The 65,986-nt window shown below is 33.4% G+C and overlaps 1 protein-coding gene across 1 annotated transcript; it reads right to left on the reverse strand.

Annotated features, from left to right (window-relative positions):
• Positions 1-3,564: 3,564 nt before the first annotated feature.
• LOC118195311 (cytochrome P450 4C1-like) lies at positions 3,565-57,081 on the reverse strand. Its single transcript, XM_085812344.1, has 11 exons — positions 56,689-57,081; positions 50,773-50,885; positions 46,995-47,080; positions 43,188-43,378; positions 41,123-41,195; positions 28,429-28,555; positions 25,455-25,628; positions 19,656-19,829; positions 14,442-14,508; positions 8,207-8,386; positions 3,565-3,856 (listed from the first exon to the last, which is right to left on the reverse strand). Exons 1-11 carry the CDS (start codon positions 56,897-56,899, stop codon positions 3,696-3,698), a joined length of 1,557 nt encoding a protein of 518 aa, XP_085668470.1. The 5' UTR covers positions 56,900-57,081; the 3' UTR covers positions 3,565-3,695.
• Between the last annotated feature and the right edge of the window lie 8,905 nt (positions 57,082-65,986).

Raw genomic sequence — 65,986 nt, forward strand, 5'->3', positions numbered from 1 at the left:
TGTTTTTTCAATTGCAAGAAAAATACAGTAATAACAGATTATTTATATCCATGCTCAGAAAACAAAATTATGATCCTGTAGCTCTTAGATTCTTTTTTGTATAGCCCAAAAAATGCTATTAGTCTCGAAATGAGATTTCGCATCGATTCACCGTAAATGCATCGTTTCGCTTTTCATTTGAGTCTATTACATTCAGGAAAAAGTAAGATATTTATTTTTCAAACTGAATCTATTTCTTGTGGATTAACAAACTGAGCTATTCGAAAGCAATAAATGCAGTTTCTAATATTTGTTTCTTTTGAATCGGTTTGATTGAAAAAAATAAAAATGCATTAATTCATGATCTGCGTAAATACAAATATGAAGTATTTTCATAGACATTATACAATTTTACTTTTTATTATATATTTTTAAAACTTTAATTAATTACTTCAATTAATTTGAAAGCGAGCAGTTTCACCACTGCATGGAATAAAACGATTTTGTCTCTAGCACGCGAGACTGTCTAGCCGGAAGTTCTAACAACATGCTGTTTTAAATATTTTGTGACTTTGCTATCGAATTGTTTATGGCTGAAATGCGAATGAAACGATGCTTAATAATAAAGCTAAAAAGACAAAAAAGGTAGGTTAGCAGGAGTAAATATAAGACTGGTAGACTGCGAGCTGAGGCAACTATCGGTGGCATATTACGGAAGGGGATTTTTATATCAATAACATCTATCCAGACGCAGGGGCGTAGCTAGAGGGGGGCAAGGGGGGACATCTGTCCCCGAGCGCAGCATCCAAGGGGCGCCAAATTGATATTACGAAATTTTAGAATTAAATGTTTTCCATCCTTGGCAAGCAGTAGGGGCGCAAAATCTTCAGTTGTCCCTGGGCGCTGAAAACCCTAGCTACGACTCTGTCCAGACGGAACGGAGGAAGAGGAGGAAGAGGTCAAACAGCCAGAGGAGGAAGATCCTCTGCAAGCTTTTGATAAGGCCTACGATCAGTTAGAGAAGAATCCATCCCCCAAAAACGTACAACGAGCTCCTCCAGAAATGGGAAAATCTGACGTGTTTCCAAGTGATTGAAAATCCGGATGAGCATACGCCTTTTCACTTGATGGGATCTCATTTATGCAATTCGTGTTCTTCTTCTTCTTCCAATAGATCTACCAGGGCGGAGAGTTGGGGAGACATAAATGAAAATATACCCCATTATGATCCAGCAGCCTGTTGGGATGACGAACCTCCTAAAGAATCTCTTGAGACCCCAAAAATATCTTCAGAGGATCCAAAGGCAGAACGTTCTACCCAAGCCAAGAGTCCGACATCCACTGAGACTATGTCAGAGTGTTGGGCTGACGAACTGACTACCCATGCTCCGACATCTACTGAGACTATGTCAGAGTGTTGCCAAAAATTCATTGGTATTAAAATTCATATAATTTTTTAATGTCTTTCGACTTTGCATGATATTTCGATAATTTAATGATATTCTAAAAGTCTTGAAGATAAGTTGTAGACTATAAGTTGTAGACTGTTTATGACTAATTCTAATACCTATTTTAAAATATTTCTGTATTTTCTCTACATTTTAATTAATGTAACTAATCATGATTTTTCATAATTGTGTTCAATATTTTGACATAACATAAATGATTAGAGAATCTTGTTAGCGCCTTCTTGTTAAAACTTGAAGAGAATGATATAATTACATATTTGCTCACCATTAAGATAAGATAACACAATGAAGATATTCCATTAATGTGAAATGTTGCATTCAATTATTTCTGTTTTGCTTATAAAATGGTTTTAATTTAACTTAATTTTGTTTATTACTCCAAAAGGTCTCTTAATTTCGAAATGTGCTTTCGCGTTGTTTAACTTTTCATTCGAGTGTGTTGCAATTAGGCAAAATCTAAGATAGTTATTTATCTTTCAAATTTAATCTCTCCGTTATTGATTCACAAACTAATCTGTTTATAAGCAACAGATGCAATTTCTAAAAATATTAGTTTTTTATTTTTGAATCTTATTGATTTAGGTAAAAATGCAGTTAAATCATGATATATCTAATTAAAAAAATAAAATATCTTTATAGAATTACTTGGCATATTTCTCCACTTTTCAAATGTACAGAAGATATAATGCTCATGTTAGTCTACATCTAGTATATTCTAAAATATTCTTCTATTCCACTTGAGCCATCTCAATTGATAATCCCTACTGGTAAATCATATTAAATTTTATAAGAGCCCTATTGGGCGACCCTTAAAATCTCAGCCGCTTTCGACTTTTCTTTAAATTTCATTTATTTTAATTTTATATTTCTTTGAAAATGATATATGTATTAGAGCTATTTTCAACCCAAAATGACAATTTGCCCAGAAGGGATATTAATTTCATTTCGGAATTTTGCGCCGTCCACCAAAAAGAACACAAAGCGGTTTTCAATTTTCAAATTGTTGTCGCCAAATATTAGACCCCTGCATTATATTTAAAGAAATTAAACAATGAAGAATCTGAATGAATGTATGTATGTTTCTCCTGTTCTGAAAAAATTACGGAATCTAGAGCCATCACATTTTGAATAACGTAGTCCTCCACTGGAATATGGGCATCTGAAAGCCCAAATTTTCAATTTGGAATTCGGTTTATTATCTATTTCATATTTTGTGAAGCTTCGCCGAATTTTTTAATAGCAAGCTCAACGATTTCAAAGCTAGCAGTTACAACACTGTACGGAAAAAAAAATACATTTTTATCTCCAGCGCGCGTGAGACTGTGTATCCGAAATTCTAAAGACACGTACTTTTTAAATATTTTGTGAGATAACGGTTGAATTGAATTTTATGGTTCAAGTGCGAAGAACGTGATATTTAATAAAGAAAGACAACTCATAAAACGTTAAAAAGTCTCTTTGGACGTAATATAAAATCTGAAAGCTTACAGATTTGTTTTCGTTTTTACTTCTATTTAAATATTTTGAATTTTATAATGAAATCAACGATATGTTTACTTTTCTTCTTTTTTCGTAAGTCATGCTTTCAGTGAACAGCTTTCATTTACGGATTTTTATCGACATTTCAATAGTCATACTGCATTAAATGATTCCATCTGAATGACTATTAATAGTGAAAGTGAGCAACTTTGAAATAAATGTTGCTTATAAAATAATATTGCTTTAATATTATCTTTGTATATTTACATTACATTTTGTTAAATTAATAAATCGTGTGTAACGTTTTACTAATCAGAGCTTTTGATCTAGAGAGTTAGTACTAATAGTCAGATTTTATATTTACAGAAGTTTCTAATATTCAAATAATTTCTAAAAATTTCTCCAATGTTTTAAAGCTTTGTAGTTAGAAACGTATACCTGAGACCGGTATACGGTAAAGCCTGCCGTGTATATTGTAATGCCATGTATACTGTACCGTATATAGTACCATGTCTACCATGTATACTGTATCGTATATACCATGTCTACCATGTATACTGTATAATAAAGTACAGGCTGTAAGTTACATACTCAGAAGTGAATGAATAAGTATTCAAATATTATTGATGGAGAAAAGGAAAATGCAAACAACAAAAAATTTTTCAAAAATTTCTAGAATTTCTCAAAGCGGAAAACTTTTTAAGCACTTATCACTAAAATACAATTGCCATGTTCTAAGAAAGGTTGTTATTTACATGAAGAAGCATTTCATTCGCGAATAGTGATCTTCAAACGGATTGGATTTATACATCTCAGAGTTGCCGTCATCATAACGTTCATCTTATCCAGAGGATCCAAACTGACGACTTTGAAGTTCCGTATAATGTGGCATAAAACTATCTTCATTTGCATCATTGCATTTAAGTGACCTGAAAAACAGTGCCAACATTTAATTCTCGTGATAATAAGGACTTGTAATAGAGTTATCATTTAAGTCCCTTAATCAATTATTTTATGTTAATTTTCTATCCTATCACCCTAATTTCCATTTTCCTGCCAGAATGTAAACTTCTACCTAGGGCGAGGTAGAAAGAAGAGACTATTTAAAGGAAGGTTTTAGATGGTAGAATTAGAGCGTGTCCTGCCTGTTTAAAGGCCACGTTTCTAAATTGTTTCTCTTGCGATTAGTATTCTGCGACGCTGAGTTAATCTTGCCATTAGGCTTTTTTAAGCTGACCTTAGGTCAGAGCCAGCTTGTGTGCTATTCAAAGTGTGAAGCAGTTAGGCTAACTTAATTTTCATTAGTTTTTAATTCATCCATTATCTTTAACCCTTTCCGGCGCAGTGTGTTTGGTGTGAACACACCAAAAATATTCCCTCTTCAGACACTGAAAATAATCGATAAATATCACGAAAACTACACTAATCGTTACTTTTAATCTCTTTTATGACTAATAGATGGCAGCACCACACATGCAAATCATTAAAGTTGAGATATACAGTACAAAGTCCGTAATCCGGACGTTATCATTATCCGGAATGATTTATAATCCGGACCTCAAAGCCACAAACTTACACATGCGCGCGTTCGCTGCGCATGCGGGCTTCCGATAGTGAAGAAAGTAACAGAGAACGTTATTGATAACGAAAAAATTTCGATTGACAAGTTAGTTGGTATTCTCGACACAGCAATTACAGGACTTGAACAGTGGAACTTTGTAACTGAACAAGAAATTATGTCTGTTTATAGAATTAAAGACAAAGTATTAGCAGAAAAAACGAAGCAACTTAAACAACTTACATTGAAAGAAATGTTTAATAAAGTAAACTAATAAATATTAAGCTTTTTTTTGGTAAATTTTGATACCCTTTGGATCATAATTGCTCTTTATTTCATAAATTACGGTTTCATATTTTAATTGTATAATTTCTGCAAGCCATCTTACCAGATTTAAATTCATGATCTATAATTCGGAAAAACCCCTAATCCGGAATCGCCGAAGTCCCGACGAGTCCGGATTACGGACTTTGTACTTTATTATGTTTTTAAGCTATAACTGTTTGCTTCTTTAAGCACGAGTTGGTGATGATTGTTAAACTGCTAACAGGAGTTAATTAAAAGGGTCTTTCACACCCTTCCCCTGTCTCTGTGGTACGTACAAGTCACAGTGATAATTCACAGTTTTCGTTTAGAGTTTTGAATCCAGTTTATATTTCCTAAGAAGACCAAACTCTATAACTGCTTGGTTACGTTTATTTTATTGTAAAATCACAGATGGTACATTTGGAGAGGACTTTCTGATCGAATCTAAAGCCTGCCCAACTATTTCTTATCTATCAAGTACAAATTAAAAATATTAACTTTCTATATCTCGTTAAAAAGTACGAGCTTTTCACAACGTAAGCACTGTTTATTGCTGTCATTGCATTCTTGGCTTTTAACCGTGTAGCCTTAGCTACTAATGTTCAAAACTAAATTATGATTAGGAACAGCATGAATTATAAACAAATAGCTAAGTTTGTCGCTTTTTATTTCCCAGCTATCGAAATACGACGCTACTAGAATAGCAACGTTTTGAAACCGAAACCAAGCAATCATGAATCAGAACTAGTTGCCATTCAACATAAAGAAATTTAAATATAAATATGAACTACTTGTTGCCATTCAGCATAAAAGAAATATAAATATGAATATTAACAAAATATTAAAGTTAATTTTATAAAATAATTAAACACATGAACAAATATATAAAATAAAAAATAATGTTTTCTCATGCAATAACTGGGCCACTACAACTGCCTCAAAATATGACTTGCATGCAAACTCAAATGCAGTATTTTAATAAGCTTTCCTCAAAATAAAATGTTGGTCATTAAAATTGAAAAGTAAGATGGAAAGTATTTCATAATAACCATATATATCTTAAAAAACTATTATATAAGATAAAATAACACATATAATTTAAATTATTAAAATTGCAGATAATTTTAGGGTACAGAATGTGCAGGAATCAGAACATTGCATTTGATACTGACGAAAATTGCTGCTGTAATATAGCTGGGCATAGAATTACGTAGACGTTGGATGGTCTATCTGAAACCATTGGCTAAATGTTTTCAGCTACAAAAGGCAGTGGAACCTTCCACATTGACGAGAAAAACGAGAAACTTCTTCGAAGTTATTCGGTATATATTTCATAACATCTGCCATGAAATTATTTTTTGGTTAGGGTCGCCTTTATTTGTCAAAGAAATTTATAAGCAATTTTCTCCTCCCTTATCGTTTCATTTTGGATATATTTGGAAGCACATCCGGCTAGCACTGGGAGGTTCGGAGCTCAAATTCCGTCGAAGGGTATTACTGATTTTTAATGTTTCCAAGTTCGAAATAAATCTATTTACAGACAAGTGGCGCAAGAACTAAAGTATGGCAGATGATAGTTCATCACCAACAGGATTTGGCGACTGAGTCCCTTCTTCCAAAGTGTATGCTTTTGTATAGTCGATCAGTATAGTTGATAATGAGTCAAACAATGACTGAGACAGAAGTTAAATCGAGAAATGTTTTGAATGCTTCTATCGTTGCAAATCTTAATTTCTTGAGAAGCAGTATTTCAAATTGGTTTGAACCTAAAATAATGAATATTGTCTGCAGCTTTTCTACAAACTGAGCTTTATGTTTTCTTATGATACAATCAGATTTCTTAGTATTAGATGTCGCAGTATAAAAGTAAAAAAAAAAAAAATCATACTGTCCCATTTTTATGTATTAGGTGTTAAATACCTACGGTGATTTCCTCTAAAATATTAAGCACATTTTATTTTATTTCTAAATAATATTCAATATACTGATTGATGCATATATATTCTCGGGCTGCAAGATGGTATTGCTGCGTTTTTCCTTTCTTCTGACACCAGTTGTTACGTTTTTTCTTCCTTGACGTTCGTACGGGGTTCGTAGATTTGGACTGAATAATGACGACACTTGATAATGAGGTATCGAAACACACTTTATTGGCCAGTATTGTCAGGACAGCTCCAAAACACGTTTTTACAATCGTCGATGAACTCCTATAAACACGTTGACACACTCAGCGATACAGCCTTCAGGTTATCAGGCTATAACGGTGGAGACAGCTTCACTGCAAAGTACCAGAATACAGCTCACAACTCTGCTCGGTCGTTCTCGGAAATCCACGTACGCTCGAGAGTCTCCAAGCTACAACTAGCGATGAACTCGACGACACACAGAGCACAAGACTCCCGACTCTTCGGTTCAGTCGTTCCCGGAGCTCAACACGCTCTTTCGTCAATGCTAAGATACTCCTTCGGTGAACTCGACGACCCACTCGGCACTCGCTGCCCGGCTGTCAACTCGATCGACTCCTCACGCACTGACTAACTATCTCGCAATTTAGACGAGGCACACTCTCGATACTATGACTGCGGACAAGCAGGGTTTACATAGCTTTCGGCTTGTGTTCGAGAACATTCTGGGTTAAACCGGTAATAATTCTTTCCAGAAAGTTCTTCAACCGTCCATGGTATATCGCCGATTTTGTCACCAAATGGGTGATTTTTCGCCAAATCTGGCAATCCTGCCTTCCTTTGTTGTGGGGAAGCTGTCTTACCGCACCTGTACAGTTCATAACAGTATATTACGTTGGAATAGTCTTTCAAATATAGCAAAGGTCCTCAAATATATACAAAATATAGCAAAAGTTTTGAAATACGTCGCATTTTTAGGTTTGACAGCTGGCTTGCGATAGACTTAAAAATATTAATTTAGAGGATTGTGTACAACACATATATTGGAAAAAAATTTGCGGAAAACAGACTGCATTTTGTGAAGGCTATTATGCACTGTCATAGACCCCATTGTTTTTAGTTTACTTTATCAGACAAACCTTTACAGAAAACGAGATCCTTTTCTTGAAGCAGATTTAAAAACTAAAGCAAATTTATGTCAGTTCCATCTATCAGTAAGAAATTTCTCTACTATAATATGCAGCCTTTTGATGCAGTACAAGCAACAATTCAATTGTTTAATGTTGTAAAAGAAAATATATATAATTTTATTGAAATAAAAATTACATTTTATTTTTATCTGCATCATTCTTGCAAAAATGATTTACAATAAAATATAAGTAAATACTTTCATCTATCTTGCAGTAAATACCTATTTATGAGTAAAAAGACAATTAATTCCCCGAAATTTTCAAATAATCGGATACGATGTGACATACCAGTTTTCTCAGGGAACATGAAACGAAACTTACCTATGCAGATTCTAGGGCCTAGAGAAAAAGGAATGAAAGAATATGTATCCCTTGTTGCCATATTTTCTGCAGAAAATCTGTCTGGATCAAATTTTTCTGGGTTAGGGAACACATCTGGTGTTTTGTGAAGCATGTAAATCAAAATAGCAATATGACTTTTAGGTGGTATAACGTGAGTACCTGAAATGAGACACTGTGAATGAATAATTTGATCTAGGCATAGAATTCGGATGATTCAAGTTTATTCAAATTATTTCGTCAAAAGATCTCAATTTCATCATATATATCGGATCTCGGAATTATATTAAAGAGAATAAAATCTGATTAAGCCATCATCTTTGTTAATTTGGAAATGAGCTCTTTGAAAATACCTTTGCCCCATTTATTAGATTTGTTAGTCCAAAGGGATTTGAATCCCGGACTATTAGTTTCGTTTTGGCATTTTGCGTCGGACGGATAAATGTCGGTTCACTTTTCAAACTGTTGCCACAAAATGTTAGAGTCCTGCATTATATTTGAAGAAATTAAATAATGAAAAATCTGCATAAATGTATGTATATTTCTCGTATTGTGATAAAACAACGGTACATAGAGTCATCGAATTTTGAATAACGTAATCCTCCAACGAATATGAGCATGTGGAAGACCAAATTTGAAATTTGAAATTTGTTTTATGATCGATTTCCTATTTTTTAAAACTTTGACGAATTTTTGATTAACAAACTCAAGGATTTCAAAGCGAGCAATGGCAACGTTGTGCAGAAAAAACATTTTTATCTCCAGCGCGTGAGTCTCTGTATCGGAAATTCTAAAGATATGCTCGTTTTAAAACTATTTTGCGATATTGCTGTTGCACTGAATCTTATGGTTTAAGTGCGAGGAACATGATATTTAATAAAGAAAGGTAACACACAAAATGTTAAAAAACGCCCCTTTGGACGTAATTTAAAATCTGAAACATTTCAGATTTTTTTTTTTTTTTTTTTTTTTTTTTTTTTTGCATTGAATGAATTTCCATACCTGTTTCTAACCACTGAAATGACTGCTGGAATCAAGAATTCAAAATTTATTTTTAATGAGTGAAAACTTTCCTGAAATAATTGGCCATAAGCAAAGCTAACAGGATCTATATTTTTGGCACTTTTATTGCAGTTACCTCTCGTCGTAGATAACGAAATAGTTGTCCCCCTTAAAAGATTCGGGTACGTCAAATTGAAGGGAACATAATGCATAATGCCAATTATTTTAATATTAAGGTAGAAACTGAAAACGGTAGCTGAACATGAAATGCATTTCTTTTGTATGCGGGTATAGTTCTATGACTCAGTTAATGGATGCTCAAGCTTCTTCTTTGGGAAGCTCTAGCCTCTGTAAATATTCATCAATTACGAAGTTTGTGTAGTTACTAGAATCAATATGTTGGTTACTAGAACGATATGTTTGCTAGCCATAAAAAAACTAAATAATATAAAAATTATTTACGATAGTATCTCACGAGAGGAAATGTCGTTTGTAAGTTCCGTTTACACTCAGTTGTTTTTACTGTTTTCCTAAATTTGTTCCACATTAGAAATAAATACTACGATTGCTTTCACAGGAAAATGTGTTAAATTTTTATTATTTTTTGACTGGTATGATGTTCATTTGTATAAATTTTTGTATTTATTTTAAATACTTTGTGTCCGTTTACACGTTAATAAGCACCTAATAAATTTTTTTCAACACAAATAACAAGCTTTTGAATGCATAGGGGCTATGACATTCTGCATCAGTATTGGGTGACCCTCTAAAACTCTGAAATTTCCTTTTTCATTTCATCTCTGTCAAATTCATTTGGTATGCAGTTATGCACATCTCATATAAAGTCAGTTATTTGGAATAATTCTCTATTTTTTCATGTTCATCGGAAGTGAAACTGGTCGATAAATCTAAGAATCAATTTAAGTTTTCCAAAATTAATTTTTGTCAGATCGTACGGGAAGCATATTTCACAAGTGCACATCAGCGTAGCCACTGAGGGAGGGCTTTCGAAAATGGACCAATGAGTTTTTATTGCTCTTGTGACGCTAAATCTTCATGCATATGAGCGTATGTCGTTTACGTTTTGATTTGAATTTGTTTCGCGGTAATAAGTGTATGGCGTAGTAGAAAAAAATTTCGTAGAGCATTCGTTTCATGAGTTTAATTAATCGCTGACATTTCACTTTCGCAATTTTTATCACGCATTAATATTTGGATTGATGTTCACGGCATATTATCGCTCTTTACATCGAGAAAATGACTCTATAAGCTGTAATTAGCCTCGAATACTATGCATTTACTTAACACCTGTGGATTAAGAAAATTCGAGTGTATAGTTTTTTTTAAATATTTTTTCATATAGACTGCAATAAAAAGTGCTGACTTCTATTTACATATATAATTGGTGTAAATATTTTTCTCATAAGCGTAGTTTTATGTAAAGATAGCATTTGAGCTCTGATGTTTATCACGTATTTCTTTCTTCATCTTATTTACCACTTATTAAGTAATATTTCGCATGGATATTTCTGCGGAGTATCCAAATTGTGTTTCCATTTATTTTAAATTCTTTCAACCAGGTAGTGAAATCTTCACATTTGCTTATATTTGATCTAACTTCACAATGAAAATTTTCGGAAGAAATAGAAGATGCTCTAATTATTTTGTACGAAAAATTACGTAGCAAAATATTCTCAACCATTTTGCTTAAATCTTTAGCACGTGAAAGGTCATGTGACATGACAGAAATATTACTGGATGCCCATTGGTCCATCCTAGAAGCCACACCCTCGGTGGCTACACGTATGTGCACTTGTGAAATATGCGTACGGGAACTGCCTGAATACAAAGAATTATGATATTTAAAATTATAATTTGCTATTTCGAAATAGTAACTGAAAAATAATCATCTAGCATTTAAAAATTTATTAAGTTACATTGAAAATTCTTGTGCAGCATAAGGACCCTGGGAATATAAGAAGCAGATAATTATGAAAGTGTGAAAAAGTCAACTATAGTATTGTATTTACAAGAAAGTTACCGATTTTGATGGAAACGAGATCGTGTTCTTTTGCTTCAAGGAGTAAAAATAATTTGCTGTCTGAATAGCACTTCCTATAGCAATAAATATTCTTGCAAAAACAGTGAGAAGCATCATATAGTATCCACTTGCTTAATACTTTTTATGACTGTTGTGTAATAAAGTCTGGAGGAAAGATCTCATTTGAATGAAGAATTTGGAGAGAAAAGGTGTGTGTGTGTGTGTATTTAATTATGGCAAAGCACACGAGGGCTATCTGCCTAAGGGGAGGGATGCCTTCGTGGAGGACTTTCTAAGGGAAACTGGCTCGTATACACGTTACACATGGGGAAAACCACGAAAACGCCCATGCAGCCAGCCCGTTCGCGGGATTCGAATCTCGGACCGAACTACCAGTGTTCAGCGCCTTTACCGCTCGGCCGCTGGTGAGCCCGGAGAGAAGAGGAAGAGGCGAAAAGTAAGGCGTGACCGATTATGAGAAAAACTTCAGGTACTTAATAATATTGCATGATTGTGACAAACTGAAATAGGAAAACGCACAGGTCTCAGAGCAACACAAAATCATGTTGTTATGTAAAACTGAAAAACGAAAGCTATATATGCAGAAAACTCAAACTTCAAAAAAATGTGCGAAAAAAAGATTATATACATATAGAGGAAAACAGAAATTCTTGAAAAATACCTAAAAGTGAAATGATATAAAAATATCCATAATATTACAGATATACAATATGTAGCAAAAAAGGAATAAGTAAGCCTTATCTTGTTGAACGCGCTGGTTGCAGGGGTTAAAATCACTTTGCACGCCCGACGACCTGCAGTTTGAATTTCTTTGTTCCGCCTGCATGCCAGAGCTTAGTTAAGTTTGGCCCGAGAACATCGCAGGCCACGTGCTCTTTACCGGATGAGTTTCGATTCAACATTCAGAACGATTCCCGAAGAGCAATGATATGAGAATAGAAACCAGAGACACGCTATAGGGCCCCAAACATCGTCTAAAGAGATTATTGCAGAGAAGGAGGCTTATTTGTACGAGCTGGGATATCAACGAACCGTCGCACCGACCTTTACGTGATTCCTGGTGCTTTCGTTACAGCCGTCCGAGATCACGACACCCGTCTGGACACACCTAAAAAATTCCAGCTCTGCAGACAGAAAAATTGAATGCAAAAGGATTTATTGGTTACTTTGAACCTACTTTATTTATACTAGATGGCAGCACAACACAAACCAGTCCACATATTTTAGCCACGTTTGGTTTATAAAAAAAATCCTCATTTTTCAAAGAATCTTGCAGACTTTTTTAGGATGTAAAAAGAATTATTTGAAACGAAATTTATATGTTATTTTCTTGGCTGTGTTCTGATCTCTTTATAATATAATAGTTTAATTTTTTTTTTTTTTTTTTTTTTTTTTTTTGAAATCTTGACTAAAATCGAACGGCGAACATCTGGTGTGACCAGAATGAGATCATAAAACACTAGGATCAGACCAACAACTGTATCTTTGTTTCACTGCAGTTCACTGGCGAGCTCATTCACAATAGAAAGGGATGGGTCCCCATCGGTGTTTCATTTTTTTTTTTTTTTTTTTGTTTGTTTTTTTGGAGGGGGGGTTTGATTATTACCTAAGAAATTGTTGGATTATTTTTCTGAAGTTCAGAAGTAATTTTATCAATTAGCTCTAGATTTTTCCCTAGAACAGTTTTCTTTTTTCTTTCGCTTTCAGTGAAATAAGTTTTGTTATCTCTATATTTTGATATCTTTGAGTTGTAGATGTTTATTTTATTTAATAGTTTATATTTTGTTAATTGGAGATATAATATCAGTTTATTTTTTTTTTCTGATTTTTAATTATTTTGCAAATGGATCGCATTTTTGAAACACTGAAAGTTCTACATGAATTGCCTTCAGACAGTGAATCTGATACGGATCCCGGTACATGTGCAAAACATGCAATGTTGTGTCGGGCTTTTTCAAAGGTGTTATCACTTTCTTCGAAAGGCGTCAGCATGAAAAAAATACGCGAAAGTGTAAATATGAAATGTAAATAACATAAATATCATATAGTCAAGTTTTGCTTTCATGTATACGCAAGTAATTATCATATTAACAAGAAGAACTTTTGGGGGGCTGCAGAGTAGCAGCCCTCCCCGTGGCGCACCCTGGGTAAGGCAAATCTGCTATAGTAATCAGAATCTAGCGTTTTATAGTCATAGACAAAATTCTTTGCTCTATTACGCACTTCGCAGCAATGTTCGCTTCGGCAGTGTTATCGAAGCTCTATTCATTCAGTGAGCCCGCTTCGGGCACATTCACAGAATTAAAACGGTAAGTACTAGCTTTATAAAATTTTACCTCCTCTAGACCTGATTAGACTGCAAACTATTTTTTGTGTTGCTGAAATTCCAACTTTAAAAAGTAGCATGCCGGTATCTCTGCAATGGATACTGACATGATACTTATGACGACGACGCCCGCCTTCATAGAGGTCCAGTAGTGTAGTGTTACCTGGAGAATGAAACCATGCCACATGTGCCGTAGCCTGCTGAATCACTGTACCTAAATCCAGTAGAACATGTGTGGGACATGTTGGGCCAACGGATAGCAAGTCGCAGTGTGCCGCTAGGCACCCTACACGAGGTCCAGCATGCATTGCAAAAGGAATAAGCGCTACTGTCACAACAAATATTTAACGACGACAGCTTGCCTCGCCATTGTCAAGCATATATTTCAGCTAGACAGTATAATATCCGTTATCAGCGTGATGTTTCCATTTCACATTTTTCCGAACCATTTCGTCATTCGCGATGTGACGCTCGTAAAATGTGTGCATTTTTATATATTTGTTTTATTGTTTGCTATGTTATCCAAAAATGCCACACCAACCTCTTGGACCAGTTTCACACATATACATTAAATGCGTTTTGTTTTATTCCGCGTTTTGCCTTTGTTGCTTATTTTTTGTTTTGGAGTGTACTATGTTGTAAATTGCACTACAGATAATAAGTAAATTTTCCGCTATGTAACTAAGACTTTAAGCACTCACCGATTCACAGAAAATGCATCAGATTAAAGCTATTTAAATTGCTTATATTGGCAGTTTTCAGCGTAATTAGTTGCCTACATTAGCAGGTAAAGAAATATAAAAAACAACAAACTTTAAAAAACTCACCTATTTGAATGCTTTCTTTATTTTTTCTTCCTATGATGGGGGCAGGTGGATACAATCGCATAGTCTCCTAACATTAATAAAACAATATAAATTTTAAGCAAAAATACCTGAGTTCTATAAAAACGCCAAACGATTAGTTTGTCAAAAGATGCATAATACAAGATCTTAAACGAAATTTAAATTACAATAATCGTGCAAATTCTCATAAAAACTATCACTTAGATATACATTATACCAGTTAAATACAATATGTAAATTACGTATATTACAAAAATTATAAATGTATAAATTGTTGAGCAGAATGTTGCTTTTAAATCGCTTAATTCACGTCAAATGTACGTAAGTTAGAAAAATGAATTAAAGTATTACCTTCCATCAAACGGCTATACTCAAGTTATTTAAGTCGATTCATGAGTATTAAATAATATAGTAAAGTAAGAAAATGACCATAAATGACTAACCTTCTTTTAAGCCATAAATAAAACTGATAACTTTAAATAAAAGTCTAAAAATGTTCCTAAAAAGCTCATTGACGCTTTTCGACTAACCATCTGTGATCACAGAAGCGAACTTGAAAAATATTTTACGCTGGAAAACCGTTGTCTTTTATGCATATAATTGCTCAACTTTCAGTGTCTCCATTTATTCGTTTGTCATTTTCTTCATCAAAGCCAGGAAAGTTATTTATTTTCTGAAATCCATTTTATTTTCTTACCATATACACTACCTGACAGAGGAAATGCATCATGAATATATATATATCATGTATTACACACATTGCAAGAAGTAAAGAGCTGAACGATATTTGTAAATTATCTGAAAGGTAAGTTGGCTCGCAAAAAGCTAGCAAGATAAAAAGTAACGGAATACCAGAGGATTAAACAGTTTATTCCTTCTATTGCTGCGAGAAATTCTTTTTTCTGCTTGTTTTTGTTTCAGAAGACACGAATAGTTGAAGAGCTGCTTGGCGAATAACACTGTATTAAGTTCCTGCCAAGCAGATGAATTCACGAAGCGTTTTGTTTTAGGCCCATGACCGGCTTGGTGGCCCTAACGTCGTATTATAGCTACAGTACATTTACATACATTTACAGTATGATGAATTTGGAGAAAATGGATTGAAGAAAGGAATATGAATCATGTCTAAGGTATTGATTCCTATAAACGGATATCAGCATCCGAAGCTACACAGTGGCGGCTCCACAAAGTCTACGTAGCACGTGTAGGGAGTTTTGGATATTCCACTGTCAGGAAGAGCAATTCCAGAGGATTGGGCAAAAGCGGCTGACAGTCAAGCCTCTTCTTAAGAAAACTGCCAAAATGGATGCAAAGCTCCTGACGAGAAGAATTGCAGTGGCATCTGGGTAGGGTCTCTTGGAGGGAATGGAACTATTCGCCGTGGCCGTTTCGCCGTCGGGACGTTTCGCCGTCAAGACATATTTTTCTTTACACGACTGTATTATATCTTGTCGTATTATATTAAGCTGATTTAAAGCAATAACTCTTTTTAATTAAACATTTTTAATTAATTTGATAAACATTTTATATAAAATAATATAAAAAATGTTTTTGTGTACAGTTTTATATAAATACACCGTTACACATGACATACTAATTTTAAGACAGTAAGATGCTGATAAGATGAACTAACCTATTAAAAATTTTGACGAATCATGTAAATATTGTACCCGCATAATTTTAAAATCAATAATAAAACTTCTGTTAAATCAAAAGTTTAGCTCCAGTTCTCTTTGATACTGACATAATTTTCCAACTAACTGTGTGTAATTTCTTTACATGTCATACCTGTAAATAACTATATATATTGAAAGCAACATTTATTAAGTATACAAAAGATAAACATAATTATTAAATTAAATCAATTTAATGCGAGTATAATACGGCAAGACAAAATACAGTCATGAAAAGAAAAATATGTCTTGACGGCGAAACATCCCGACGGCGCAACGGCCTCGGTGAAATGGCGACGACGAAAACCCGTCCTAGATCCTCTCTTGGACAACTGAGCGACACTGGATAATATACATTGACGAGTCTCTCCCACTGAGTAAGAGTCTGGAAGCAACAGGGAAACAAATCCAGTCGTGCTACGAATGTTGGGATCCGTAGTGTCGTCAGCGAAGCATCATGGATTAGACTGTCATCTCTGATTCGCAGCAAAGGCGCAAAGATACGTGACTCAAATGCTGCAGACGGATACACTACTATACTTTGATAGATAATTTTAATACTACATACAGTGGTATTAAAATTATCTATCAAACGTTTTAATGCATGACCGCACACAACATCTTCAGAAGATTTGCTGCAAAGATGCGTCCTTGGCCACCGAGATCTCTATATCTTTACAGACATTTGTCGGCCACGATTGGCCACCCAGCTTTAATCGCAGCACGATTTTGTTCGCATGGTTGAACTGTCATCCTTTTCTCATGAAGTGGCAGCATGCAAGTTTTAGGTGTGTACCTTATCGATGTTTTTTTTTTTTTTTTTTTTTTTTTTTTTTCTCTCCTGCAAGAGTTGGTCGTACGTCTTGCCGATTACCGTGAATATTCGATCACCGTATTGCACTAACTTTTTTTAATTAAAATATTTTACTTATATTTTCACTTCTGTTGACACTTTTCATCACATTCTGTACTGCACTTCCCTGTCAGGCAGTGCATATGTATAGTGGATTATTTTTTAAGAATATATATAATAATGGGACGTCAATGCGTTGTCTATGCTGTTAAGAATACCTATGTCTTACACATTTAGCTTATTTAATTCAATGATATCTACTACTGCTTAAAATTGCAGTTTTTTCTTGTACCACGATCATTGCTTAGTCAAAATAGTTACATTTTTAAAATCAGGAAACATATCTTCTTGAAATTATACCCATTATTCATTTTAATTATTCAATGCTCTTCATGCAAGAAAACATTTCGACTTGCTATAAGATTTGTAACCGCGGCCAGATTGATTACCGACTGCTGCTGCTTATTACGATTTCTTTTTCGTGTTAGTGGATGTTTTATTAGGGTTATTATTATTATTATTATTATTATTATTGATGTTATTCATGAAAGCAATTTTTCTTCAAATAAAGTTCTAAGACAAGCAAAAAAAAATCTGATGTGTATATGAAATGACTTATGGAATATTAAATTAAACCCATTTTTTCTTGCATTTCACTTAACATTATTGAACTGAATTAAATCTACTTCGTCGATAACGCATAAACCACACTAGATTAAAGCACTCTTTAAAGTTCACTCTATTTATTTACCATAGCGACACTTCGGCTCTAGGTTCACTTAACAGCGTTACAACTCATTTCTTTTATAACTTAGAATACACAAAAATTATAGCATCTGAAGAATTATGTAATCGTTGCCGCATGTTATATTCAAATACTATACCAAATCTAAAACGAGGTATGAAACAATTAAACAAATAAAAAGAACAAGCTTTTCACTGTCGATTCAGCACTGCTTACCTAATGCGCATGCGCTACTCGTAAATATTCTGCTCTGTCCGAGGCCGTCTGGCGACAATATTTGCTACTAATACGAAACACTTATTTCCTAGAACTTCATTAGAGATATATTTCTCATTCAATTAGTTCAGTTCTTACTTCGCGGCAAAGTATTAAATACACAAATACATAAAACCTCAAAATATCTTTATTAAAAATATAGAAAAAATAAAACACCAAATACAGTTAAAACAATTTTTACAATTAACGTTTCTACGCAAAAGCAAGCAATTCGGCCAGCAGGCAATAAAGCATATTTTTCGGTGCCCAAAAAGGAAAGTTTTAATTTTGCCCCACTCGCCAAAAAGACACTGAAGGTGCAGAAAGTGAATTCACTATTCTGCTAAGTTTCAAATGTAAACAAATATGGTTGCTATGGTAAACAAAAATTAGGCTTAGAGGCATTTAAAGAATTTTTAAATTGTTGATAATTCTATTACTATTGCATGCAGATTAACTAAAGACCAACATAATTCAATCATTTTTAAAGCAAAATATTCGCAATTTACCAACATATAAGAATAAAAACGAGCTCACTGAGCCGAGTAACAGAGTGGGTATGTATACATACACATTTATATATAGCTTTGGTGCGGTTGATTGCAACCAAAAAGGGAGGTGCACAACTACGTATTATAGCAGTCCTATGTACAAAATTTCAATGTTCTGAGGCTACTCGTATTTGAGTTATGCGAGATATATACATACATACATACGTACGTATGTACGCACTTACAGACGCCACGAAAAACTCTCTTCTGAATCTATTATATCAGTTTTATATTCGTTTGGAGAAAAGGAGTCCTTTATTCTGTCCTTACGTACAGATGTCACGCAAAAGCATCTTTAAATTGCATTCGATAGCGGTCAAAATGCATATTTTCGTTGAAATATGACACCCTGAATTTTTCGTCATTACAATACTCCGTATAAGAAAGTAATAATTTCATTGTTCAATTTTGATTAAATAAATATGTTCTGTACTCTGTTTCACAGAATAAAAAAATTATCTATATTTAGGCGGATATTATTTGCTGAAAAAATACGGCAAATAAAAATCACCGTTTCTAGAGTCGCATTTCGGTAAGTATCTAATTAAATTTTAAACAAATTATTCTAAATGGCCTTAGTCCCGAAAACGTCTGGATAATACGAATTCTTCATACAATCTTATCTTGCCGACAGGTCATAATACAAGCTCTGAAGACACAGGTAACGGATCTCACAATTTAAAAGTGACTAGTGTCTGCCTAATTGTATTTGGTTTCCAAAGTACCCTTCATTTGATTTTTCATTTAGTATTTATTTAGTATTTTTTTATGAAAACGCAAAGCGCACAGTGTGGTTTTCTGCATTTTACATTGCATTCAATTTTTTCCGTACGCAGGGAAACTAAAGACAAGCATTGAAGAGTACATAATGAATCTGAATATTAATGTACTGAAAGTAATGTTGACGCAACGTTTGCTTTCCAGTATCCATCATATAAACAATAATTAATTTCAACTTTTAATTATAAATAACTAATGCCAATTTCATTTTCTGCACCAGGTGAGCAGAGACTTTCTAAACGTTTCTAAAATTGCTGATTATTTTGTATAAAGAAACATAATAAAAGGGAAAACATTATAAAAATAGGAAGACAGTATTTTAAATCTAAATTTCTGTACCTTGAGAACTTGTTCCAAATATATCATTTTATTCAAATCATCTAATGTGGCTTCTCTTGTCTTATCACTTCCAAATATTAAGTACAACTCTTGGAAGACCTTATCTTGCACTTCAGGGTGAAGGCCCAAAAGGCAAAGGGCCCAGCTCAGTGTAGTTGCTGTCGTATCAAATCCCTTACAAAAACAAAAGTTTCATTCAATGCAGTCTTGGAAAACATGATTTATTCAATTAATACTTGAAAGCTATAAAACTATGATTAAATATTACCAAAACATTATTAAATATATACAAAAGAACTTTTCAAATCAAATTGTTTTCTCTCAACAAAAAATAATTTGTATTTGCGTTTATGAGGAAAGAAATTCAACATTATTACAATTATGAATTACATCTATATATATAAAGAAGGAAGTCTGTTTGTTTGTCTTCTAATAACTCAGTCACTACTATAGCTATCGTGACCAAACTTTCTACATTCTTTTCTGGGTCATGGAAGAGATCGACGTCCACTTTTTTCCCAGGAAAAAATAGCTAAATTCAGAGATATTAATTAAAAACTCGGAAAAACGATAATTTTCACCATCAGTTTTGCGAGTGGCAAGAGTCTCGCAAACTGGAAATGAAAATCTACTTTATTTCAAAAGTTGTTGCCACCGCTCGCTTTCAAATCCTAGAGTTTGTTAATAAAAATTTTGAAGTTTTACTATGAAATAAAAATAGCATCGTCAAACATTAAATACATTATTCCCGATTCCAAAAATTCGTGGGAAACCATTTCGACTATTCCAACCTTCGTACGACTTAGCCGAAATATTAATTAAAAACTTCGAGTCGAAATATTAATTAAAAACTCAGAAAGCGTTAATTATCGCACTCATTTTTCCGAGTGGCAACAGTGTCGCGCGTTGGAGATAAAAATACTTTATTTCGAAAAGTGTTGCAACTGCTCGCTTTCAAATTGTAGTGTTTGTTAATCAAAAATTTGTAAGTTTTGCAAAATCTATACATATAAGGAAGAATGTCTGTTTGTGTGTTTGTTTGTTCGTTCTTCTTATTAATTTCTGATTAACTATGATCAATTTTTTGCGACATTTAATCGAATAAAACTGTATATCAGTGAAAGATTGGAGAGAACTTGAGCTTTTATGATCATTTGATTAGGACGGAAATCATTAAAAATTGCGTGTCACTGTTGCTGATATAATGAGAGAGAGAATTAACTAATTTTCCTATCGAAATTTTTTATGTGAATTCCGCATTGCATCAGACTGAAAAATGTATGACAATGAATGATATTTTTTGCATCGTTATTAGAAAAGGATTACAGAAGGATCTCTTTGTTGTTAGATGCATTACCCTCAATCTAGCTTAACTGGCATCGGGATACTTTCGCTAGTAATATATAAATATAAGTGAATAATTTGTCCCCAGTGAAAGCTAATGAGAAATCTTTTTCATGTTGCAACAATTACCGCATTTGATATTTTTAGGGTAAGAAACGCTGCAATTTAGAAAACTCTAGTTCTTTACCCTTATTGCATCTTGCACTGGATCCAAACTTCTATGATTAGGATGTCTATGAAGCAAAGTTGGTACTTTTCCGTTTTGCCGGCGCAAACGATAAAGTCGCCAATAATGGTTTAACTGATGCCAGACGGAATATCTTCGCTGGTAACCTTTTACGCCTCAGTTTCAAAACAAGTTGAAGCCATTTCTTATCAGATTGTTTCTTTCAATACTGGCATACAATAATATAGAATTTTTACACGATATTTAAATTTTATCCCCTAAGACAATTCACGGTAATTAAGTCAATTAGAACGCAATTACACCGCTCATCCGAAGGCGAAATCAAGTGTTAAATTCATCAATTCTAATGAGAATGCACTAGCGAAGTAAAGCACTGCGGTTTTACATAATTTCTGAGTAAGCTATTCGTACGAATTGAAATAATTCTTGCATTTAAACTTGTATTCCAAATTAAGATTTAACCTAAAATTAATGCAGATTATTACTGAGCGAATTAAATTTTAGTACCGTAGTTTACGTGAGATGAGATCACTTGGGATCACGTGATACAAACCGGCGAATCAGGATTTTGAACCATGAAATCATAGTAAATTCTTAAATTAATGTCTTTTTACAAATTTATTGTCTTTATTTATTGGCTTTTTACAAAATTTTAAACCATATTAAAATGTTTATGCCTTCACAATAAAAAAAAATTCTTAGAATTAACATTTTTTATGTGTATACTGTATGTTGTCGCCAACAAAGTCTGCATGGCGAGATTTGCGCCGGCGAAACGGAAAAGTACCGCAAAGTTTAAAGATTATAATATCTGTCACGTAGTTTCGCTCTCACATTTACTGGTTAAAAATGGAAATGACCGATAAATTTGACGTTTAATGGCGAACATAAATCTGGATCACCTACAAAAACAATGCTGGAAAAAGCAACAATAACAGTGAAATATAAAAGGTTATAATTAAATGAATAACTTGTAATGTTTGTCTTAAGTTTTGAACAGTTATCTTTAGTCAAAGCTACTTTCCTATCCCTCCTAATTTCAGCTTACAATTTCCTACCAGAACGTGTTTTTTTAAAATCGCAGTAAATGCAAATGAGCGGTATTCAAGTCGAAGTTCCACTGACTTAGAGAGCCAGAGATTCTCACTAGCGCGCGGTTGCCTTTTAGGCTATACTAGTTTTAAGCTATTTTTACGCTCGGCCGTGTCTCAGGCTATTGATAGCTTCGCCAGCTTAATAAATATTTAGGGGTAACTAATTATAAATTTGTGATAACTTCGGCTATATGTTTTAGTTAAGTTTTATTTCTTATTACTTTGATTTCAAGCCCAAATGGAGGCTTTGCTGTACGTCCTGAGAAAGGGATCGTATGTGAAATTCTTATTTTGAGAAACAAAGGGTAATTAACCCTTCTTGAGTTTTACGTATCTGTTTCTTGAACTACAGCGAATATTTGCTTACCTGTTCACGAGTTTCCTACACACTTAGCTGTTAGATACAAAGTTGGAACCCCACAAACTTCTAAATTAACGTGCATCAAATTTAAAAAGTTACATTAGCCGCATTTAGAAAAAATCATCTGTGGAAGTAGCATGCACAGATTTTCTTTTAAATAAAATGAAGTGAGTTTGTGTTTCAGTTATATAGAATGTTTGTCTATATGTCTATATGAATATATATGTCATATAGAATGTTTGTCTATATGACTAGTCATAGAGAATATAGAATATGTTTCAGTCATATAGTCAATACTCATATAGAAAGCGAATAGGCTCAATATCAACTAAAGAATAATTTAATAAACATATAATGAGTCCTTCCTTATACAGGAAATTTCGAATGATTTAATATCTAAGTGCCCTTTGAAAGAGTGGTTATAAATTTCCTGGAACTTCATTGATGATGAAGTTATTAAAATATATCCACAAATATAACTATGACTACACCTCTGGAAAGATTTATGGAACACAATAAGAAATAAAAGCCAATACTTTTTATCGCATTCTTCGCCTACTTTTACATGTTAAGGATATAAAGTATGAGATCGAAATCTAGCTATTGATCGTGTAAATGAATGCACATTATTGTTACGCATTACGCACAGTTATAGATAAATAACAAGTTCTTTTACTCAGTCTAACTGTTACATTTCGCAATCAATGCAGCAAAAAGTTAATGGGAGAAGATATGTCAATGGGAACATTTTTATAAAATAATTAGGAAATTTAAGTTTACAGGCCATCCTCATTCGATCCAAATTCCTGCAGCTACCTACAATCACAACTTTTAAAAAGCATATGCAAAGACAGCAACGTATACACTAAAGAACCGCAACGTAATGTTAAACTAAGGAATAGAAGTTGCCTAACATGCTTTAAAATTGGAAAAAGTTGGCTTAAGATTCGTAGAATATATATTAATAAAGAAATATGGGTTTGAATTTTCTTTCTATTTGAAGAAACATTAATTTAATTTTAATTAATTAAAACATCTTTTCTTTACCAATAGTTTTTTTCTTCTATTTTCAACACACAGTACATACATTAATTAATTAAAGTGTACGTAGACCCTTCCTTCGGAGAAAATTCAGTTATCTGAGTATTTGATATGAATGGAGTCCTGTCCCTATTGATTTGGATAAGTGGAGCTCTACTGTATCACGAACTCAAATCACAATCGAATTAATACATCAGTTAAAAATTTCAGTACTGTCTGTAAGTGAATGTATGAACTGCAAATGTGATAAAAAATTTCATGTATGTTGGGAGGGAGGGGGGCTGGGAAGAGAAATACAGGAATGGCAAATAGAATTTCCCCATTAGAATTTTTCTAAGGAAAACGTTAGATGGGGAATCCCCTGTTTATGCAGCCGGTATGGCGCGCGTCTCTTAATTTACACTTGTATTCTCAACTTGCAATTTTCGCTACTTAAATAAATATATGCAGTTAAACATTTACGTTCTCACACTACTGTTTCTAGGGACAATTCGGGACAAATTCTCTAAATTCGGAACAAAAAAAAAAAAGGGGGAATCGTAAAAAATTCGGACAGGGCCTGAAAATTCAGGACGTATGGCCACCTTAACTTAATAGAAGTCAATATTCATAAACGCAGCGTTAATAAGCTTAACATTTCATCAAAAGGTAGACTTCTAGTACAATACAATTTAACAAAACTAACTACTGCTACTTACTGGCTCTCGGGAATTCAGTTGCTTTAGCTCGCACAACAAAAAAGCTACGTTTCAAAGTTTGACTAACTTGGTATCAACTTGGATTCTTTCCGTACAAGCTAATAAAATGCGCAAATCTTTCGTCAGAGAGACCGGTCAGCTATAGTTTGACGACTACTGACTAAGAGTTGCTGCTGACTCGCAAGAATTCAGATGCTTGAACGAGCATAACAAAGAATTTACGTTTCAACGTTTGACTAACTAGGTATCAGTTAGCGTGGATTTCACCCGTACAAGCTAATAAAAGTTTTCTACAGAGAGACCGTTCAGCTGTAGGTTAACGACTACTGACAAGCGGGTTGCCATAGCATCCCTCAGCTACAAGTTTGTTTCCCCTAGTTAACAATTTCCCTTTCCTAAGAAACTCAAACATTTGCATTTTTTTTCCTTTAAAAATAATGTTTATGCATCTGAAACTGGACTTAGAAACATCCCCTCAACCTTTTAGCAACTGTCAAAAACCTAATTACAAAACCGCTTACTTGTTACCTACTCAGGGCGAAAATAATCTTGTGTGACTGCTATTCTCTTATCCGAAAGTTAACAAAGACCATCCCATAAAAGAACTCTTTAAAAGGATAAGTAGTTCCATTGCAGTATCAGCTGAAGGAAGCTGGAAGTGCATTCCTATTTCCCGTCTTTGGCGTTTTTTATAGTACTACGCTGTGGAGAGATCGTGACCAATTAAGCCATCAATCAACTCTTTTCATTTTCGCAGTATTTGGGGGTTTTGAAAAGACGACTGTCTCTCGGGGGGTAACAATCTAGCCTTAATTTAACTCCCGAAGAGTGTGCGACGTTGCAAACGTGTGACGACAACTTTCAAATCGACGAGTCCATCAAGGGGAATACGGTGAAATGGTTAAACTCGAAGTAGTTTGCCCACTGGTGACACCGATGAAAGAAATAGAAGGTACAGCAATGAAGTAAGATAAAAACAATGTGTTAATTACAATACACCTTATATGTGCAGATACAATCTAAAATATGTGTGTCAAACATTTCTCAACAAATAAACAATTCGAAATTACTCACAGCAAACAAGATGCTGTGCATCTGTCCCTGTATATCTGTCAGCGTGAGACTTGTATCTTTAAAGTGTTCCTCCAACATTATATCCAAACAAGTGCTTTTATCGTTTTCAAACAACTGATATTCAGCATTGTCTTGCCTAATTTTTTGAAGTGATTCTCTCCTTCTCAGGATGATCTGTAATAAAACGTATTGTCAGAAGTTTGGCAATTTGGCTAATACAATACTTACGAATATAAGATTTAAAATGTTAGCAATCGAAACAAATACGTTAAAAATATTCTTAACATGAAATAAAATTAATATTTTCATGGCGACACCCTCTCTCAGACTACCACCGCTAAATCTAGAGGTATTTCTTGGAAGAGGAATAAGTATGGCTATTAATAGTCAAAATTATCTTCTCTCGACCAGTCGCTAACATGATCGACATCATCAAATACGTCCATTAGAGCAATAATTAAAATGTTTAATTCAGCACCCATTTAAAATATTTCACTGAACATATTAAAAAAGAATTTTTTAAACAAATTTGTATTTGATAATGATGTAGTATGCAATATACTGCTCTTAGTATTTTATTTCTTAGATAGAGTCACTGAAATTAGTTGTTTTAATCATTTCTTTTTTTCGCCATTTCATCGCACGTACGAACATGAAAGTTATTGAAAATTTTACTTCACGAAGCTATCCTTACTTTATGAGGCTGTCATTATTTCTTAGAATTATCATTATTGAAATAATTAACTAACAATTTAATGGGTTATTAAATTGATTAATGGAATCACTCGATCGAAACACACTTTTTCATTGTCGAACGATTAGACGCTACAACGTTACTACCCATAATCCAGCAGGAAGAAATATCTGACTCAGTTTATCACGTAGTGATTAATGGACTTCTTATACTACACTCATGTCCATAAATTAAGGATAATTCGGTGTCACGCGGAAATCAAACTCTAAAATAAATATATCACCTGTAAAATCACTACACACATCTTCAAGAATCATATGCAAATTTCAGGAAGTAACCAGATAACACCGATGGTATGTCACAATGACGAAAGTGTAAGAGAGTAATATATAAGGAATACAGGCAAAGAAGTAAAATTGTTCGCAGGCGCTTTATAAGCATTTCAGTGCAATAACCGAATAGTTATGACACAAAGGACGCATTTGGATGATTTTTTACCTGTTAGAATTATTGGCCGTCTGGAATGTGGGCGTACCGAACTGGAAGTATCAGACGAACTTGAAATTGCCCACAGTGTCATCTCCAGGCTTTGGCAACGATTCTAAGATGATGGTAATGTGAGTAGACGTTACAGCACAGGTCGACCCAGAGTTACAACGCCGAATGAGGACCGGTATTTGGAAGTTACTGCGAAAAGAAACAGGCGGAGCACAGTCTCAGACCTGTCTCGTCAGCCCTCTTCAGTCACTGGTACGACAATTTCAAGGCAGACCGTGGACAGACGCTTAGGAAAGATTGGTCTATATGCTCGTAGACCTGTCACATGCATTCCACTTACTGCAACTCACTGTCGCCTGCGGTTAGCCTGGATAGAGAGCATGCATTGTGGACACCGGAACAATAGGCTTGTGTGATGTTTTCCGACGAGTCCAGGTTTAGCTTGTAGTCTGATTCTCGTCAGACTTTCATATGGACAGCTCCAGGTACCAATTACCACCAAGAAAACATCATTGAACGACACCGTTACGGTGGTGCAGGAGTGTTCATTTGGAATGGAATTTGGAATGGACACGAATTTTCTCTAAAATAGCCCAAATTTCTGAAAACTGCCATAAGAGAGGTATTAACACAAAAATGTGCCTGGTATTTTATACCTTAATTTACGTAAGCTATGTATTTATGTATTTTAAATATACTGCCGTAATTTCTTGGACACATTTCAGAATGCGCGAGTATATAATACGTTCTTATAGACATGACAAAAAAAATTTAAGTCGTATATATGAGGCCCTACGATTTATTATTAATAAAATATTATCAATAATTCGATGCAGCGAATATGATTTATAATTTCGTGTGACAGATTCCATCGGCCTTGAGTTAGATATATCCATTACGCATATCAATAATAGCTATCACTGATAGTCAACTTATCTCATTTCTTGCGGGATTTCCAGGTAATGTAAAATTACATTTTAATTTCAAAATAAGTTATTCCTAGAGATTTGCAACTGTACATGGTAAAGAGTTGATTTAATTCTAATTAAATTCGCTAGTTACTCGGCTGGGGTTTGGTTTATTTGATGATGACAAAGCATTCGATGGCTATCTGCCTAAAGGGAGGGATGCCTTTGTGAATGATCTTCTGACGGAAACTGTCTCGTATACACGTTACACATGAAAAAAACCACAAAAACATCCATTCAGCCAGCCCCTCTCGTGGACTGAACTACCAGTATTCAGCCACTTTACCGCACGAATGCTAACAGGCTACTCGGCTGAGGAAAAGCTAACATCGGATAACTTAGATCCCAGAGCTCGTCAAAGTGGAAATCTATCACGAAGCTCTCTTGTTTTCTAAAATTCTGTTCTTATATTTATGTAGCTCATTTATACTTGACGAGAGCTAATAATAACTCATAATAAGGTTTAAATCATGTGTTAATTAATTTACAATTTTAATAAACAATTTTAATAAAGGCAATATATTCTCACAATCATGTTTCTGTTTCAATCTTCGTAGGCAATTTATGTAATATGTTGTACATTTTGTGGATCACATGTTGCCTTCATTTGGAGGTGGGGGATAGAAAGAAGAAGAAAGAAATAGATAAAGAAATCAAACAGCACCTTTCCAGTGTTTCCAAGTGCTGTAAGGACCTTCCGAATATCTCCAAGTAAAATGTTCAGGATATAACAGTTTAAGTATGAAAACAAATGGAGAAGTTTCATGGCACGTTTCATTTCCAAAAATCAAAAATTGATTTCCGAAGTCCTTACCTTTTCTACAAAACTACGCAAAAGCTCCATATACTTCCGAAATTTTCGACCTGAAGATGTAAGCTTGTAGATGGGATTATACCATAGCCAAGGCCTTATAAGTCGGTGGATTAAAAGCTCAGGTACCCTGTAATATAATAGTTTAAAATTTTGTTGTTAGAATTCTCCGTAATTTACATGAAGTTCAGAAAACAGATCAAACAGAAAAAAAGAATTAAGTGGATCCGTGAAAGTGAGTCTTCCAGACTTTGTAAAACCCACCATCATAAAAGTTACCAGGATTTTGAGTAGATAATGTAGAGATCTCAGTGTCTTTTTCTTTCAAGGCTTTGAAATTAATGAAGCAAAAGCAAAAATAGCGGATTTTTTCAATATTAACAAGTTGAAAAAAAAATTAGGAGAGATTGGTTGTGGAATTGTTATTTAATTGCTATTTCAGTTGTTATTAAGCTCATTTTATTAAACAGATAACAGATTAAACAGAAAAAAGAATTAAGTGGATCCTTGAAAGTGAGTCTTCCATATTTCCTTCTATCATTAGAGTCAAAAAGGTGTTCGGGGGTGGAATATGCACATTACCTCAGAATACCTCAGAATACGACGTTGCTTCAAATGTCAACAGCTGGGACATAACCAGGATGTCTGTAAAAGAAAAATAACTGCTGTTCCTTATGCGGAGATAACCATAGTGTGAGAGAATGTCACTTACAGCACTCTGTCTGTATCAACTACAGTGTCAACTGCAGTGATTTCAGACATCTTGCCTATTCACCACAATGTCCGTAATATCAACGAGCTGCAAGTTACATCCGTAACTTCACGGCATACTAATGGGCCAGACCTAGTACTCCTTTATGATGAAGAACCTGAAATACCTCAAGCAATATGATATGCTCCAAAACTCCCACCCATCTGCACCGAGTAACAGGTACCTGAATGAGCAGACCACGGATATTGCTGCTGTCACATTTGTGCAAATAAACTTGTAAACAGTACGAGCTGCTAAGGCTTCACTCAGACAATTCGTAATGGAGCATGAAATTGAATTCATACTCATTTAGGAACCTCACCAGCAGGACAATACAGTCATCAACTTTTCACATTCTTAGACAGTAGTGAATGCTACTGACAAATCCAGAGTTTCCACCACTTGCTGCTGGCAAAGATGGTCTGTCAGTATAATCAGATGTACAAAAGACGTAATCTCCATAGCAATTGCAACAATAGGACAGAGTCTAGTAATTACAAACGTTTACATTCCCCCTTCAGCAGATGTGCAAGTTTCACTTGAACAGCAACAAGAAGTTCTGTATACATATCCAAAAGCAGACCATCTACTAGCAGGTCATTTCAAAGCCCTCTCGGAACTGTGGGATTATTCAGGTACTGACGCTCGAGAAAGCCAGGTGGAGGACATCCTTCGTGTAATGATCTTGTCCTGCATAACGCCCCAGGCAGTCAACTCACATATGAAATAATTCACGGGCAGGAGTTGGCCAGATTTAACTTTAACAACAGCAGCCTTTGCATCCAAACTGTATTTCTGGATGGCTAATGATACCCCGTCTCACTCGTACCATAAATACATTACGTACAGCATAGGGCACCAACATGAAAAATTCTCTGTCAAGCGGTACAAATTCACGCGAAGGACGCTAAAGCTCTTCAGCTAAAAGCCCCGCAATACTCTGACACATGCAGAACAAAGTTTAGAAGACTGTAACAATGCAGATGACGTTGATAGCTTCATTAGCACTCTAATTAAAGAGCTCCAGACCATTTCTGACTCGACTTTCCAACTGGTGGACCAAACATCTCAGGGCACATAGGACTAAGACCCGAGCTTCGCAGGAAGATGAAGTTGGAGCACAGTACAGAACGCCGAACAGAACTAAGTTTTATATATAGAAAAGAAGAAGCTCTGTATAGAAAGGCCATTCTCCAAGCAAAACTGAACAGCTGGAGGGCGTTTTGCACAAGCAGTAAAAAGCCGTATGGAATATTGCAGAAAAGAGCAACGAATAAAGTCTTTGCTCCCCAATTCACAAGGTCTACCCAGACGACACCAATAATGCGCAACCGGCAGAAGAGCAGAGGAGCAATATTGCGGCAACGCTCGCCAAGATTCTTGATGCAGTCTTTCAAGATGACAATACATTGGACGCTCCCAATCCAGAACACACAGCTTACCTTCTACACTCCACAACAGAACATGACGTGACATTCTCTCATCCTCAAGTCTACCCTGCTTTGCGGATTCTATAGAGGAAGAAAGCCCCAGGGCCCGACTCGTTAGACTACAACATTGCCAAGACGATGCACAGGCAAAACCAGCGTTTCTTAAAAATTTTTACAATAGGTTTCTGCAACTGCTTTATTTTCCTGTCCTTTAAGACAGAGCAAGTTTTTCTCTTCCCCAAAAAAGAAAAGGATCCAAATGATTCGGCCTCTTTCCAGCTCATCTGTCCCCTGTGCCTCCACAGGGAAAATTTATAAAAACTTTTAGTTCAGAGAATAAAGCAGTACTTGGAGATTAAAGGTGAGATTACGGACTCTCAGCATGGTTTTCGAGAGCAGCGCTCAACTATCCAAGCTCTTAACACCATACAAAAAGAAATCTATGACGCGTATGACTCTAAAACCCACGTAGCCGTACTCAGTCTTGATCTGAAAAGTGCGTTTGATTGATTGTGGTGGACAGCAACCCTGGAGGCGCTTCACGACGCGCAGATCCCTAATAATCTTCTGCAGGTGAGCAAGAGTTGTCTCTGATCGCACTCTTGTAGCAGTGCATGATGGAGGAGTCGTCAAAAAAAGGTAGACCAGGAGCTGTCCTCGGGGTTCATGTGCAAGGTCCTGACCTATAAAATGCAACTTTTAATTCCATTCCCAAGGCACTGTGGCCAACCCACACAAAGGTGATTGCTTTTGCTGATGACGTGACATTCATCATCAGATGCAAAACCGGAGAGCAGCTGGAAAGAAACAGTAATGAGACCATAGTGCAATTTGAACGGCTCTGAGAAGGCAAGAAACTCACAACCTCGAAGTGAAAGTCAAAGTATTTGATGGTACACAAATCAGGCCAAACATTTACAAGAAATCCAGTTTTGAAGTTAAAGGGCCGTATAATCAAGCGATCATGGGAACTAAAACTGCTGGGCTTAGCGGTGAAAAGCTTTCCTGCCTGCCTCACCTCAGAGCAGTCCACACAAGGAGACACGCAATTTCAAGTATTTTAAATAGGCTTCAAGCCTCAGACTGGCTGAAAATCCTCTATCATTTCGTCGGAAAAAAAATGGCACTATGTGGAGAGCAATCTGGGCAATTCCAATGAACGAAAATTGCTCAGCAACATACAACGCCCTATGCTTTAGTTATTACAAAAGGATACCGTACAACAGCAGCAGCTACAATACGGGCTGGAGTTTTGCCACTACACATTAAAGCAACGCAAGAAGCAGCAGTAACGATTGTCCTGCAAATACACCTTTGCACCCCTTATGGACCGGAATGTTATGACCCAGAGGACTATGAAAGAAAACGTCTCATAAATGCAACCTGTCCATCAAACCGTGGTAAAAGTTTTTTTTTTTTTTTTTTGTGCTTATTACGTGCTTTGCCATTAGGCACTACACGGAAAGGGAGGGATGCCCGTGGAGTTCTTTTTTAAGGAAAACTGGCTCGTATTCACGTCCACGTTACACGTGGGGAAAACCACGAAAATGCCCATGCAGCCAGGCCGTTCGTCGGGACTCGAACCTCGGATCGAACTATCAATGTTCAGCGGCTTTTACCGCTCTGCCGCTGGTAAAGGGATAAAGGGTGATAAAGGGGTTATAGCTCACACCATCTCTCAGCACAGTGCCCACTTCTCGAAGTTTATACAAGTTTTCTCCGATGTTTCAAAAAACGATGGTGATGTAGGCTGTGGCCTAGTCCTGATGCACCGAACTTCCTCTCTGGAAATATAGAAGGGTCACCTGAGACCCAAGAACTCGGTCCGTCAGGCTTGAGACAACAGCCATACGTCACGCCATATAGCTCTTAGATGATTATGAGAGTCCCTATGCTGCTGATTCGTTATTTCTTTAAGGCAAATCTTTGTTTTGAATAGATAGGGACAATTTTTGGTCAGATTTCAAGATTATTAATAACATATTTGAACAAAATTTAGCAAAATTTGGGCTACATGTATCGCATCAAATGAAAGAACTAAGTTTAGATTGAAAAATGCTGATTAATGAAAGCGGTAATTTTACGTACTTTGGCACTTCTGTTCGTCGGTCAGGAAGATGCTTTCCTGATGTATTTATTTAAAGGAGAATACGAATTGATTTTTAGATTCTGAATGGAAATCGACAGAGCACGAAGTTTTTCCTTATTATAATGCTTTTTAACTGAGAAAGAGAAAAACAACATTCAGAGACAAATATTTATATATAATATTATTCTCGATATTATTTAAATACAAGAATTCTACTAAGTATATCTTAGGTAATCTATTCTACTCAAATGCAAAGGAGCAAGCACTCTAATATGAAATCAGTTCTTTACGAAGGAAATAAAGAATGCTTAGAAATTATTGTTAAAATTAACTCTAAATGAAACTTTCTTAGCATAATGTATTTTTAAATTCATCAGATAACCTGTTGCGTAATAGATGATGAAAGTGAACTCAAATATATTTCAAAGAAAAGCAAAATAATTTTCATCTTCCACTAGATTATTAGGATGTCTATGTACTGACAAAAGAATGCACAAAGAGCTAAAACATGCTCGAATAAAAACACTTATATAATATTTGATACTTGCTTTAACTATGTAAAACTTTCATTGGTACAGAAAAGTAATGGACAATTTTTGAAACAAAAGCAAGATTCAGATTTATTCTTATAATCGCCACGTCAGACCTTGCAATTAATTTTAAATTAATAATCCTATTTTCGATTTCTTTAATTTTTTTCAATTAATGAATCTGATGTACAAATCCCACTAAAACCTTTTTCATTTTTCATATTTTCATTAATCGTTTTACCTAATATTCCTGCTTCAGTTAATTCTATATTCCACGTTTTTTTTTATTCACACCATATCCATAATTATCTTCTAAATGTTGAGTAACTCCCTTTCCTGAAATTTTATCTAACGCTTATTTAATTCCCGAAGATCCAATACCGCTTACAGTTCCTAAATCTAAAGATGTTAAAATAGGCAATATTAATGGTAAAAAAAACCACCAAAAACATCAGGTTGTTCTTTCTTTAATTTATCTAAAATATTAAAGAATGGTAATAATCCCATATTTTTTCCTAAAGCTGATTTTTTAACTTTTGTATATGAAAGATTTCCAGATCCAAATTTAAACGTTTTTAATATTTTAAGTAGATTAGGTAGATTTATGTAATTCAGAAGTACATTTAAAGTTGGTTGTTTAATTCGTAAAGTACCATTTTTTAATAACATAATTAACAATAAAACTATTTCATTAAATATTTTTTAGGTATTGAACCAGTAGGATATGTACACCACATGACTTCCTTGTACGGAATATTAAATTATACGCATTTTTCCTTACATTTCATTTAAACGTATTGGATTGGCCCACCAGCGGCCGAGCGGTAAAGACGCTGAACACTGGTAGTTCGGTTTGAGGTTCGAATCCCGCGAACGGGCTGACTGCAGGGCATTTTCGTGGTTTTCCCCATGTGTAACGTGTATACGAGCCAGTTTCCCTTAGAAAGTCCTCCACGAAGGCATCCCTCCTTTTAGGCAGATAGCCCTCGTGTGCTTTGCCGTAATTAAATAAATCACCCTTTAGTCAGATAGTCCTCGTGTGCTTTGCCATAATTAAATAATCCATACAATCCGTATTGGATTGAATTAAATTTTCTTCGCCGACAGCGCATAAACTACAATAGAATAAATGCATTCTTTAAAATTCACTCTTGTTTACCATAGCGACACTCTGGCGCTGGATTCACTTAACTGTATTATATTTCGTTCATATTATAACTCAAAATGCACAAAACTTATATCGTTTAAAGAAATCGTTGCCACATGTTCTATTCAAATACTATAATAAAGCTAGAATGATGTATAAAAGAAATTAAGCAAACAAAACACAAAAGAAACAGCTTTTCACAGACGATTTAGTATTTCTCATTTAATTAATTCAGTTCTCACTTCGCGAGAAGGCAAAAATACATAAAAACTCAAAATATCTATATTAAAAATTACGAAGTAAATCTTATTTCCTCGAAAAAATTCCAAAAAGGATTAAACATGATTTACACTCATGTCCATAAATTAAGGATAATGCAAAATCAGGCAAAGGAAGAGTTAGAAGCACAACAAATTTGACTTATTTGTAAAGCTTATTTATTAAACAAAAGGTAAAGAGCAAAAAAAGATACTATGTGTTTGATATTATTAAAAAAAATAGCGATTTTTTCTCCCTGGAGCAAATTACAAAAAAACCATTAATACATGGTTGGTATGAGTGTTAATACATTGTATGTCTCCCAGACGATGCAATACAGTCCGTACAGCGTCTAGGCATGCTGAGTATCAAATTATCGATCTGATCTTGGGGGATATTACACCACTCAAAAAGCAATGCTCTCCGAAGTTCCGGTAGACATGTAGGAGGAGGTTGACGGACTGCAACTCGTCGGCCAAGCATATCCCACACGTGCTCTACTGGACTCAAGTCCGGTGAGAATGCTGGCCAGTCCATACGGGTGATATCCTCCGGTTGAAGGCATTCGCTTACGATGTTTGCATGGTGAGGACGGGCATTGTAATCAATAAACACAAATTGTGCGCCCATGGCGCCCCGAAACAAACGTACATGTTGTTCCAGAATGACGTCCCGATAGATTTGGCTTGTCATAGTTCCAATTTGAACATGCAGGTCAGTTCTGCAACCCAGAATAATTCCATTCCAAGTGAACACTCCTGCACCACCGTAACGGTGTCATTCAATGATCTTTTCTTGGTGGTAACGGGTACCTGGAGCTCTCCATATGAAAGTCCGACGAGAATCAGACTACAAGCTAAACCTGGACTCGTCGGAAAAAATCACATAAGCCCACTGTTGCGGTGTCCACATTGCATGCTCTCTACTCCTGGCTAACCGCAGGGGACAGTGAGTTGCAGTAAGTGGAACGCATCTGACAGGTCTACGAGAATATAGACCAATCTTTCCTAAGCGTCTGTCCACGGTCTGCCTTGAAATTGTCGTACCAGTGACTGAAGAGGGCTGACGAGACAGGTCTGAGACTGTGCTCCGCCTGTTTCTTTTCGCAGTAACTTCCAAATACCGGTCCTCATTCGGCGTTGTAACTCTGGGTCGACCTGTGCTGTAACGTCTACTCACATTACCATCATCTTGGAATCGTTGCCAAAGCCTGGAGATGACACTGTGGGCAATTCCAAGTTCGTCTGATACTTCCAGTTGGGTACGCCTACATTCCAGACGGCCGATAATTCTACTACATAAAAAATCATCCAAATGCGTCCTTTGTGTCATAACTATTCGGTTATTGCACTGAAATGCTTATAAAGCGCCTGCGAACAATTTTACTTCTTTGCCTGTATTCCTTATAAATCACTCTCTTACACTCTCGTCATTGTGATGTACCATCGGTGTCATGTGGTTACTTCCTGAAATTTGCATATGATTCTTGAAGATGTGTGTAATGGTTTTACAGGTGATATATTTATTTTAGAGTTCGATTTCCGCGTGACTCCGAATTATCCTTAATTTATGGACATGAGTGTAATTGGCAATAATAAATGAGGGCGTTATCTTTGTTGTTGCGAAGCTAAGTTTCTCTAGATTGGCAGCAAATCCACTAGTCTGCTGTTTCAAATGTAAACAATCAATGGCCGTCATAAAAAAAGGCTTAGCGGCACTTAAACAAATTTAAAATTGTTGATAATTCTAAAAATATTGCATACAGATTTACTAAAGGCATAAAAACCTTAACAGGAAGATAAAAACAACATAATTCAATCATTTTTAAAGCAAAAATATACAATTTACAAACATATAAGAGTAAAGAAACTGAGGTCACTGAGCCGGGTAACAGAGTGGATATATATATATATATATATATATATGCGTTTGGTGCGGCCGATTGCAACCAAAATCGAGGTGCACATCTACATGTTATGGCAGTCCTATATACAAAATTTCAACGTTCTGTGGCTACTTTTTTTTGAGTTATGCGAGATACGTACGTACGTACGTACATACGTTCGTACTGACGCCACGAAAAATTCTCTTCAGAATTAATTTTAAAGCAGTTTTATAATTTTTTGGAGGAAACGAATGTTTTATATAGTTCTTACGTACAGATATCACTCAAAAACATCGTTAAATTGCATTCAATATTGGTCAAAATGGATATTTTCGTTGAAATATGCTGCCTGAAACTTTTCGCGATTACAATACTTCCTTTTTTCTTCGTACAAGGAAGAAAAAAAGAAAGAACTTATTGAGAACCCTAAAAAAACGTAATAAAACTAAGAAACTATTTGGCTCTTTTAATTTAAATTGTGACAATAAAATAAAATATTTTATGATATGAGAGGAATTTTTAATACTTATAGGTTATATATTGATAGAAAACAAAAACATTTTATCAAATATACTGAAAAAAGAAGTAAAATTTAAAAAATATTAGGTTCGTATAGTTTGAAATTTATTAAAAATATTTATGAATTCGAACATAGAGATGCTAAAAAAAAAGCCTAAAAGATTATAATCTGGAAAACATTTTTTAACCAGATTATAAAGTTATAAATATTCATGAAGAAGTTATAAAAGAAAATATTGTGTTTTTTAAAAAAAGTTGTAGAGTCATAGATTAAAAACCTCTATAATATTATGATATTTTAAAAGATTTATTTAGACAAACAATCGGGAACAATAGAGGCAAAGTTGGTATTATTACCTATATTCCTGAACTCAGTCAACACTTTCATTCTTATATGATGCTAACCCATGAAGCATTTGAAGTATATCTAGATGTTTTAATCCATAGAATAGAATATAAAGATTTGGATATAACTGAATATGTATTTAAATTTACTGTAGTTGAATTACCAGTAGGTAGCGGACCGTTAAAAATATTGAAAGATGAAGATGCGTTCAACAAAAGAAGTATTTGTCAGATTAAAAATAATAATATTTGTCTTGCCAGACCCATAGTAACATCTCTAAGTGTTCAGAATCCTGATCTCTTATGTGAAAATTTGAATTGTAAAAAATTAACTAAAAATGGTATGAAATATATTAAAAGAAGAAGATTATGACAAAAACCATTAGCTATAAAACTACATGAAATGTGTGATATTCCTTTAGAAGTATGCAATTTAGACCATGTTAAACAGTTTGAATAATGTTTAGATATTCAAATTACTATATTTTTCAGAGAAAAATTTAATCACCTATTATAAAGTGGACAAAATAAACCTGTGTGTATTTATTTATAAAAATAGAAATCACTTTGATGTTGTTATTCAGTTACAGGTTTTTTTTAGGAAAATATTATTATTTTTATTATTGTTAAGTGAGTTATAATAAGAAAGATAAACACAAATGTCCTCTAAAATGTAAAAGGTGTTTTGTAAAAAATAGTAATTGTCAAGGTGAAGAAACATATTGCAATGATTGTTTTAGATACTATAGATAAAGGTGAAAATTGTTTTCAAAATCATAAAAAACATTATGTCTGTGAAAGACTATGGAAATGCCCAAAATGTGATACCTTTATTCCTACAGAACAAATAAATCCAGAAGAAGAAAAATGTGGGGAATTTGAATGAATATTTGGGTTCCAAAAGAACATAAGTGTTATATGAAAAAAGGTAAATCTTTAGGAGTATTATATGAATAGAGTTGTATTTAAAAAATAAAACAAAGAGTGAAAGATTATGTAGTTTATGGAAGTCTACTTATGGAATGTGCTGTTTAAATATGTGTGATAAAAGTATACAAAAAAGCGTAATAAAAATTATCATAATGAAATTTGTGATAAATATAAATATTCAGGATACATGTTTTTTGATTTTGAAACCAATCAAGAAACAGGTACTCATAAACTTAATTTAGTAATAAATCATGACTTTAAAGGAGAAGAAAATATATTTAAAACTGATGAAGAAGATTTTCTCCTTATATAAATATGGAAGAATATTTAGAGAAAAGAATATATATTTTTAGAAAAATCTATAATTTATATCAAAAGATAAGATTTGCCTTAACAGTCAGTAAATTTATATTGAGTGCATCAGATATATGTATTGGCTTTCGCTTTCATACCTTTTGCAGTGCGGAAATTGTTGAAGTCTTTGAGAAATTTTAAATATTTTGGAAAGAAAAGAAGAATATAAACAATGTTTTATTTATCATAAACAGTTAATAAATTTACTGAAAGCTAACTCAATTACAGAAGAAGTTTATGCACGGCAGCAAGATTTTATAAATACTTTTAAATATTTTCCTGTCGAAAAACACGTAAAAGAGGTCCAATTAAATGGATATAAGCATATTCATAAATCAAAGAATTTTCATCCCAATAAATGGATGTAACTGTGGTGAAGTTTCTAAAAACACAATTTTAACTGAAGATTTAATTAGAAATTTCGAAAATGCTGTCAACTGGGAATTGATATCAAGCTATCAAAAATTATGTGAATCTTACATCAGCGAATATAGAGATAAAGTAAACTGGGATAATATATCAGCTTATCAAAAATTAATTGAATCATTTACGATTATGCATGAAAATCAAATTAAATGGGTAATATCTAGATTTTTAGAATATCTAGATTAAAGCTAGGATATTTATCTAGCTTATATCTAGATCAAGAAATATCTGAAAGCTTCATCAATAAATATAAAGATAAAATAATTTGGAATACCATATCAGAATATCAAACTTTAAGTAATAATTTTATTTTACAATATTTAAAAAATTTAAATATGAAATCAGTTTCCAGATATCAAATATTATCGGATAATACTATTGAAAAATTAAAAGATGTAGTCGATTGGGAAAACATATCGCGAAATATCAAACTTTAAGTAATAATTTTATTTTACACAATTTAAAAAAAAATATGAAATTAGTTCCCAGATATCAAATATTATTCCAGATATCAACAACTATTTGAAGAATTGAAAGATATAGTTGATTGGGATGAAATAAAGAAATATCAGACTCTGAGTGAAAACTTTATCTTACTTTATCTTTTTAACTTTATCATTTTATTGAGTGAAAACACATGAAGATAAAGTTGATTGGTGTAACCCTCAATTATATAAAAAGTTATCTGAAAATCTTATTAAAAACATTTCGAGAGAATTATTATTAAATTATTGTCACATATATGTGATATTCTTAGTAAAAGTTATTATTAAGGCAGGGAGCAAAACATTTTTAAAATTATTCTATATAAATAGAGATGCAAGAATTCAGTAGACTCAGATCCTATCCAAAAACTCTAAAATAAAAAGATTTATATCCTGGAAATTATGATCTGATCTCATCGAGGAAAATCAAGAAAAAAAATGTACGAAGATTCAGTCATTGCTAAATTAGATTAGATATAGATAATGAACCTAATGAATATTTTCTTGCTAAAAAACATGGAGAGCTTTCTGATAAAGCTATAAATGAAATTAATGTTGTAAACTATGTATTTCATTATAAAGGGATGAAAAATGGACAGTATGCATATAAATTAAAGGAATTAGAATAATTTCTTGTTATAATTTTCTATATTTTTTATATAAAATAACACATATTCAGGGGGTAACATTTCCCCACCTGGATTTTCTTAAATTTTAAATTTTTTTAATTTCTAGTTTTTTTTTAAAATTTAAATAAAGACCAGGGCTGATAGTCATCGACCCTAAAAAATCATTGTTTTTCTTAAATTTTTAATACTGTCTTACCTCATTTGATTTTTTCTTAAATTATGAGGGTTTGAAAAAATGTAAAAAACACTTTATCTTACTTTATCTTTTTAACTTTATCATTTTATTCTGAGTGTAAACACATGAAGATAAAGTTGATTGGTGTAACCCTCAATTATATAAAAAGTTATCTGAAAATCTTATTAAAAACATTTCGAGAGAATTATTATGTACATTTTTGAACTATTTTTATAGTTTTTTTCTCTTTTTATGTCTTTTATATCTTTTTATATAAAAATCAATGAAAATTTTGCCTTTAGTTTTAAACGTGTTAAAAATTATAAAAAATATATAAATGCAGCTTATGTCTGAAACTATGGCAAAACATCGTGTTTTGGTGAGAATCATAAGTCATTTGTTAGATTTTGATTTAAAAAAAGGGATGAAGATGGCTAGAGAAGGTGTTTGCCATAATGTCAGACATAGGCTGCTTCCCCCCCCAAAAAAAACATGTCATAAATACTATCAAAGAAAAAATATTGACTCTAAGAAGTATTTAAATGATAATGAAAGTTGGAACTGATATTGAATTTATCACAATAATAAGCTTTAATAAAAGCTGTAAGGCAGCTTTCCGCAATGAAACTCATCTTAGATACGATTCAAGTAAGTATATGCTACATCAGTATCAATACTAACAAGTAGGAAAATAATTGCTTTATCAAAAGTCAAATAAAATTTAACTAGATTTGTAATACTTACTCATTCAAAGGTTCTAGCAACACAACATCAACAGCTCCATCTTGAGCGCCAACAGAAGTACCCGTCGTAGTATCTGAAAGGAATAGTATACGTAATTCAAACTAGAATTTTCTGTTTCGAGAATAATAAATGAATTTTTATTTTTTTATCATTTTATTTATTATAATTTATTTATTTATTTATTATTTAACAATTTTATGTATTTATTTAACATTTATCATTTTATTTATTTATCATTTAATTATCCCTGGAATCTGAACAGCAGCAGTCAGACTGACTGGTGGTGAAATTTCCATACAGTTAGCTCTTGCCGAGTGCAGATTTGCAGAAACCAATTTCACATATAAGTGAGTGGCCGAGCGGTAAAGTCGCTGAACACTGGTAGTTCGGTCCGAGGTTCGAATCCCGCGAATGGGCTGGCTGCATGGGCGTTTTCGTGGTTTTCCCACGTGTAACGTGTATACGTTCCAGTTTCCCTTAGAAAGTTCTCCACGAAGGCATGCCTACCCTTAGGCAGATAGCCCTTGTGTGCTTTGCCATAATTAAATACACCACCACCACATATAATTGATATCTTAATTGTTTTCATTTAATTTTTGTTTCCACTTAATAATTTCCACTAGATGTAAACATCTAGAATTGTGGTAGCCTCAGTTTGACGATTATGTAAATGTGTTATTAAGAACTTAGTGAAAAATAATTCTTCATTCGTAAATAATTGTCATATGCTGAATAAATTAGCGAATAAATAACGCATCCATGAAATATATCTCTAAATTTTGCGAACTTAAAACATATTTCCAATTAAGGTTAGGTTATTTAATTACGGCAAAGCCTCGAGGGCTAAGGGAAGGGAGGCCTTCGTGGAGGTCTTTTTAAGGCTAACTGGCTCGTATACACGTTACACATGGTGAAAACCACGAAAACACCCATGCAGCCAGCCCGTTCGAACATCGGACCGAAATACCAGTGTTCAGCGACTTTACCGCTCGGCCGCTGGTGCGCTATTTATTTCTAATTAAGAGTAAATGCTTTAGGATATGTCTTTCCTATATGCAATTCAAGGTTTAAATAGATCAATTGCTTTTGTCATTGTACCTCTCAGTTGAAGTGAGTGTGAGATATGTAAGCAGAGAGAAAATATAAAGAAATTTTTTCTATTTGATACCCTGTTACCTTTCTGAAAGAAATGATAGAGGCAATGGGTAGCAGTTAAGACGCAGGATGCACAACTGCAAGTTTCGGAAGCTGACTTTGGACTAGTTTGTAAAAAAATGAATGGTTCAATAATGCCATCGGAATAAGAGCAGCTACGATCCAGAGAAAATTTATTTATTTATTGTCAGAGAAAATTTATTTTTTTATAGTCAAGACAAATTTAATTTACATTTGTGCAAGTACTTTAAGTGCTAGTCTCTTAATATTTTAAGGAAGTATTTCGAAATTTAAAAAATTTATTTTGTGTGTTACCATGAAGGGCTTTGCCACCTACCTGGTTTTTTTCAGCAAAGCAAGACTTCAAGAATCAGAAATCTGAAAGTATAGTGAGCAGAAAAAACTTATCGTACATAACGTATGCATTGTATGTATGAAATTAGATACTGAGTTAAATATACGAGTAAAAAACGACTTGGTTAAACTGAAGTAGATTGGAAAGTTACTATACGCAAGTGGAAACATATTGCAGCGGCAGCGCCAAACAAGCGATATAAACTCAAAGAGAAAACCGCCAATTGGTGAAACAGTAAACACTGAACGCAAACCTGTATGGCAACCCTACGGGCTGACGAGGAGAGACGAGTTTTGCCCAACACGAGTTTTTTAGTTTTGTGCGTTGAGACTGTGCTTTAAGTATTTGTATCTAACTATGTTACTTCTCCTTATTAAATCTTATTCTTAATGGTATACGCCTATCTCAATTACGATTGCTGTGTTTCTAGGTAATGTTACCTATACTTTTGTAGGTATGTGTTACTCGCGCCTACCTCAATATTAAAGCTTTTGTGATAGTGGAAATTAATTGGATAACTAACTAATGAAAATCTTTAGCATTTCAAGTACTCACGAAACATAATATCCATTGAACAGGTAGTCAGAACATATTCAACATCAATCCATGGTTCATTTATTCTTTTTCTCAATTTATCTACAAGTAGATATGAATGTTCATTATATATGGGAATATAAGTCTTCACAGCTTTCGTATGAAAGGCTGATTGAAGTATTTTTCTTCTGTCTCGCCACCTTTTGCCATTACTGAAACATAATAGAAAAATATTAATTTTTAATATATTTTAAGCAATATATTGAGTATGAGTAGACAAAATTTTTCGATAGTGTTGTATTATCCCAACACCGTTAAACTGTCGCAAGCAGGCTGATATAATGCCAATTATGGGTAAGCTTAAAGTTACAACACACTCATAATAAGATTTCGTTTAATATAATCCTGTTTGATTCTCAATAAGCCACATTTTATTTTTAAAATTATATGTTATTATTGTATTTTTCTTTAGATTTGAAAACAAAGACTTTGAGAGCTCTAAAATTGCATTTCTGGCTGCACTCCAGTTCCTTTACAGCTGGTCGAGAGAATTAGCATCTTTTGGAAGAAAGTAAGAACAATTTGGTATAGTTTACCAAACAGTAATGGGTTTAAACAATAACCTGCGGGAAATTATTACAAGCTTTCGCTAAATCCGGAGATCTAACAAAGTAGTAAAAATCGAAGAAAATATTTCTAAGAAGCTTAAAAACGAAGCAAGTTGAATACTTCTGTATTAGTGGCTATCCGGTGGATTGTGTAGGGAGATTGGATAATATTTTATTGTACGAGTTCAAGTAAAATTGCGACTCAGATTCCTTAAGAATATCTGGCGCAACGTTCGCGGGATCACCACCAACACTCATGATTGACGAGATAATTTGTAAGTACCAATTTTCTATCATTATACATTTTAATAAAAAACATGCAATCATAAGTTGTGTTTTTAAGATGAGAAATTTAATTAAACGAAGTTGTATAGTAAACTTTCCCGTACGCGGGGTTACGTCAGTAATACATTTCGCGTACGGCAAAATCGAGTTTCTCAAAGTTAAGTTTCTATGAGAAATACGTGTTACATATAATTCAGATTAAGAAATTATCTATAATTAAAAAAATCTGATGTGTACACCACATTACTTGTACGCAATATTAAATTATACGCATTTTTTCTTCCATTTCATTTAAACTTATTGGATTGAATTAAATCTACTTCGCCGACAGCGCATAAACCACAATAGAATAAATGCATTCTTTAAAATTCACTCTAGTTACCACAGCGACACTGTGGCGCTAGATTCACTTAACGTTAATATTTCGTTCATATTATAACTCATAATGGACAAAATTTATATCATTTAAAGAATAGAATTATGTAATCGTTGGCACATGTTCTATTCAAATACTATAATAAAGCTAGAATGATGTATAAGAGAAATTAAGCAAACAAAAAAAAGGAAACAGTTTTTCACAGACGATTGAGTATTTCTCATTCAATTAATTCAGTTCTCTTTTCGCGAGAAGACAAAAATACATAAAAACTCAAAATATCTATATCAAAAATTACGAACTAAATGTTAAACACTTATTTCCTCGAAAAAATTCCAGAAAGGATTAAGGATGATTTAATTCGCAATAATAAATGAAAGCGTTATCTTTGTTGTTGCGAAGCTAAGTTTTTCTAGATTGGCTATAAATCCACTAGTCTGCTGTTTCAAATGTAAACAATCAACGGCCGCCATCAAAAAAAAAAAAAAAAAGGCTTAGCGGCACTTAAACAACTTTATAATTGCTGATAATTCTAAAATATTGCATACAGATTTACTAAAGGCATAAAAACCTTAACCGGAAGATAAAAACAATATAATTCAATCATTTTTAAAGGAAAAAATGTACAATTTACAAACATATAAGAGTAAAAAAACTGAGATCACTGAGCCGGGTAACAGAGTGGATATATATATATAAATATATTTATATATGTTTGGCGCGGCCGATTGCAACCAAAATACGAAGTGCACATCTACATATTATAGCAGTCTTATATACAAAATTTCAAGGTTCTGAGGCTACTCCTTTTTGAGTTATACGAGATACGTACGTACGTACGTACGCACGTACGTACATACGTTCGTACAAACGGCACGAAAAATTCTCTTCAGAATTAATTTTAAAGCAGTTTTATAAATTTTTGGAGGAAACGAGTCTTTTATTCTGTTTTTACGTACAGATATCACGCAAAAACATCGTTAAATTGCATTCGATAGCGGTCATAATGGATATTTTCGTTGAAATATGCTGCCTGAAACTTTTCGCGATTACAATACTTCCTTTTTACTTCGTACAAGGAAGTAAAAACGCAAACATCGTTGTAATTAAAGGAAAAAAAAACAGGAAACATTTTTATTACTGCTAAGTGTGTGATGCAGTAACTTTAAAAAAATCCTGATGGGAAGTTATAAAAAAGAACAGACAACGAAATATTTCTTAATTTTCGAAATTTCACTATCCTTATATATATTTTTTTTTTTTTTTGCAAATTTCTGTGTTATTTTATTTGTTCATTCGGAGTGCAGTTTCTTTTACTTTATCTTTTATATTTTCTAAATGAATTTTTAGAAACAACTGAAAGCTTTCAGATTTTAGATGACGCCCAAACGAGCGTTTTTTAATTTGCAGACCATAAACCGCATACAGAGACGTTTGGAGAGCATTTGGGCTAACGCCACTTTGTGCAAAAAATATATTTTAAAAGAACATAGCTTTAGAATTTCCGATGGGCAGACTCGCCTGCTGAAGATAAAAATGTTTTGTTCCTTACAGCGATGCCACTGCTCGCTTCGAAATTATTAAGATTTTTATTAAAAAATTCTTTATAGTTTTATAAAATATGAAATAGATAATAAAAGAAATTCAAAATTCGGGTTTCCAACTGGAGGACTACGTTATTCAAAATTTGATGGAGTTATTAGTTACTTTCTCCCTCATTTCTATAATCGTGGTGTAACGGTAGCTCACTCAGCATGTATTCGACAGGTATAAGTTTGAGTGCCGGCTAGGGCACTGCTCATTTTTTGTGTTTCCTAATTCAAAAATCCTAATGAAAGTGGCGCCAGAACTAGAAAGGTGATGGATGATAATTCTTCAACACCGGGATTTGGAACTGGGTTCCCTAATCCCCAGTTGTCATTTAAAAGGAGGAGTATGTAAGGTATTTTCTCCCTCCTTTCTGCATGTCTTCATGGTTTAATGATAGCATACTCAACGCGTATTCGAAAGGTCCAGGTTCGAATCCCGGCGAGCGCATTGCACATTTTTCACATCTATTGCTTAAAAATAACCTAATGACTCTCCAAATTATTAGCATAAATATTTTCAACCTGCATACAAAAGGAGCTACATCTATCAGTCAAACAGAAGAAAAACATGTTTGCGAAACACTTTTAATTAGAAAAAAAAGTCTTGATTAAGCGTAGACTTGGAATTAAACTATCGATTTCGACAACAACTGAACACAACTCCCTCTTCTTCAGAGGAAAACAAGATAGAGACAATATTCTGTCATTGCCTTTGAATTTTCAATATACTGGTATTGCCTTTGACATGAAAAGCGTCTATTCTTTCCTCCCATTTTTCACTTTTTGTTTCCTCTTGAAGAAGAGAGACCTATGTCTGATCGCCCTCAAAATCAATACAATTTTTATCAAATCCACAAAAAAATTTTCCTTTTCTTGTTTAATTAAAAAAAAATACGTACACAAAACCACAGTTTCTTTTAAACATATTTTTAGTTTTCTAAATATAAAAGATAACTGAAATAAAATATACCTGTTGAATAAACTGTTTCCGAAAACAGATTCAAAGAGAGCATAATCATCAGATTTATCATCGGCAATTCTGCTGCTAAGGATTGTCTGTAAAGAAAAAATAAAGAACTCTTCAAATATAAATATAAGTAAAAAAATGTCTTCAAACTGATATTAGTAGTTACTCAAATCATTTTTCCCAGTGTTAAGCAACTGAAATATGAATATGAAATTTAATACTGAATAGTGTAACATTTGACCTACATTAACAGATTTCTTACCTTCGCCTTTTCATTAATGAGGCTGTTCACACATTTTTTTAGACGATGTATATTGTATTCACAAAACTAAATTACATAAAATGCTTCTGCTTTAAATGTTCTATTTGACATACCTTATTCTGAACTATCTTTCGACATCGCGCGCATTTTCCAGGATAATAATGCCTTTTGAAGTGGCAGAAGAGGCATTTTATCCCATTCCTCCCGAACAGCTTTCCAGAGTCCTGTTAGGGTTTTGGGACAACGTTTGGATAATGCAGTTTTTAAAAGTTCGAAAGCATAAAAATCCATAGGTGACACATCGGGAGATTTAGTAGGGATATCAGTGAAGGGTATGACCTTGATACCAGTTTTTTGTTCCATTTCTTTTAGGAAATTTACAGTGGATTTTCATGTGTGACTGCTAGCTTTGTCCTGATGGAGTCTCACAGATGGATGGCACTGTGGGTAAAGCGATGGTATTTCATTCAGAAAAATTGGCGATAAAATATATTCCTGATAGTATTTGGAGTTAATCTTGACATTTTTTGCACTCTCTTTATTTTAAACTTGCCATTATAAGAAAAACCAGCAACAATCATGAATCCCTTAGAAAAATTTTCTTTCGATTCTTTGAACCATGTACTTAAATTTTTTTCTCCCCTTTTATGATAATAAATGGCTCTTTTTTTTTTTTTTTTTTTTTTTTTTTTTTGTTACAATCATTTAAATACACCCATGCTTCATCTATTGTGACAATTGTTTTCCATTTTTCGTTGGATAACTGTTTCTCATATAGAATTCTACAGCGTGTCCTGCGTTGAGCGATATGCTTTGGAAGAAGACGATGCACATTGCGTTTTTTAGCTTTCTTAAGATTTAAATCAACGTTTATCATTTTGTTTACAGTGAACACCGAGCATTTTAATGATTTTGCAACTGTCCTTTGACTAGGGGGATTTTATTTTAACATTAAACAACGTACCTTTGCAAAAGTCGAAGATGTCCGATTTTCCTTGGATACTTGCTTGGAATTTTTGTCCCACTTGAGGCTCCAATTTGACGTTTTTTCCCTTTCTTGTTGATGATATTACCTATCGACGCTTTAGATATCACAAAACTATGACTCTCACATCGTTTTTGGATAACGGAGTATGCCTATTTCTTTTCGGAAAGAGCGTAAATGTAGCCTTGGAACAACTGTTTTGTTAAATTCGCCATTTTGAATAAAAACAAAACTTTCAAGCCACAGACGATAATTTTGACTTTTAAAAACATAGTACAATTGCAATTACTTCTTTTGCAGCAAACGAGTTTTTATTACCGCTTACCAAAATCGTCTAAAAAATGTGCGAACAGCCTCTGTATATGTTCTTCTTCATCATATGTATCATACTTGGCTAACTAAACATGTAACGTGCATTTGTGGTTTGCTTACTTTCAAATTTGTGGTTTGCTTATTATTATTAATTGCATTTGTGGTTTGCTTATTCTACTATATTTTCAAAATATATCTGCTATTTAAGTAATTTCTATCACGTTATCAGCAAGTACCTTTTATGAACTGATTTAGTACTATTTTATGTATAACTACTGTAAAACTTCAGATTTACAGCGCTACGATGCCTGGATACCTCATCGCCAACCAGATGTCTTATCGCTCATCACGTGACATTGGTCACACCCCCTGCATCTGCTATCCTGTCTCCACGAGAACTACGTTCGGCATTTCCTTACCTGCAGCGCTCCTAGAAGCACCAAAGTTCGATAGCCGGAACACAACCTGCGATTTCGCAGGTTAATCGCGGCTAATAAAGCAAGTTGGAGTTGGAGTTATCAGCAAGATATGCTCTAAAAAACTTTATTTAGCACAAAAACGAAGAAGAAATTTTGATTTTTCAGAAGGAAAAAGAAGCAACATCCACAGCGCCGGCGAAGCTAAGCATAACACATTGAAAGTAATTTCTATCACTTAGGGCATAAAATTGAACTATCTCGTAAACATTCTATGTAATTTTATACCAGTATTGAAAGAAACAATCAATCCGATAAGAAATTGCTGCTACGTGTTTTGAAAATCAAGCGTAAGAGGTTACCAGCGAGGATATTCCGTTTGGCATCGTAATTTCTGGCGAATTTCTTTCTGTTTGGCCTTCCATTTCTGGCGACTTTATCGCATGCGCCGGCAAAATGGAAAAGTACCTATTTTTTTTTTTATCGTCTTTGGGTATAGGGTAAAGGATAAAGTAAGTGGTAAATTCGAATTAAGAATCGATAAAAAAAGAAGTTTAACTCAAAATTTAACTGTTAATAAAATTAACATAATCCTTACAAAACAGTACAGAATATGCATGAGGATACAGTGGGTATAAAATAGATTGGTTAGTGTGCGAGTTTACTGACAGAAAAACTGCTTGAAAAGTTGTTTGTTCGAAACAAATGGATGTGTGTTAGCGGCTTTACAATACCTAATGCTAGTTTATGCAACTCATTTATAGCCGGTAAAATTAAATCTTCATCAACGATATGTGGTTTTCCGATTTTGCAATCAGAGAAGAAATATAAGAAGTAAGCAATCCACTATCGTTTCGCTGAAATGTTGTTGCAATAACGGTGCGGTCAAATACTTTTCTCTGACTGTTCTAAGAAAAGGGTTAAATCTGTATCTTTTGTTTCTGTTGTTGCTATGGACATTTGTCAAATATTCCTCAAGCTTCATTGATTCGTTTGACAACATTTTATTGAAAAGAAGTCTATTTAAATTACTGTATTTGGGTAAAGGAATAAAATCGTATTTCAATAATTAGCACTATATTGTGTACGTTTTATTTTTCCGGTTCATTCATGCTGTTATATGTAAAAAGGTACAAAGTTTGTTTTATTGTACTCAGAACTTAAAATTGTTTCCAACGTAGTTATTGCTATTTATGTAAACTTTCATAATAACGAAAAAAAGAGTCAAAACTATTTTATTTCATATTAAACCATTTGCCGACCCCAACTTTGATCATACACCTCGAAATTAATTTACATTTTCCACAGACACTCTCAGCAGACGCATGGACTACTAAGTGTCCGTAAGAACCACTTTGAGAACTGCTTATTTAGGTAAAGTATGTCATAAAAATTTATTCCAAATTCCAAAAATGTTAAGCAACTAATACTAATAGTGGAGTACTATAACAGTTATCTGAATTGGCGAAGTACCTTTCACAACTCTTTAAAAATCAGATTTGGATACTTGAGGGGCCAAGAATAAAAGTATTCACTATGCTACTTTGCATGACCCAACATATGAATTACCTCGAATCGGTGCTCTGGACGTATTTAAATATAGAAATGAAAGGACGTAAAAGGACGTTTCTTTTGCTTATTAGGTAATGTATGTGACCTTTCGTAATGAAAGAAACCATCCTGCCTTTAGAGCAACGCGGTTTTAAAGCAGTTTTAAATGCAAAGCGTTTCCAAGAAATGTTTTTGCAGTGGCCGAGCATACTCAGCATTGAGTTATCAACTATGTATAACTTACACATTTCTTACCTTGACATAGTCTGTTTTGTAAATGCAAACATAAGGAGTAAATCCAATAAAGAATTTGAATATCCCTTCGGACTGGAACAGGTAAGCGTTGGCCGTAACTAACTTTAAGAAAACTGAAAAAAAAAAATAAATAAAACATAAAAAATCTGAAATGTTTCAGATTTTAAATTACGTCTAAAGGGGCGTTTTTAAACATTTTGTGTGTTACCTTTCTTTATTAAATATCATGTTCCTCGCACTTAAACCATAAGATCCAGTGCAACAGCAATATCGCAAAATAGTTTTAAAACGAGCATATCTTTAGAATTTCCGATACAGAGACTCACGCGCTGGAGATAAAAATGTTTTTTCTGCACAACGTTGCCATTGCTCGCTTTGAAATCCTTGAGTTTGTTAATCAAAAATTCGTCAAAGTTTTAAAAAATAGGAAATCGATCATAAAACAAATTTCAAATTTCAAATTTGGTCTTCCACGTGCTCATATTCGTTGGAGGATTACGTTATTCAAAATTCGATGACTCTATGTACCGTTGTTTTATCACAATACGAGAAATATACATACATTTATGCAGATTTTTCATTATTTAATTTCTTCAAATATAATGCAGGACTCTAACATTTTGTGGCAACAGTTTGAAAAGTGAACCGACATTTATCCATCCGACGCAAAATGAAACTAATAGTCCTTCGGGATTCAAATCCCTTTGGACTAAAAATACCGATTTTTGTTTTGTTAAATTGCAAGATTTTGAACTTTTAAGTCAGATTCTCCTCTCTGATTTGTTATAATTACATAAACTAAAATGATAAAAATGCGATAAAATACTATTTTGAATTTTTGTAATTGTTAAAGTTCTTTTAAGTTTTGAAAACTTTATATTTCTTAAGCATAAGTGAATAATTATCTAATGGACTGAATGATTTTCTCCTCTGTAATCAATGCATTCTAATGAATCTTCTCTTATGAATAATATTTTTAATAAGCTGGATTATATTTACTTTCTAACTTCATTGGCAGTCTATTAATTATCTAAAAAACTGAATTATTTTCTCCTCTGTAATCAATGCATTCTAATGAATCTGCTCTTATAAATAATATTTTAATAAGCTGGATTATATTTACTTTCTAACTTCATTGGGAGTCTATTAATTACAGGTATTAAATCAGCGCGTTCGAGCTGCTTAGTAACTAGCTAAAACAAATGCAACTAAATTAAAAATCAGAAGAAAAATATGTAGCACTTTCATGATTGCTGGACACTGCATAAAACTTAAAATAACATTAAAGTACTTACCAAGTGCCTCTTGAAAGTGTGAGTTTAACTCCGTACAATAAAATATGAACCCCAAAGAATCCAAGTTTATTTTCCTTAAACTTAAATATTTAGTTTGCTAAAGTAACCACTACCATTCCCAATTACCATTTACTGATTTTACGACTTCTCTAAAGTTAACCGATGATAGCGATAGTGGGAAATAAAATATCCAATAGCATTAATTCGCTTCAGAATAAATTGCGTCGTTAACTATTATAATTATTACAGTCACAGTTAAATATTTTTAATGGGATTTTCCTACATCTATTTCTGAGTGAGGTAGTTAAAAGTTTTTAAAAGATGCTTTCATATGTAAATAAATATATGTCTAAGTAATGTTAGTGGGTTTATAATTAAAGATATTGCACCGAGGCGTTCTGTTAATTAACTTTATCAAACGCACAGAAGCGAACTTCCTCGTCCCTTATTTCATAGCATGTAGGCGTTGTATATATTGGTAATTGCTCGAATGACACTAATGTTTCTGCTTCTGAAATTGGAAATCGCTTATATTCCATACCAATATTGTCCATTTATATATTTAAACTAATTGTCGCAAGCATAAATTATCTCGTCATAATTTGCAATAGATTTATTATAATGGTATCTGGTCTGTAGATGATGTGTTACGACTTAAGTGACTGAAACCAGCCATTTCGCAAAATGACCAGCTGGGTTTTATATTTGATTGGAAGAAGCTAGGCTTCCAAGAAAATAACTTTTACTTGACTTTCGAGGATTTTTCGCACAAAGGTATATTTGCTATCATGGTATTAATGTTAAAATATTACAAGTTTTTAAAATATTTTCTAATGTATTTAAAATATTACCTAATATATTTTAAATATTATCTAATATATTGAAAGTTTTTTAAATATTATGAAAATATGAAATGTTTTTTAAATATATTAAATATTATATAATATATATTTTAATATTATATTATATATTATCCTTAAGCATTATCTTAGAATATCATAAGTTTTTTAAATATTGCGACATATTTTTATAAAATTATGTTCATCAAGCAAGCCTGAAATTTTATTTTGTAACATCAGCTCCCTAAATCTGATAAATGAACTTTCATGAAGAATTCAATTATTGAGTCACCAATTTTGTACATAAAGCTATATTTTAAGTTTTAAACTACCTTCTATTTAGTTTTACTTATTTTTTTTTTTTTTTTCATTAGGCGATCGGACTTGGAACTTATCTAAAGTGACCGCACCTAGGTGGTCAGCTGTGACTTTTACATCTCCATAGTGGAACCAGTGTGATTACTCTCCTAAACATATTTAATCCATTTGTACATACTCATTCCGTTTATCTTTTCTTCTAAAATTCAGGAATAAAACCTGATACTTTGAATCGTGAGTGTGATCTCTGTTTGATGATAAGACTTCACCCTCACAATTGTAAATATCAATGCAGATTCAAAGTTCGTCTAAGAAGGACAATGTCCTATGCTGCATATCTATCCGTGTTCATGTGTTTGGATGTACTCAAAGAAACAGTTTGCCCAGAAAGGCTATTAATTTCGTTCCTGCATTTTGCGTTGCCCACTATAAAATGGAGTTTCACTTTTAAAATTGTTGCCACAAAATATTAGTGCCCTGCATTTTACTTAAAAAAAATTAAATAATGAAGAATCTGCATGAATGTATGTATGCTTCTGGCATTGTAAAAAAAAAACAGTACCTAAGAACATCAAATTTTGTATACCGTAGTCCTCCACACGAATATGGGCATCTGGAAGCCCGAATTTGGAAATTGTTCTATTATCTGTTTCATATTTTGTAAAACGTTAACGAATTTTTGATTAACAAACTCAACGATTTCAAAGCTGGCAATGGCAACACTGTACGAAGAAAAAAAGATTTTTATCTCCAGCGCAAGACTGTGTATCGGAAATTCTTAAGATATGCTCATTTAAAACATTTTGTGATATTGCTGTGGAATTGAATTTTTAAGTGCTCAGAACGTCCTTAATAAATGAAGGTAACATACAAAATGTTTAAAAGGCCCCTTTGGGCGTAATATATAATCTGAAAGCTTTCAAACTTTATATTTTTTAATATTTATTCCTAAGATTGCATTATTGAAATTACAAATTAAATTTTCACATTAATATAATAATAGGAATCTGCACTTTTGAAGAAATAAAATACTTAAATCTTGTGAAGAGATTTGCCTGGAAAATATTCAGGTAATTTAAAATTAATATTTGTGAGATTTCGGCTGACGAAACAATCTTATTACTTTTAAGAAACTCACAAATGATCAATATAGTTAAAAAATAACTAAAATTGTTTTGGGGGATATCGCGAATGCATAATCCATTTTAATTTCCAATATGATTATTTAAAAATATAATAGGTTTTAACCATGCTTGTAATATTTATAAATTTCTTATCAGGTCATAAAAAGAAATGTTGATATACAAATGATTTTTTTTTTTTTTTTTTTTTTTTTTTGCAAAATATATATATCGATAAATATGGTAAAAGATTCCTGGTAACTGCATTATCTCTCTTCTTACGCTTTTCATGAAAATATTTTCTTTTCCTTAGCCTATTGTATTGAAAGATTCTCATGTGGACCTTCTATAACTTCCCTGTTTGGCTTATTAAATATTGATACATATTTTTTGCTGCATTTCATTTAAACTTATTTCTCGAATTTTACCAGGGATATATTTCTCATTCAATTAATTCTATTCTCAATTCACGGCAAAGCAAAAATGCATAAAAACTCAGAACATCTTCATTCAAAATTGTAACCATAAAACCCAAAATACATTTAAAACAGGTCAAAAAATAGTTTTTACAAGGAAAATATGAGTTTCTATGCAAAACGAAGCAATTCGGCTAGCGGGCAAGAAGGCAGATTTTAGGTGCACAAAACTGAAAGTTTACTTTTGGTTACACTCGCTAAAAAGACATTGAAGGTGCAGAAACTGAATTCACTAAAGTTTTAAATTCTTGATAATTCTACAATAATTGCATGCAGATTAACTAAAGGCGTAAAAACATTAACCGGAACATAAAAGTTACATTATTACTTTGAAAGCAAAAAATGCGCAGATTACCAACATGGAAGAAAACTAAGCTCACCAAGCCAGGTAACAGGGGGAGAATATATATATATATAGGTAATAATGAAATTCCATAGTCAAGAATACACTTAAATTTCTAACTATATGTTCTTTTCATTTTTAATGGCGACGGTCTCTTATTTGAAAGTACGTGGAATTAAATCCACAGCCCCGTAGTCAAGTTGTTTTTCCCGCCTTTTCTACACGTACAGTTATAGAATGTTCTGGAAATATTTAAAGCGAACTGGAATGGCTGACGAGGCTGACGTCATTTCTTGGAAGCTCCGCCTTTAAAGAGGCTATAAAAGGACTCGCAAAGGAATATCGGGGGCTTTTACTGTAACGATGCTTCATACAAAAAGTTATTAGTAATTCTTTTTTATTTATTTCGGAAATATGACTTTTTGTAACTGCTATTTCTCCTGACCAATAATAAATGGATCCTGTTTTTTAAACTTATCGTCTGATAATTTAACCTACGACTACATCTATGATTCTTCACCAATCTATTTATTCCGGACAAAAGTTGGTATATCATATATATATATATATATATATAGACGATTAGTGCGACCCATTGCAACAAAAAAGGGAGATGCACAACTACATGTTATAGCACTCCCCATGTACAAATTTCACGTTCTACGGCTTCTCGTTCTTGAGTTATGCGAGATATATACATATGTAGGTACGCACAGATGTCAAGAAAAAATCTCTTTTGAATCCGTTTTAAATCCATTTTACAGTACGTTTTGGCAAAAAGCAGTCCTTTATTCTGTTTATAGATGTCTCACAAAGGGATTCGACAGCCTTTGAAATGGATATTTGCGTTGAAATATGATACTGTACAAGGTATCTCTCCCGCCTTCTTAGCATGCCTTCGTAGTGTAGTGATCAGCACGCTGGGCGCGTATTCCAGAGGTCCGTGGTTCGATTCCAGGAAAGGGCTTTTATTATTTTTCATTACTCCCGCTTCCAAAATACCTAATGTCTCTACAGTGGCGCCCGAACTAAGGGGTGGTGAATGGTGATTCTTCACCACCAGGATATGGCGACTGGTTTCCCTAAAACCCCAGTCGTTCTTTGAAAGAAGAAGTATATAAGGTATTTCTCCCATCTTCTTAGCATGCCTTCGTAGTGTCAAGTAGTGGTCAGCACGCTTGGCGCGTATTCCAGAGGACCGTGGTTCGATTACCGGCGAGAGCGTTGCTCATTTTTCATCACTGCTGCTTTAAAAATAACTTAATGACTCTACAATCTTAAGTTTTTCGCGATTGCAATACTTCTTTTACTTCGTATAAGGAAATAAAAATGCAGCACATAATATGATTAATGTAAGAAAATTATATAATAACAGTTAGGCTCGTTATTCAATTCTAAAATATAGCACACAACATATCTTCGTAACCAACTGGAAACTTTTATTAGGAATTGTCAAATTTAAAAGCGCTTTCAGACTAAATGCCTATGTAATAAGAAAAATAATGTAATTCATAAGCTACTTACGCGCGGGTAATGGAAATCGTTTGAAGTTTCGTACTTGTTGATAATACTGCCAAAAAACTAAAAGAGGATTTGATGCACCATATGTAGGAAAATCGCCGTAGCTATTAGCCGTTTTAGATGTACTGAACCAAACATACAGCACTACAAGTATACAAATAATCAGCCCTACCACTAATAGCGCAAAATTTAGCAATATCAGTATAAGTTCCATCTTGCAAATAAACGTGGATTTTTCTTCCTGGAAGTTATAATAAACTTCTACCCTTTTTACTTTAAATTTATCATTAATTATACGAATTTATCTCACTCACTTTTGTGAGCCCAGAAATCATGCATGATAATGTTTTATGTACACTCCACCTTCTACCATACTGTTTTATCACGTAATAAAGATTATGTAACCTATTGTTTAAACTAGAGAACACAATCGAAGTTTAACTGTCAGCCTTTGGACTTGTTTCTAAAATGCCTATCAAGACTCTTTTTCTTTTTTTTTTTTTTTTTTTTTTTTTTTTCTGGAGGTAATTATAAAAGCGAAAAATTTGCAGATATGCTTTATATGCTGTTTTTAGTCTCTACTTTTTGTATAAGTATTTATTTTTAAAATACTATTTTTTCTATATATATATATTAAATGTTCCATTTGGAACATGAACAGATATTTGTAATTGCAAAACAGATTTTTAAAAAGCTTTCCAATCTATGTTTTAAGCCACTGTTCAGAGAATATTGCAAAGACTGCTTTGCAATAAAGAACATTTTGGTTATATTCTGATAGACAGAAATTCTAGAAATAAAGTTAAGCATGAAACAAAAACGTAACTTGATTGATGATAAGGGAATTAATTCAAAAGACTCGGCAAATTTTATCTTAAAAATACTTTTTATCTTAAAAATACTATTTATCTTTAAAATATTATTTTTCCCCACATATATTATGTGTTCCATTTGGAACATGAGCAGATACTTGTAATTGCAAAACAGATTTTTAAAAAGCTTTCAAATCCTTGTTTTACAACACTGTTCATAGAAATATTGCAAAGACTGCTTTGCAATAAAGAACATTTTGGCCATATTCTGGCAGACAGAAATTCTACAAATAAAGTTAAGCATGAAACTAAAACGTAACTTGATTGACGATAAGGGAATTAATTCAAAAGACTCGGCAAATTTTATCTTAAAAATACTTTTTATCTTAAAAATACTATTTATCTTAAAAATATTATTTTCCCCACATATATTATGTGTTCCATTTGGAACATGAGCAGATACTTGTAATTGCAAAACAGATTTTTAAAAAGCTTTCAAATCCTTGTTTTACAACACTGTTCAGAGAAATATTGCAAAGACTGCTTTGCAATAAAGAACATTTTGGCCATATTCTGGCAGACAGAAATTCTACAAATAAAGTTAAGCATGAAACTAAAACGTAACTTAATTGATGATAAGGGAATTAATTCAAAAGACTCGGCAAATTTTATCTTAAAAATACTTTTTATCTTAAAAATACTATTTATCTTTAAAATATTATTTTTCCCCACATATATGTAGAGTTTGACTTAATTCACAACATGAGAGCACGAAGTAATATTTAAATGGTTTAGTTAATAGAAATAAATAAAAGTAATTAAGAAAAGTATATAAAGATGAAGTTAACGGTATGCAGGATTAACATAATGATGCACCAACAGTCCTTTTACACAAACATTCGTGCGTAGCTTCAAATAGTATAACCATCTAGTCGTCACAACTAAAGGCGTAAAATCAAAAGCACAATCTAAATTCATAAACTTTTGAAGACGAATGAGCCGTCTGCTCACGTCCGCCCTCCACTCTCGACCAGGTCTCAGCGCTGTCTGGGATGATTCTTACTGCGCTGGGTGATGCTATACTGATGACGTCATAATCCTGGTATTCTAATTCAGCATTGGACGTTGATGACTCCCACAGCTTCGGCCAGCCTGAAGAGGCATCGTCCTCGATGTCTGTTGAATGGACAGCACCATCATGTACCTGCAAAGAGAATTAAAAAAAATAAATAAATAAATAAAGAAAAAAGAGTATCAGGTCCTTAGGCTTTGAGCTGATACAAGCATTAAATCAATTTGACCATGGCTTCATATGGTCATCCGCAGTAGATGTCAAATTCGGTCCTTCATGGCATCCTACTTTCTCGACTTCATATCTGTCATTTGGTCGAACAGCTATGATTTTATACGGTCCATGAAATTTAGGTCGTAGTTTCAAACCAGTCCCATATTGAGTTCTCTGAATGGCTACCAAGTCGCCAATCTTGTATAGTTTCGGTTTCTTACGTTTCTTATTGAATTGTTTACGGTTCTCTTCTTGAATCCTCAAAATGTTGTTTTTAGCATCTTCTCTCATTTCATCACGTTCTTGTATCAATTGTTTTCGATATTCTTCATTCAATATCTCACCAATTCTCAAATCTTCTTTATTCTTCATTTTCGTGCCTATGAGAAGCTCAAACGGTGAATATTTCGTACTTCTCGTAGTCGTACTGTTGATTATCCTCTGGACATCTGGAACATACTTAAACCATTTCGTTGAATCTTCATGTGATAATTTTGACAAAACAGGAATCAAAATTCTATGGATTCGCTCAATTTGTCCGTTACCTCTTGGAATACCGGTAGTAAATTTGACATGTTCTATTCCTTCTTCAGTACAATAAGCTGAAAATTCTTTCGATGTAAAGGCACTACCTCGATCTGAAATGATTCTGGCTGGATTTCCAAATACAATCTGTTGTTGCTTCAATTTTGAAATAACTTCTTGCGTAGTTTGTGATTTCACTGGATAGAACCAAGTAAATTTCGTAAAAGCGTCGACAACAGTTAGAATGTGTTGGTATCTCTTGTTCGTTGATGGAAGAGGTCCAATAAAGTCGATATGATACGTACTCAAGGGAACGTTTTCTTTCGGTACAGGATGAAGAAATCCTTCTGCTTTTCCTTGCTTCTTGTTGTACAGTATACATTCTATACTGTTAGCAATTACTTTTTCAACTTTACATTTCAGTCTGGGAATATAGAATTCTTGCTCTACGGCATTCACAGTTTTATCTATAGCAAAGTGACCTTTTTTATGTACCTTCTGTATGATTTCATACTGTAGGGATTCTGGCACTACTAGAAGATCTTTGCCATTTTCAAATTTGTACAAAATATCATTTCTCACGAAGAATCCATTTTCTTCTCCCTTCTCAACTAAATTCTTTATCAATTTCACATGTTCATCTTCATTTTGTTGTTGTGCTAACCGAATCTTCTCAGTTACATCGGATGTGTATGATGTTAAAATTAGAGCATTTCTACTTAAAGCATCAGCATGTTTCATTTGGCTTCCTGAACGATGTACAATTTCGTAATCGAATTCTTCAATAAACATTGCCCATCTTGCAATTTTAGGAGTTAAATCTTTCTTATCTAAAGTTTTTCTGAAAAGCACTACAATCAGTTACAATTTTGAATTTAGTCCCTAACAAATAGTTTCGAAATTTCTTCAGAGCTTCTATTACTGCAAGGACTTCTAATTCGTAACTACAGAGTTTCTCTTGCTGCGGTGAAGTCTTCTTACTCATATACTGGATTGGGTGATAATTACCATCATCAGACAATCGGAGTAATACCGCACCAAAGCCTTGACTACTAGCATCAGTATGAAGTTCTAATGGATATCCTTGCCTAAATATGTGTAGAACAGGTGCCTGAGAGAGAATTTCTTTTAATCTGCAAAACGCTTCCTGTTGTTCGGAATCGAACTTAAAACCAATACCTTTTCTAAGTAAGTCACTAAGAGGTTTAGCTATTTTAGCATACTGAGGAATGAATTTACGAAAATATCCCGTTAGTCCTAGAAAGCTTTGTAGTTGTTTACAGTTACGCGGTTGCGGAAAGTTTCGAACAGCAACAGTTTTGGAAGGCGATGGTCGAATAGTTCCGTTTTCGATTACATGTCCCAAAAATTCAATTTTACGTTTTAAGAATTGGCACTTTTTGAAATTTATTTGTAATCCATACTCCGAAGCAGTTTTGAATACTCTTTCTAATTTGTCTAAACATTCAACTTCATCATTAGCCGGTATGACTATATCATCCATATAAATAATTAGTACACCTTCATTTAGCAAGTCACGAAATACTGAATAAATATACCTTTGAAAAACATTTGGACTAATACATAAACCAAAAGGAGCTTTAAGAAATTCGTAGATACCATTATGTGTTACAAATGCGGTATATTTGGTGCAATTTTCGTCTATGTCTACATGGAAAAAGCCATTTTACAAATCTAGTGTCGTGAAGACTTTTGATTGTTCTAAGCGATCAAGTACTTCCGGAATTAAAGGCAGTGGAAATTTGTCTTTAATAATCTTCTTATTTAATTTCCGATAATCTATACATAAACGTTTCGAATTATCACGCTTGTTACACAAAACAATAGGCGCCGAATAATTAGAATTGCTAGGCTTTATTATGCCCTCTTTCAACCATTCCTTAATTTGATCGTCAACAACTTTTTGTTCCGCGAAAGACATGTATCTTCTATTTTGACGGACAGGTATATCATCGCATATATTTATTTGCATCTTGAAGCCAGATTGCCTATTTTTGTGAGGCTGGTACGAATTAATTAAATTACACAGTCTTTCTTTATGTTCTACATTCGAAATATGCGATAAATCAATCTCGTTGACAGAAATAGCATTCACCAGATGTGAAAGGTAATTAAACGTCGCGCTACTTCCTCTTTCGGGACTTTTGTTTACATTAACAGAGACGCCAGACGATTGCGAAGGATCATAAACATTCTTCAATGAGACAGCAATATTCAAATTTCCCATAACGCAACGAACGTTAGAATTTCGAGATGACTCAGCAGTTATCAAGTTTACATTACTTTTATTCCGATGAAAAATTATTTGAAGGCCATTCTCGGTAAAAGAGAAGTTAAACTGACTCAATACATCCAAACCTAATACAATTTGATTACATAATGACTTAACAACATAAATTTTAGTACGCAGTGAAAAACTATCAATTGAAATATCAGAAATAAAAAAGCCGATGGGGTACGTTTGCTTTGATTCAATTCCGTTTAAAGTGATATCGTTACAATTTAAATTAGGAGAACCAATCTGCTTGTGTAACTCTACGCTGCATATCGTTACATCTGAACCAGTGTCAACTAAACTATTAACTAAATGATTATTTATTTCTACAGTCTTCATAATTCTATCCTTGTCGGAAATTCGTTGTAATAAAGCTGCTTGATGTGTCTCGGGGGTCTGCTCTGGACAGTTCGTTGAATAATGCCCGAACTTCTTACATTTTATACACTTTATACCCTTTGATTTGTTTACACAATGCTTAGAATAATGCCCAAATTCCTAGCAATTAAAACATTTGACCTTATTAACGTTAGATTGATTTCGGTTTGATGACGAAAGCTTACTTCTATCTTTAACTTGAGTGTCTACTTTCGGTTTCGGATTTTTAAAATTATCATTGTCCGATCTCATCTTATCATAAATTTTAAGCCTTTGTTTAAATTCAGATATTGCTTTGCAACCATACAGTATAGTTTTCCTAACCACAGAGTCGGGAATACCATCAATAACATATTTAATTAATGAAGCATCTTCAATGTTACTTCGCGAACACATTTCTTTCATTTTCAAAAAATACTCATCTAAAGATTCATTAGGCATTAATTTACGTTTACATAACATTTCATGTAATTCAGCAGAATTAAAAGCTTTACCATATTCAGATTTCAAGAGCTTTTTTAACTTACACCAGTCATTACCTTTAGGTTCACTCTGAATAAATAGTTTCGCTTTACCTTTGAACGATCTTTTAGCAAAAACTAATTTATGCAAATCACTTAATTTCAAAGAATTTATAACGTCTTCAAATTCATCAATCCATTTATCAACATTTTCATATGCATTACCAGAAAAAGGATTAACAATACTTTCAATATCAGAAAAACTAAGATGAGGTTTAAAATAATCTTGAATTGGAAGCTGCATACTGTTGTTTACTTGAGACTCATTAAAACCAGGATTGTCTCTTTGATTATCATCAAGCATTACTTCAGAAATTTTATTAATAGTTTCATCTTCAATATCACTAGTTTCTTCATGCAAAATATTTTCAAATAATTCAGATAAATCACATAGGAAAGAGACAATTCGGGTTACGACTTCCGTTTTTAAACCTTCTGAATTTATGCACAATACATTGCAAACTTTAATTAACTCATTCAAAGTAAAACTATTCTGCACTGTATATATTTTCTTATTAAATTCTTCAGAATCTGGTTTAAATATAAAGCCAGAAAATTCACGTAATCTTTTCCGGTTATTTCGATCTCCATCAGTATTAAAAATAAGCTTATGCAAACTTTTGATTTCAGAACTTTTACTGTTCTTTAAAGCTGCTTCCAATTCTGGAATTTCTACTAACTTCATATTGGAAAGAACGTTTTGTACTCACCCGACAGATGATCGTCGTCAATTGGGTAATCCACACTTTATACGAGTAATCCAATAAATCGAATAACTTTCACTCAGTAGTTCAAAGGACAGTTCTACTACTCGCACATTTTGGAATTCGAGGCCGCACGGTTGGTCGCCATATTTTTTTGTAGAATTTGACTTAATTCACAACATGAGAGCACGAAGTAATATTTAAATGGTTTATTTAATAGAAAGAAATAAAAGTAATTAAGAAAAGTATATAAAGATGAAGTTAACGGTATGCAGGATTAACATAATGATTATATATATATATATTAGCATACTGAGGAATTTATATATTCAATTATAACCAACAGTCCTTTTACACAAACATTCGTGCGTAGCTTCAAATAGTATAACCATCTAGTCGTCACAGCTAAAGGCGTAAAATCAAAAGCACAATCTAAATTCATAAACTCTTGAAGACGAATGAGCCGTCTGCTCACGTCCGCCCTCCGCTCTCGACCAGGTCTCAGCGCTGTCTGGGATGATTCTTACTGCGCTGGGTGATGCTATACTGATGACGTCATAATTCTGGTATTCTAATTCAGCATTGGACGTTGATGACTCCCACATATATTATGTGTTCCATTTGGAACATGAGCAGATACTTGTAATTGCAAAACAGATTTTTAAAAATCTTTCAAATCCTTGTTTTGCAACACTGTTCAGAGAAATATTGCAAAGACTGCTTTGCAATAAAGAACATTTTGGCCATATTCTGGCAGACAGAAATTCTACAAATAAAGTTAAACATGAAACTAAAACGTAACTTGATTGATGATAAGGGAATTAATTCAAAAGACTCAGCAAATTTTATCTTAAAAATACTATTTATCTTAAAAATATTATTTTTTCCCACATATATTAAATGTTCCATTTGGAACATGAGCAGATAATTGTAACTGAAACAGATTTTTAATTTGAATCCCAAAAGATCAATATTAAACATAAAGAACTGTTAAAGCCCCATACACATTCAAAGACTGAAAAACAACGACTGAAATAAAAAATTTCAAATAATTTCATTGAAATTTAGGCTCTTTTCCCATTTCTATCTATGTCCATTGACAAGTGAGTGCTTTTCATTTAAAAGAGAGGAATTATAAATTTATGACTGTATACTGTTTTTTTTTTTTTTTTTTTTTTTTTTTTTTTCCAGGTAATTCCGATAGCTTATCTTCATAGATAGCTTTCTAAGGGAAACTGGCTCATATTCACTTTACGCTTGGGGAAAACCAAGGTTACTGTATTACAAAGTATGTTCTTGCGTAACGTCACTGACTCCTAAGTCTGCTCAAAAGCAACTACTCTTTCTGTGGCTTCCTTTCTCCCACTTGTGTAAGTAAGTGACGTCAGCGTTGGTAAGAGCCTAACCTTGCTTGTATACTGACCTTGGGATAGAAACCAGGAGAAAATATCGTGCAGCTACCCCTTCCCCTGAAATCAAGTGCCCTAACCACTAGATATTTCTTGGATCTCAATTAATATAAAGAAGAATCCTGCATCTTCTAAAAGAAAGATATATAAAGGGTGTAGAAACAGAAATACCGGATGCCTAACGAAACACTTTATTTTTAGAAAGTGGAAAATATTTTTACATACATGCAACAGGTAAACATTTCGTTTGAAGAAAGGAAAACATACAAAATTTTAAGTGCTCAAACGCAATCGCGTACATATACATATTTACATAAATCTGCGCAAGCAAGCGCAATTTACATACACACACACGTACCATATCAAGCTAATTTAATCTTAACATGGGGCGTACTAATATTAGGTTTAATACTGCTATACATTAGACAAAATTTAATGAACTAAACGTGCTAATGCTATCAAAGAGGAACCATAGGTTACTAAACTGATACCAAAATATTGAGCAAAATAAAAACTGAAAGGTATATTTTAAATTACGTCTAAAGGGGCCTTTATTTAACGTTTTGTGTGTTACCTTTATTTATTAGCTATCACGTTCTTTGCACTTAAACCATAAAATTCAGTTCAACAGCAATGTCGCAAAATAATTTTAAAATAAGCCTATCTTTAGAATTTTCGATACAGTTCCGCGTACTGGAGGTAAAAAGGTTTTTTTCCCCCATTAGAGTGTTACAATTTCTCGTTTTTAAATCGTTGAGTTGGTTACTCAAAAATTCGCTAAAGTTTTACAAAATATGACATCGATCATAAAACAAATTCCAAATTTCAAACTTGATCTTCCACATGCCCGTCTTCGTAGGAGGATTACGTCATTCAAAATTCGATGGTTCTATGTACCATTGTTTTATCACAATGAGAGACATATACATACATTTATGCAGATTTTTCATTATTTAATTTTTTCAAACATAATTCAGGACTCTAACATTTGGTGGCAAAAGTTCGAAAAGTCAAACGGACATTTATAGTGATTCTACGCAAAATCGCAAAAAGAAAACAATAGCCCTTCAGGGACAAAGCCCCTTTGGGTTAATAATAGGTTAGGTTCCTTAGCAAGTTATTAACAATTACACATCAATACTGCCTTCCGATACAGTGCAACATTTGAGTATGAGCGCCTAGCTCTGCATGAGTACAAAATTATATTTTACACTAAAGATATACTGTAGGGTTTTTTTCGATTTCATAAATCCTTAATTGCATAAATATAACATGAAAATTTGCATTAAGTCTTGAATGGAGAAAACCATCATTACTGAAAAGCATATTATTAATACATATTACATGTTACATCCATGCAGTGTACATATA

The sequence above is a fragment of the Stegodyphus dumicola genome, chromosome 3, assembly GCF_044657685.1.
Source record: "Stegodyphus dumicola isolate Sdum_Otavi_A_Nest chromosome 3, ASM4465768v1".
NCBI classification, from domain to species: Eukaryota; Metazoa; Arthropoda; class Arachnida; order Araneae; family Eresidae; genus Stegodyphus; species Stegodyphus dumicola.

What these genes read in the sequence shown, in the direction of transcription:
- LOC118195311 (XM_085812344.1), bottom strand. Translation starts at nt 56,899, where the DNA reads ATGGAACTTATACTGATATTGCTAAATTTTGCGCTATTAGTGGTAGGG. An exon ending in TTGCTAGAACCTTTGAATGA is followed by an intron (nt 28,556 to 41,122) that starts GTAAGTATTACA and finishes ATTATATTACAG; the next exon opens with GGTACCTGAGCTTTTAATCC. An exon ending in TGCGTAGTTTTGTAGAAAAG is followed by an intron (nt 25,629 to 28,428) that starts GTAAGGACTTCG and finishes GTTTTATTACAG; the next exon opens with ATCATCCTGAGAAGGAGAGA.